Below are 72089 nucleotides of genomic sequence, written 5' to 3'. Positions count from 1 at the left end.
TGTTATTGACTGATGTGAAATATTAGCCACACCCTCTTAGGTTTTACAGTAAAGAGTTACAACATATAACAGTAGTGGATGGTGAGTATAAAACAAGGATTAATGCTCACATCACAATTGGAATAGTGACTTGCCTAGAATGAGAAATGAATTTTCCTATTTTAATGACAGTGACACTACTGTATATTATTAGGATTTGCCCTGCTGTGTGGGGGATTAATTTAGGCACATGCATCCTCCAAGGTGACCCTCAGCCCCCTGCTCTCTTCAAGGATGGAGACTTCATCATTGGAGGGGCTTTCACCATTCATTACTATGTGAGGACAGAGAAAAACACCTTTACTAGACGGCCACAACCACTTGAGTGCAGTGGCAGGTATTTCATTCTAAATTAAATGCCGTTCTTAACAACGTAGGGTAAATAGCTGATGATTGTCCTAAAATTATGTTCATAACTGTATTTTAAAGTAAAATAAGTTAATAAGAAGCAAACAGGTTTAGGTGAGAGCTCTTTTTTAATAGGAGGCTATGTGTGTACTTCAACAGCATGGACTTCAGAGAGCTGCGCTTTGCTCGTGCCTTGCAGTTCACTATCCAAGAGATAAACAACAGCTCCGATCTCTTACCGGGCATCACATTAGGGTACCATATATATGACTCTTGTGCCTCTGTGCCAATGGCAATTAAAGTAGCGTTACAGCTTGCCAACGGACAAGATCTGGTATTTAACGACACTGATTCCTGTGCCAAATCTGCTGCAATTCCTGCACTAGTCGGAGATTCTGCTTCCACGCCGGCTATAAGCATTTCAAGACTTCTCGGTCCTTTTGGAATTCCACAGGTGCTTGGACAATAAAACAATTTCCTTGTCTTCTTATTTAAAAAAAAAAAAAAAAAGTGTCACAGTGTAAAAATGATTGTAATTTTGACCATAACACTGGTGAACATTGTCACAACAGTTAGTTAGTTAAGTATGTGATTCGAGTATTCAACATGTTCTACTTAACATCCTTTCATGTTCAGAATATAGTATTATTTGTCTTCACTCTGCACTTTAGGTGAGTCACTATGCAACATGCGCGTGTCTCAGTGAAAAGCGGCAACATCCTACTTTCTTCAGGACAATCCCCAGCGATCACCATCAAGCGGCCGCACTGGCACGGATGGTCAAGCACTTCGGATGGACGTGGATCGGGACTGTGTGCAGTGATTCAGACTACGGGAACAATGGCATGGCATCATTCTTGAAAGCTGCGGAGAACGAGGGAATCTGTGTGGAGTATTCTGAGGCCTACTACAGGACCCAGCCGCACAGTAAACTGAAAAAAGTCGCTGATGTCATTCGCAGATCAACGGCTCGTGTAATAGTTGCCTTTGTGGCTGCAGGTGACATGAGATTTCTCTTAGAAGAGCTGAGTCAGCAGCCTCCTCCTCCAATGCAATGGGTTGGCAGCGAGGCGTGGGTTACAGATCCACAAATGCTGCGGTTTAATTTATCTATCGGTGCTGTGGGCATTGCAATCCCGCGTTCTGTTATCCCAGGATTTCGTTACTTTTTACTTGACTTGTCTCCAGAGCAGGCGCTGAAATTTCCCCTGCTGACAGAATTCTGGGAAAGCTCATTTAGCTGTAGTCTAAAACAACAGACAGGTTCTTCTACTGGTATGCCAGCATGTGATGGCACAGAGGACCTGCACGCATTACAGAACCCGTACACAGACACGTCCCAGTTGCGCGTCACTAACATGGTGTACAAAGCCGCATATGCTATAGCTCATGCCCTACATGGCATTGTCTGTAACGAAAACCAATGTGACAAAAACATCAAATTTGAGCCCCGACAGGTAAGTTTTCTCATCTTGGAATAATGAAATTTTTAATGCGTTTAAAATTCTACAGTATTCCTTTACTTTTTTGTAAACCTAAATATAGGCTATATTCAACCACACCCATTTTAGTACTGATTATTCAGCAAATAATTGTAAAAACACTTTTTTGATTAGATTTTTGTATCATGCAGGTTTTTGATCAACTCAAGCAAGTGAATTTTACTAAAAATAATTATTCTGTTTCATTCGATACCAATGGAGACCCCGTGGCCACCTATGAACTTGTGAATTGGCAGCTTCAGGGAGACGGTTCAGTTGATTTTGTTACAGTGGGTCAATATGATGCATCCCAGCCTAAAGGCCAAGAATTCAGTCTGAGCAGAGACATAATTTGGTTTGATGAGAGTGAGAAGGTATACAATGTGTTGTTTTATTCTCTGTGGTTGTAAATATATATGAATTTTATACAGTACCCCTGGATTTTTTTTTTTAAACTTATAACCATTTAAACACACGTTCTTTATTTATGTCATACACTTCAAGTAAATAAACTGAACAAAACAATATATTTGCTTAGCATTCAACAACACTCTTCGTTTACTTTATTTTAAAGATCCACAAATGCTGCGGTTTAATTTAACCGCATTAAATTAAGCATTTTTGGCCAAATTTGGCCAATTTAAGCATTTTTGGCCAAAGTCTTTAATTTCTGACTCTGTTACTGTCACCTGCAGGTGCCTGTGTCTGTGTGCAGTAAGAGCTGTCCTCCAGGCACTAGGAAGGCTGTGCAAAAAGGAAGGCCTGTCTGCTGTTATGACTGCATTAACTGTGCTGATGGAGAGATCAGCAATGAGACAGGTGCTTTGTCAGGATATTCTTATACAATATACAGTATAATTGTAATATTAGACCATTTTTAATGGAGAATTTTCCATACACACTGAAAGCATGTGACAGTACATGAATTATTCATATATATATATATATATATATATATATATATATATATATATATATATATATATATACACACACACACAGTGGTGGCCAAAATGATTAGAATGGTAAGATTTTTTAATGTTTTTAAAAAAGTCTCTTCTGCTCACCAAGGCTTCATTTATTTGATCCAAAATACAGCAAAAACAGTAATATTGTGAAATATTTTTACAATTTAAAATAACTGTTTTCTATTTGAATATATTTTAAAATGCAATTTATTTCTGTGTTGGTAAAGCTGAATTTTCAGCATCATTACTCCCATCTTCAGTGTCACATGATCCTTCAGAAATCATTCTAATATGATGATTTGATGCTCAAGAAACATTTATTATTATTATCAATGTTGAAAACAGTTGTGTACAATTTTTTTTTCAGGATTATTTGATGAATAGATAGTTCAAAAGAACAGCATTTATCCGAAATAGAAAGCTTTTGTAACTATCACTACCGTTCAAAAGTTTGGGGTCAGTAAGAGGTATTTTTTTTGGAAAGAAATGAATGAAATTAATAATTTTATTCAGCAAGGATGCATTAAATTAATCAAAAGTGACAGTATATATACATTTATTATGTTGCAAAAGCTTTCTATTTCAATCTGCTTTAAAATGCTGTTCTTAAAGCAGTGTTCCTCTCAGCACTAAATTGACTATCTTCACATTTTTGAGCAACTGAATACAATTTTTTTCATCTTGCCTTTCATAAAAAGGTCAAATTATCTGATATTTTAAAGGACATATTGACCTTGACACACAGCTGTGAGAGGCCTTTTTTATGATGGAATTATTATTATTATTATTATTATTATTTTGGTATGTTTCTGCATATTAACTACTTTACATTAACTACTTAAATTTAGTAAACACGTTTTTCCCCCTTTTTTTCAAATACCACTAAGCAGTGAAGCAGTTTTGTTAAAAATATTTTAATCTTTTAATAATCCTTTTTGAAATTAATATAGTTGTATGTATGAATTGCATTTTTATGTATTTTAAATGACATATAATAAATAAATTAGCATCATGTTATTGATCCCCTCATTTGGTCATTCTAAAACAGTAGTCTGACATCATATGTCTAAATTTTGTTTCTGTGATTCATAAATGGCTGTTAAGCACTGATTTCTTCATCTTCCAGATTCTTTACAATGCCTCAAATGCCTGCCCGAGAACTGGCCCAATAATGAGAAGGACAAGTGCCTTCTTAAACCAGTGGAGTTTCTCTCCTGGAATGAGATCCTTGGGATTATCCTAGCTGTTTTCTCTGTTGTTGGCTCTTCAGTGGCATTGAGCATTACTCTAGTCTTCTACAAAAACAGGGCATCTCCTATAGTAAGAGCCAACAACTCAGAGCTGAGCTTCCTATTGCTCTTTTCATTGACTCTGTGTTTCCTCTGTTCACTTACCTTCATTGGTCAGCCCACTGAGTGGTCCTGTATGTTGCGTCACACTTCATTCGGGATCATATTTGTCCTCTGTATCTCTTGTGTTCTCGGAAAAACAATAGTGGTGTTAATGGCCTTCAAGGCTACACTTCCAGGAAGTAATGTTATGAAATGGTTTGGGCCTGCACAACAGAGACTCAGTGTTTTTGGTTTCACTCTTATACAGATTCTTATATGTGTGATTTGGTTAAAAATATCCCCACCTTTCCCCTACAATAATATGCAACACTACAAAGAAAAGATCATTCTTGAATGCAGTTTAGGATCAGTTATTGGTTTCTGGGCTGTACTGGGTTATATTGGCCTCCTAGCTTTCCTTTGCTTTATTTTAGCTTTTCTGGCCCGCAAGCTCCCTGATAACTTCAATGAGGCTAAATTCATCACATTCAGTATGCTCATATTCTGTGCTGTTTGGATCACCTTTATTCCAGCTTATGTCAGTTCTCCAGGGAAATTTACTGTAGCTGTGGAGATATTTGCTATTTTAGCTTCAAGCTTTGGTCTGATTCTCTGTATTTTTGCTCCTAAGTGTTTCATTATTGTCTTTAGGCCAGAGCAGAATACCAAAAAACATTTAATGGGTAAAGTGCCATCAAAATCCCTTTGAGACTCAACTATTTTTACATGTTTGTGCTATATGTGCAAATATGTAATGTAAAAATGTATGTGCAAAAAAATATGATAAATAAATAAATATGAAATATAATATGAATATAAATAAATCTATATTATCTATTATTAATCTAAAATATACATTTTTAGCATGTTTCTGTAGTTCAGATGTAAAAATAAAAAACTTTTTTTTCCTCTCACATTTAACATTGCTTAAAGGGATACTCCACTTTAAAATGAAAATTCTGTCATCATATACTCACCCTCATGTTGTTTCAAACCTGTATGAATTTCTTTCTTCTGCTGAACAGAAAGGAAGATATTTAGAAGAATGTCAGTAACCAGACAGTTTCTGGTCTCATTGACTTCCATAGTAGGAAAAAAATATACAATCAGGATCGATTGATGTATAACACAAGCATATAAGATAAAATTTAATATTAGTATTTTGATTCTTTTTTGCACTGATAATGAAAAAAACGAGCCTATTGCGCCGGCGCGATAGCCGACCTCAGGGGGTTAAGTATGTTGAGAATAGAAGATTGGGAAGATGGAAAATCGATCAGCAAAAAATCATTGAGTAAATGCAAAACAAAAGGAAGTTTACAGACATTCAGCAGGATCCAACACAAGGCTTCTGAGAGACTGTTGAAGATGTGAGGGCTACTTCTACACCAAAATGTGAAATAAAATTCTAAAATTTAGAATTCCATTTGATTCCGAAAAGTGGCCAATCGGAGGGGTGGATTGGCATGGTTTTGAAAGTGTTTTGAAAGTGTCTGTTATGTCAGCCTTAGCTAACCAAGCGCCTTGGCCAGCTAACTTGATTAACTGAATAGCATTGTCAACCGAGGCATAATGTAGAGAGAAAGGAGTTAGGGGAATACATTTATTAACACTAGCTATGTTAGAGGAATGAGGGGAAGATTTACGCGTTGCGACGCCGATAGAATTGATCCGAAAATGAGAGAAAAGAGGAGAAGCGAAAGGGCCAATAACGTATCCTTTATTGACCTCTTTCTCTAGTAGTGCTGAAACCACGTCGGGTTCATTTCTGGCTGATTGCAAATTTTTTGCAACAAAAGAGGCAGTGAGATGTGAAAGAACGCCCACCCGAAACCCTTGGGACAAGCCAGTGATTAGATAATCAACAAATGATGGATCAGGGTGAGAAAAAAAGTTAGCTTGAAAGGTTTGTAATATTAATAGGAGTAGATGGGTGACTTTTCAGAATTTTCTCTGGTTTGGGGCTTTCCCGCGGGTTGCAGGTTTGTACCGGCGTGGACAGACGGATCCTTGCAAGAACTACAAATGTGAGCAAATTTACAATTAGAATAGGAAAAGAAAGATTCATTAAATAGAAAACATATAGGAACACCATTGAATTCTGCAACATGGCGACCTCTGCTGTTTGAAGGGAGTCTTACGTTTTCAGCACCACGGACTTCGGGTGGATCATTGCTTGCGAAAGCTTTAGGGCAGAATGAAGCCGAGTGACCGTGAGCGCTGCAAATAGCACAAGCCAAGCTTTTTTGGCCGCCGAAGTGACGAACGAGCAGTTCAGTGTCTGTAACTGACCAGTCTAGTCTTGAGTTAAAAAGTGTGATGAAGGAAGCAGATTTAGCAGAAAATTACTTGTGGTATTCGTAAAACAACGTGCCCCTGTATCTTTGGCTGAAGTCTGCCATCATAGCTAAGTAGAGATCTAACCCTTCTCTCTGGATAATTTGGCACAAAATGTCTCTGTAGATGCTGAAAGCAATTACGAATTCACCAAACGAGAGATTGCGTTGTAAGCGATGATTGGAGGTTTTAAGAACTGCCACGTTACCACAGTCAACCATTTTCCTGTCAGCAACGGGCGAAGGAAGCAGTAATGTAACCAAATGAATATCCTTACCTTGGATAATGTTGGCTCTTAGGTGAGGAGACACCGTTACGGTGGCTGGTGAAACAAAACGCCTACCAAAAGCTGGAGCTGGAGCTGCTGTTGATAGGTTGAAGTTTGAAGGAGCCGGTAGGGCAGAAACATCTTGAAATGGCGTCTGAATCGTGTGTAGAGGAGTCGGCAAGGTAGAAGATGTGGAAGGCACGTTCGAAGAGTTGCTTAATCCAAAAGAGGGAGGATGGAACTGTGGAGTAGCTGAAGAGTTTGTGGCCGGGTCATGGAAACAAATGAAAACATACTTAGAAACCAAGTAGACAAAGTAAACCGGAAATAAACAAAGTAAACGTCTCGGGTTACGACTGTAACCATTGTTCCCTGAAAACAGAGAACGAGACACTGCGTCCTGAGATGCTTTTAGGAAACACCTCAGCGTGATTGGTATCTGAAGCAACTGTCAAATCACAGCAATCGTATTGGCCTTAAAGGAACGGTGGCCATTCGCTTTATGGGGACAACTTGTCAACCCCCATAGCCACCAGGGAGGCTGTCCCGGTCTAACCTGAGACCTAGTCTAGCTAAAAACCTGTCTGTTTCCTAAAACAGAGCCTCTTACCATTACTTGCTGCATGAGAGGTAGCCAGATGAAAGAAGGCAGTAACCAGCTCACACCGGACAAAGAGACGGGCATCCTGGGGAGCAGGACTCAGTATAGCGCTTTTCAAACCCTTACAATCGAGGGGAATTACTCTGCTCGACCCTGGACCTACAAAGCGCTATCTTTTTCAAAGCACTGTGAAGGCTGGGTACTCTTCATAGGGTTCCTAATGAGAGAAGTACCTCCAGCTCTATCAGGAGATGATCTACCAAGGGGGTTCATATGAATCTCTCGACCTTCAGATCAAACTCAGGGAGTGAGGTTCTTTTAAGGGACGACCCTCTCGAACGAGGGAGTACCTAACAGCCTAATAAACACTGATCTACCAGGGGGGTCTCATGAGAGTCCTTCAACCTTCTGACCAGACTCAGGGAGCGGAGTACTCTACAGAAAGACCCTCTTAAATGAGGGGAGCACAACCTAAGCTCAACCGAGTAGAGCATCGACCAAGTTTTAAAGCAATAACAGGGAGGCTCCTGAGGAGACTACAACTTTATGTAACTCTAGGGAGCTAGGATATTGAATTAGCTGGAAGTGCTAAAAAATCTAGCTCGACCCGGAGGATCACCTTCAAGTTGGCCTGTTACTTGGTAACAAATCTAGAACTCTAGGGCTAGTACCAGGGAGGCTATTGTGAGGCCTGCAACATGATATCAGTCTGCACCATTCTAGGGAGCCAGGACATTCTTTAGCTACACTGCTAAGTGGAGGGCCCACTACTTGGTAGCAAATCAATTTCTAGCAGAGATAGCCACCAGAGGTATGCTAGGCTTGGGATACTCATTCACATTGCCAATACAAGCAATGTACTCAGCTTAGCGCTTTTTACCCTTTAAGTGAGAGGAGCATAGATCTCATGCATTCAGACAGTCGAGGTGGACCCTATGTAGGGCTTACTACTCCAGAGTAACACAGGCATGTGCTTGGGCAAAATGTTTGAGCTCTAAGGGAGTGTACTCAACACCATCCTGAATAGGAGGGAGTACTTAGTTGGCTTGACCTGAGCATCATTGGTGCAGGGCACAAGGTGCTTCAGAGCTCTGGGAGCAAAGTATTCTTAGACAAACCTTGAAGAGGGGGAGTTGATATCAGCTTGACCCGATATAAAGCTCAAGGGTGGAAGCCTGAACAAATACTGACTCTTGCTCCAAGACAGGTTGCTGTCTGAGTTAATCTCTGGAGGAGGGGAGAACTCAACAGGATGAAATTCCATGGAAGAGGCCTAAAACACTCAACCCCATGACTAGATAGTCAAAATCAAGGAGCTTTCACAGGAGAGCCTGCTCTAAAAGGCCACAAGTTAGATAATGCTACTAACCAGAGCTCTAGAGAGTGAAGGCTTCTGCATAGTGCTTGTCAATCTCTAAGCGAGAGCAAGCCTAACAATGCCCAGGTGACAATCACCGGGGAGGCCTTTTTGAAGAAATAGCCTGCAACACCTGACTATTTGTGACCCGCTCTAGCGAAATGAGTCGGAAGTCGCAACGTTCCATTTTAAGTTATGGGCCGATTATGTGGAAAAAACAATGAAATAAGAGATTTTTTTTTTGTGTGCTAATTTCAAAGAGCAGACATTCAAAAATAACCTCCCAAAGTTTTGTAGTCCAGATAATTGAGTAAAGGTATTTAAATGACTATTAAAGTTTACAAAGTTTTACTAAATTCGCTGGAAATGAACATTCTCAACTACTCTCCTCACCTCTGAGGATTTCCCGGGTATCCCCTGAAACGTCACTATCTCTGCTCTCCAAATATGGTGTTGCACGTTGTATAGAACCAATCAAAAAGCTTAGAAATGTACACAAACGCGCTGATCGGCAAGCGATTGGTCCAGCCATCCTCCTGTCAGACTCGCGGCGCTCTTTGTAAACAGCAGATCTCCTCAGAAAGATAACCGGTAAATAATATTAATAATTTGAGAAATGTCGCTGTCAAAAGAGAGCAAAGTCGCCACAGCGTTGAACTCACTGGAGGCTTCTAACCTAAGCTCTGCTGCTGGTCAGCAAGAGGCTTGTCAGTGGTTTTTTTGGATCTGGAGACGTGTCATCCTCTGATGACAGCGGCAGCGAAAGTGACAGCCCTGTGGAAGAGGATCACGATGATGATGATGAAAACGTTGAGCAGCCTGTGACTGATGTCGGGGAAGTTAATAGGGTCATGTGTAGTTGTGAAACAGTAAGTAGTGAGCGAGATGACGAGTTAGCAAAAATACGTGCATTTTGCTGTAACGGGTGTAAACTCAACGATGGAGAGCCGTGTTTTCGGTCATTTGATGAAGAGTTCGTTTACAGATACGTCTGTCTATGGCCTCTCTCACCGAATACGAGAAAGACCTGGTCCTGTTGGGGAAACTGAGTTGCCACTTTCACAATTCCAAGATGACAAGATGCTCAAAGAAGAAAGTGCAGCAAGAGCGTCAGCACCAAAGGACAGAAAATTACGTTAATGGCAAGAGAGTCTGTCGAGAGACATTCAAGTTTTTACATTGGTAAGTAACTTAAAAATGTAAGCAGCTCTTAATTCAGAACTAGCTATTATGGCGAAATGCATTGCTCTGCATTTTAGTGACAGTGGGTTGTTCTTGTTTTTATTTTAGCATAAGCCAAAACAAGCTGACAGCTCTCCTTAAGCATTACAAAGAACATGGGTTGACCCCCCGTGTAAAAACATCCGGTGGCCGTCAGAAATCAGACAAGCGCCTGCTCACGCATGATGACATCTGTCGTGTGGTGTCATTCATCGTAAACTTCGCAGAGCTTCACGGACTGGTTCTTCCAGGTCGAGTCCCTGGCTACAAGCGTTTTGACATCAAGTTGCTGCCCTCTCATTACACCAAGGCCACAGTTTTTCGTGCCTATGAACAGGCAGTTAGGTCAGGAGGTATGTATTCTTTATTAATGAGCATTTCAGTGTTGAACTGATAAACCTATTATGTTGAAAAATAACATAACAATGTGATAATGAATGTTATTCATTAGTTTTCACATGTAGTCTATGCTTGCTGAGTGATCGTTAGTGAAAGGCTTGCCAGTTAATGATAGACTGTAATTGATGGAAAAGTTTTAAAGTGTATTACAGTTTTTTTACAGTCGCTAAGACACATTGCTCAATACTTAAGTCACTTTTTCAAAACTCTTCACACAGTTCTCCTAACTAACTTTCAGCTCGCCACAGCAGTTCATTTCACATTCAAAATGCAGTAACACTACCAAATCACTTCATTCATGTCTCAAATCAACACATTCTTACACAACACTAGCAAAGGTTTACAGCCAACAAACACACTTTGTCACCCACAACACAATGACCTAAAACACTAACAAAAGGTAACTTTATACAATGTTTTCCTCTGTAAATGCTTTCTTTCTTCTACCTCTCCACTGTTTAGAATTCACTGTAATATGTTACTAGAATGAATCAGACATGATGCAGTATACTTTATATATTTGATGTCTTTTTATGTCAGATTTAGTAATTCCAAAGTACAAAAAATTGAGTTTTGAAAAAGTGACTTAAGTATTGAGAAATGTGTCTTAGCGACTGCAAAAAACTGTAATAGTGCATCAAACCCAAATTGAGGAAGTTCTTCCCAAACTTTGTTTTATCAGAACATCGGGTGGTCAACATTGTGACCTTTCGGCGCCTGTGGAAGACCCATGTGCCCTACATAGTCCGGACGAAGCCAATGACTGACTTGTGTTGGGAATGCCAAAAAAACAACTCGACCATCTACAAGTCTGCCAACCTGACCGAAGCAGAGAAATCTGAGCGATGCAGAAAACAGGAAGACCACCTCATGAAAGTGATATTAGAACGCTCACTGTACCAAGACATGGTTCAGAAAGCCAAGGATACTGTAAAAGACCATGGCATTCATGAACTCGGTCCTTGTGATCCATGCTCCCGAGAAATCACAATGCATTACTCATTTGATTTTGCTCAGCAGGTGCATTTTCCCTCCAATCCACTTCAGCCCGGTCCTATGTACTTCTTGACCCCTCGAAAATGTGGCTTGTTTGGCATCAACTGTGAGGCTATTCCAAGACAGGTTAACTACTTAATCGATGAGAGTGTATGTATCACCAAAGGGCCAAATGCTGTGGTGTCATTCCTGGATAATTTCTTCACTCAATATGGCATGGGTGAAAAGCATGTCCAGCTACATTGTGACAACTGTGTAGGCCAGAACAAGAACAATACTGTGCTACAGTACCTGCTATGGAGAGTTCTCAATGGATTCCATGAAACAATTTCATTGAACTTCCTCATTGTGGGCCATACAAAGTTTGCACCAGATTGGGCATTTGGCTTGGTGAAACAAAACTATCGCCGAAAGATGGTATCATGTCTGGACGATATTGTTGATGTTGTTCGAAGCAGCACACTGACTGGAGTTAACATCTCGCAACTGGTTGGTAGGGAAGATGGGGAAGTCATAGTGAAGCAGCGTGATTGGCAGTCATTCCTGAAGCCATTCTTCCGACATCTCCCAGGAATAACCCGACATCAGCATTATCGGTTTGTAATTGATGGTACTATAATACTAATGGCATATGTCTATTATGCTCAAGTGCTGTGTGTGTGTGCTTCTGTGTTACATGGGTATTTGCGTATAATAGTGAATGGATCTTTTACAACTAGTTTTCCCCTGTGTTTTTCAGAATGAGCAGTGACCATCCTGGCTGGGTATTTTACAAGGCCTTTGCCACCTCTGAGGAACAAGGAATATGCTTGCTCCAAGACGACGCACCACCAATCCAGAGACCCCCTGTCATCAAGCCCCCTGGCCTGGATTTGAAAAGAAAGAGTTATCTGTACCAAAATATCCGTGAGTTCTGCACAGATAATACAAAGGACATTACATGCCCAAAACCGCCAGTAAGTTGTCCCTCTCCCTGCCCAGCTAAGAAGAAAAGAGCTTGAATCTGAGTGAGTGTATTTATTTTGTATGGATGTACTGTAAGTGAGTGCAATTATTGTGTGAGTGTATTTATCTGCAACAAGAATCCATTACAATGTGTTTATTATTTATTTTAACCCAATATTTAACTGTTGGTATCTTCGTTATGAATTTGTTACACTGTTATTGTGAACTAACTCTCACTTTCTCTCTCTCACACACACACACACACACACACACACACACACACACAGACACAGACACAGACACACACACAGACACACACACACAAACACAGACACAGACACACATACAGACACACACAGACACAGACACACACACACACACACAGACACACGCACACACACACACACACACACACACACACACACACACACACACACACACACACACAGAGACACACACACATGCACGCACACACACTCTCTCTCAAGCAAAAATGTAGCACCTCTGTTCAATTTTTCTGATTTTTGTAAATTTTTGTAAAAGTGCCTTTTTAATTATTTATTCAAATAAAAACTTTAAAAAAAAAATTGAGCTTCAGCCTGGTTTAATAGCATTTATATATATATATATATATATATATATATATATATATATATATATATATATATATATATATATATATATATATATATATATTTATGTCTTTGGTCAAATTAAGCTGTAAAATAAATAGTTTATCACTTTAAATGCAATGGATTTTGAAAGATATCAACAAAAAACGGGCAAAAAACTTTTTTTTTCAATTTCAATTTCAGTTTTTTAAAAAAAAACTCAGGTTTTCAATTGGAAAAAGAGGGCAGACGACCATAATTCAAATGTGTATATCTTTACAACCATTCAAGCTATGACTTTGACTATGATATCATTTGAAAGCTTATGGTCTCCTCTTTCCATTAATATCAAAATATCAATTTGTCAATTTGGGTCACTGTGACTCATTTTGCTGGATCAGGTCACATTTGTCTGTGCCAAACATCACTAGAAACTGTAGCTCAGCATTTCGCTTTTACTCTAGTATCAAGAGGAGTTCAGCTCAACCTAGGCAGTCTGAGGAGGCCACAGGGCCTGCAACTTGCATTATTAGCCAATTGCAGAAGGCGGGCCCCAGCCGGGTGACTCACAGTGAGAGGAGGCATACTAGTTACATGCCTGCGTGCATATATATTCAAACGCACAGATAGACTAAACACGAAATACGCATGTGCACGCCGTCAGCGTTTTCACAGGTTTGCGTTTTTGAAGTTTGCGCAGAGATAACCTTATTTCAAAACATTTTCAAGGTTTGCGTTCTCGAGCCACCAGGCACTGTTGTTGTGCGATTAAGCAGGTCGGAGCGCATTAAGGGTTTTCTGTTAGAACGGTGTCGTGGTACCCTAAGTTAATAACTAATGATCTTTGCAATGGAAGTGAATCAATCAAAACTAAATTTAGCTGGACAATAACTTTATTCTAGGGCTGCTGTAAAGCCAAAAAATGTAATTTCCTATTATCGCTGTAAAGCTGCTTTGAAACAATCTATATTGTTAAAAGTGCTATATAAATGAAGGTGACTTGACTTGACCAGGATCACTAGCTGCCAGTCTTGGGCTGGAGAGGCTCTCCTCGAGGAGTAGCCTACTCTGAGCTACTGCAGACTAGGAGGCAGAGATGCTATAGCAAAAACCGCCTCTGTCTAAGAGACACATGCCTAAAGTATTAAGCCTAGGCCGGATATCGGGGTGGCCCAAAAATTGAGGGCCAAACACACACGCATTCATAACCTTCCTGGAGTTCAGTGGAGCAGTAGCTTCAACATAATGACTCTCTTAAGCGAGAGGAAGCCAACTTCACTCACCACAGGGAAATTATCAAGGTGACCTTACCACAGGCCTCCACTTGAAAACATCATCTACCTGGAACTCAGTGGAGCTGGGAGCGCCTGTGATGGATCACTTCCCTCAAATCCTGCTTCTTTTTTCTCTGGTCGCGCCTTCTCCACAACCTATTTCACGGAGGAGGAAGGATTCCACAGTGGAACCTATTCCACTGGTTGCCTGGGCGCAGAGTCAGACCTGTGCGGTATGCATGATTTAAATGCATGATTTTCCAGCCACAGCTTCCACGGAGGTGCTGAAAAGTTCGGACAGCGAGACCAGGGCATCGAGGCAAAAGCCCTTCTCTTTCTCCCTAATGTCCGCCAGGTTCACCCACAGGTGTCTCTCCGTTGCCAACATCTCCACCATTGATCTACCAACTGCGGCGGCGGTCTGCTTGGTGGCGCGGAGAGCCAGGTCCGTGGTGCAGCACAGCTCGGATACCGCATCAGAGGAAAAACCCTGACCTTGATCTAAGTCTTTCAGCAGGTCAGCCTGGTAAGCTTGAAGCACTGCCATGGTGTGCAGTGAAGCGCTAGCCTGTCCTGCTGCCCCGTATGCCCTGCTGTTCAACCACTATGTGTTCTTAAGCGGCTTTGTAGGCAGGGCTGGAGCTTTTAGAGTACACGTAAATCTCCACGTATCCATGCTCATGCACCCCCTCGACATTTGCATAGTTTGCATGCCTATGTCGGTGGATCTGGGCTGAATACAGGTTCTTCCATGCCTTCTCAAGCTCAGTGTGGAGGTCTGGAAGCAATGGAAGGCTACAGGAGCTGGAGGGTTATGGCCGGAAATAAACCGTTCGTCTAACCTGCCACGAGTAGTCTCTTCCCTAATGCACTCCCACGACAGTTTGAGCCTGTCTGAAGCACGCTCCATAACCCCCAACAGCTCATCATACTCGGGGCAGGACGGCCACGAGGGCTCAGATGACTCATCTTCTTCGCCCTCAACAGCCATTTCTGCTGAACCAGAGAATGCATTAGATGCCGCATCCTTGTCCAGTAATTTTCTCACGCGCTTCAGCCACTGACAAGAGCGCTCTGCTCTTGTCAGTGGCTGAAGCGCGTGAGAAAATTACTCCTCTCTCAAACTCTTCAGCCAGCTCCATTTGTGATCCCCACGACCTGAATCTTCTCTCCTCCTCAGCATGAGAGGGACCCTAGCTGCCGGGCACAGATGATTGTCCCTCTTCCTTCGAGAAGATAGACAAACAAAAGCGGAGCGTCCTTACAGGGAAACACTCGCAGTTCACGCAAACAGCTCCCTCAAGAACTGAGAGTGTACGTGCTCATCGCCCAGACAGTGAACACACAAGTCATGTGTGTCTCTATGGCTATAGTAATTGTTATTATTTTTGGCTGCATGTATAGCAGAATTCATCATAGTTGTATCACTGAAACATAAAAACTTGGCAAATTGCTTGCAAAATAAGTAGTAAAGGAGATTAAAAGCAATTAAAATTAAAAGTTTAAGAGATTAAAAGTTTTTCATTAACCTAATTTCTCTTGAGGCTGGCGGGGGTGGGATTGCCTTAAATAAGGTCTTGGTTTGTGTGTTTTGATCCACTTGAGACACGTTGTTTCATTATGATTTACTGATATGAAATATTAACCACACCCTCTTGTACAACATACAACAGTATGTTGGCTGGTGAGTATATAAAACAAGGCTTAACTCCCATCTCACATTTGGAGTGGTTGTTTGCCAAGCAGGAGAAATGCATATTAATATTTTATTGACAGTGACAACACTGTGTATTACCAGACTTGTTCCTGCTGTGTGGGGGGTTAATTTAGGCACATGCATCCTCCAAGGTGACCCTCAGCCCCCTGCTCTCTTCAAGGACGCAGACTTCATCATTGGAGGGGCTTTCACCATTCATTACTATCTAAGGACAGAGAAGCACACGTATACTAGACGGCCACAACCACTGGAGTGCAGTGGCAGGTTAGAATTTAATATAAAATGTAATTAATTTTTTAACAGAGCAGTCTTGAGTGGGTTGTTATTTTGCAAAATGTATGTTCATAACTGTCATTTTGCTTCAGTTAATCAGAATCAGACCATCAAAACGTTCACATCCTTATTTTTTAAAATGTTAATTAGTATAATTTAAAAAAATAATTAGTTTTTTTGTGTGTACTTCAACAGCATGGACTTCAGAGAGCTGCGCTTTGCTCGTGCCTTGCAGTTTGCTATCCAAGAGATAAACAACAACTCTGATCTCTTACCGGGCATCACATTAGGGTACCATATATATGACTCTTGTGGCTCTGTGCCAATGGCAATCAAAGTATCATTTCAGCTTGCCAACGGACTAGATCTCATATTTAACAACACTGATTCCTGTGCAAAATCAGCTGCAGTTCTTGCACTAGTTGGAGAATCTGGTTCCACACCATCTATAAGCATGTCAAGGCTTTTCGGTCCTTTTGGAATTCCACAGGTGTTTGCTCAGTAAAACTATATTTTAGTCTTCTAAGAGATTTCCAAAATAAATACAAATGTGGCGCTGTGCCAGAAACTCAAAAATCATTGTATTTTTGCCATAACACAGGTGGAAAAACTTTGAAAACATTTGTTAAAATGACCATCTGTCAACATTTCTCACAAGACATATAATGAATGTATTATTGTAATAGGATCAAAAAGGTATACTTAAAGTCCTTATATGTTCGGAAACATTTTATTTGAAATGTTTTCTTCCTCTCTTGGTGCCTATAGGTGAGTCATTATGCAACATGCGCGTGTCTCAGTGACAAGTGGCAGTATCCTACTTTCTTCAGGACCATCCCCAGCGATCACCATCAAGCGGCCGCACTGGCACGGATGGTCAAGCACTTCGGATGGACGTGGATTGGGGCTGTGCGCAGTGATTCAGACTACGGGAACAATGGCATGGCATCATTCCTGAAGGCTGCTGCGGAGGAGGGAATCTGTGTGGAGTATTCTGAGGCCTACTACAGGACCCAGCCACGCAGTAAACTGAAAAGAGTCGCTGATGTCATTCGCAGATCAACGGCTCGTGTAATAGTTGCCTTCTTGGCCGCAGGTGACATGAGATTTCTCTTAGAAGAGCTGAGTCAGCAACCTCCTCCTCCGATGCAGTGGATTGGCAGTGAGGCGTGGGTTACAGACCCAGAAATGCTGCGGTTTAATTTGTGTATCGGTGCTGTAGGCTTTGGAATCCCGCGGTCTGTTATCCCGGGATTTCGTAACTTTTTACTTGACCTGTCTCCAGAGCAGGCGCTGAAATTTCCCCTGCTGACAGAATTCTGGGAAAGCTCATTTAGCTGTAGTCTAAAACAACAGACAGGTTCTTCTACTGGTATGCCAGCATGTGATGGCACAGAGGACCTGCGCACATTACAGAACCCGTACACAGACACGTCCCAGTTGAGGATCACTAATATGGTGTACAAAGCCACATATGCTATAGCACATGCTATCCATGGCATTGTCTGTAATGGAAATTATTGTGACAAAAACATCAAATTTGAGCCCCGACAGGTATGTTTGCTTATTGTGGAATTCTTTTTTATTTATTTTTAACAATACGTTTACTAACGAGAATTAAAAATTCTCATTAAAATGCAGTATTATTTATTTACTTTTTGTGTAGAACTACTGTATTTTTACAACAACACCAACTATTTCAGCTACTGATTATCAGCAAATAATTTTAGTCACAACCACGTCATCACAATTTATCTGTATCTTGTCTATCATGCAGGTTTTTGATCAACTCAAACGAGTGAACTTTACAAAAAATAATTATTCTGTTTCATTCGATACCAAAGGAGACCCCATGGCCACTTATGAACTTGTAAATTGGCAGCTTCAGGGAGACAGTTCAGTTGATTTTGTTACAGTGGGTCAATATGATGCATCCCAGCCTAAAAGCCAGGAATTCAGTCTGAACAGAGCTATCTTTTGGTATGATGGCAGTGAAAAGGTATAAGATGTGTTTATAAAATGTGATTACTTATGAGTGTTGTGAAATACCCCTGTTTTTGTATTTTTCTGAAGACATATTTTCTTCTAACAATATAAAAGGACAGTGTCATACATTTATGTCCTACACTTCTATTAAAACAATTAATTAAAAAATTGTAAAGTGTATTATTCATAAAAATAAAAATAAAATAAAAAGTAATTTCTGACTCTGATGCTGTTTGTCACCTGCAGGTTCCTGTGTCTGTGTGCAGTGAGAGCTGTACTCCAGGTTCTAGGAAGGCTGTGCAAAAAGGAAGACCTGTCTGCTGTTATGACTGCATTAACTGTGCAAAAGGAGAAATCAGTAATGAGACAGGTAATATGTTTAGAGACATTCTTCTGGATAAATCACAGATGGTTCTGAGCCAGTGACATAAAAGACAGTTTATCATAAAGAAAAGAAAAATCTAGTTCAAAACTCATGCACAAAGTTCTTACAAATCTTGGGTAAGATGGGGTAAGAATAAGATGCATTTTATTTTTACTGTTGACCATAAACGGCACAAAATCTCAACTTTTGATGAATGGCTACTCTATTTTTAATTTTGTCACTTTATGTAAATATCAACATTTGTAAGATTCAAGTCAGTCATAAAAGTTTTGAGGTTAATTTATCTAATTTTGAAATAGTGACATTAATGACAATGTCAAAATAGTGACGTTGGATTATTGTTGAACATCAACATTTTTTGTTTTTCGGTTTGGTAATTGGGAATTTGTGGACAGATAAACGTTTTTGAATTACTGAAAAAATAAAATTATGGAGTAAGATTGCCAGTGTTTTCTACAGTATTACCTTATTGAGGATTAGTGAATGTTTGCACCTTTTGTAATAGTACCCCCAATTGTCCTTAGTGTGAAAAGTTGGATCTCAAAATTAAATATGCTAAAGATGCTGGAAAACCAAAGAGTATGCAGGACCTGCAGGATTTTTTTTTTTTTTTTTTTTTTTTTTTTAAGAACAGTGGGCAATTTAACTGTTCAGGATAAACAAGGCTCATGAACAACTATCACAAAACATAAAAACAGTCATTGATCATCCAGGTAGTAACACAGAGTGTTAATAATCAAGGCATTAAAACAGTCATTGATCATCCAGGTAGTAAACTTTTGAACTGGTTAATTTGTGTACAGTCATTTTGTTATGTGGACTATATGTAAACATCTGTTTTGTTAAAATAATTATTTAGGGCAGTACTAAATAAAAACATGATGCCATATTTATTTCTTTACTGTTTATTAACATTTTTCAAAGTGTATGTAAACTTGGTATAATATGTACGTAAACGTTATTGGCAGCATTTTAATGTAGGACAAAAATGAGCACCATATCATAGATCCTGCTTTTTCCATTGAGTTCCATTGAGTCTCCATTTTCTTACTGTGGTTCATGAATTACTGTTAAGCACTGACTTCTTCATCTTCCAGATTCTTTAGATTGTCACAAATGTCTACCTGAGTACTGGCCCAATAATGAGAAGGACAAGTGTCTTCCTAAACCAGTGGAGTTTCTCTCCTGGGATGAGATCCTTGGGATTATCCTGGCTGCTTTCTCTATTGCGGGCTCTTTAGTGGCTTTGAGCATGGCTTTAGTGTTATACAAAAACAGGGCCTCTCCGATAGTAAAAGCCAACAACTCAGAACTGAGCTTTCTGCTGCTCTTCTCACTGACTCTGTGTTTCCTCTGTTCACTTACCTTCATTGGTCGGCCCACTGAATGGTCCTGTATGTTGCGTCACACAGCATTTGGCATCACTTTTGTCCTCTGTATCTCTTGTGTTCTGGGGAAAACAGCAGTGGTGTTAATGGCTTTCAGGGCTACACGTCCAGGAAGTGATGTTATGAAATGGTTTGGGCCTCATCAACAGAGACTCAGTGTTTTTGGTTTCACTCTTGTACAGGTACTGATATGTGTGCTTTGGTTAACAATATCTCCACCATTTCCTTACAATAACATGCAACACTACAAAGAAAAGATCATTCTAGAATGCAGTTTAGGATCATCTGTTGGTTTCTGGGCTGTACTGGGTTATATTGGCCTCCTAGCTTTCCTTTGCTTTATTTTAGCTTTTCTGGCCCGAAAGCTCCCTGATAACTTCAATGAGGCTAAATTAATCACATTCAGCATGCTCATATTCTGTGCTGTTTGGATCACATTTGTTCCAGCTTATGTCAGCTCTCCAGGGAAATTTACTGTAGCTGTGGAGATATTTGCCATTTTAGCTTCAAGCTTTGGTCTGATTCTCTGTATTTTTGCTCCTAAGTGTTTCATTATTATATTTAGGCCAGAGCAGAATACTAAAAAACACCTAATGGGCAAAGTACCATCAAAAGCCCTCTGAGTCACACAGTACAGTCACTGCAGTGGTGTATACAAACACTCGCAAATTACATATTCTGTGATTCTAACACATCAATTGTTATACTTTTTTTCTTAATGGTTGTGCTTGTAACAGTTAAAAAAAAAAAAAAAAAACAAGATGGAAAAATATATAATGAAATCATAAGTATGTCAATTTATATTTTTTGTAAATTCTCTTTACAATTCTGTTTGCACATGCCAACTTTGATACTTCATTTTATAAAATAAAAGGCAAAGGTTTTTGGTAACACTTTCTATTAAGCCTGTATTTATAATGCATTCTAAGTTTTTTTTTTTAATGCATTATAATACATGCATAATGCCTTACAAGCAACCTTATAATATGTTGTATCATCTGATAAATAATCACAACACTTACAATACATTAGAATACTTACATATTTGTAGTTATAACATTTAAAAGAATAATGCATTATAACACAAAATGAAATCTGTATTTATAATGCATCATAAGGGCATTCTTAATGCATTATAATGCACGCATAATGCCCTATAAACAACCTTATACACAACATGCACAATGCAAGATTTAAAGCGTGCATGGAAGATATACAAAATGGCTATATAGCGCCACCGTGGCAACAGGACAGCTAAACTTTTGAAAGAGCACCTCAAGGTCATTGTGTCATATCCTCCAGCTGGAGTACCCATGAGCTTCTTCAGAGGGCACTCCGTTTGTCTCTGTGTTAATATTAAGGACTATATTCCCCATAATCCTTTGCCTGGACTCATTATGGCTTCATTCAGTACACCTGTGTATTGTTACCTTGTTAGCTCTGAGTCTGCTCCAGAGCCCGCTCTAGCCCATGAATCCACTCCAGAACATGCTCAGGCCCCAGAGCTCCCTGCCTGTCCTGTCTCGACAACGGAGGTTGCCCTTGAGTTCCCTTTCTGCCCTGATGCGACCACGATACCATGATAAAAGACTCTGTTCACCTTGTCATAGACAGTATTCCTGGATGTCCTGCCTGCCCTGTTATGGTCACAGAGGCTATAAATAAACCCTCTGTTTGTTTTGACATGACCCCTGAGGCCAACCCTAACCTCTCTGTGCTCTGTGTTCCAGTTTCTCCTGATCAGCAGCGGTGGTCTCCAGTTCCTCCAGATATGCCCTGGTGATGTTCAGCTTCAGCGTGGTGGTCTTCGGCCTCGCCAGCTCAATCTTCCTGGTCACCAGCTACTTCCACTCCGCCGTGGGGGTCTTCAGTCCCATCTGCTCTACTGTGGTGGTTGTCTGCTCCACCGTGGTGGCCTTCTGCTCTGCCCTGGGCACCTGCCCGGCCTGCTCCGCCCTGGCCATCTGCACCACCATCTCCGCTCTTGACACCTTCCCTGCCTACTCCGCCCTTGCCACTTGCTCTGCTGGCTCCACCCTGGCTACCCAATCCGCCTCGGTCTCCAGTACTGCTTCCTCTCCACGAACCTGGCCCTCTGTCCCTCCCCCTGTTCCACCTTCGCTCCACCTCCCTCCTGGATTTTATTTGTCTGTTGTTGGAGCGTCTGGTAGCCGCTCCTTAAGTGTCCTCCAGAGGGCACTCCTTTTGTCTGTGTTAATATTAAGAACTACATTCACCACAATCCTTTGCTGGGACACATTATGGCTCCATTCAGTACACCTGTGTATTGTTACCTTGTTTGCTCTGGCTTATTTAAAGTCCCCGTGAACCGGAAGTTGCAAACGACTTTTCTTCAGTGTTGTGACGTATTTCCAAGTGAAACGGAATATTGAACAGAGGGCAGGGTTTTACTTTAGCGCTCCTCCTCTCCATCTCTCGCTCATAGCAGACTAACGGTTTGAGGGGAGTGGTTTAGCATTTTCAACCCAAGCCGTCAAACTGACGTCATCAGAAAAGGAACGCCATTCCAGACCGGAAGTAACTTTTCAGATTTTGATTAAAGATTACGACGGCAAACAATTTTTTTCTGTGTATTAACTTGCACGGATTAATTGTTCACCACAAGACTAGTAATATGCGCTAACAAAGTAAATGGGGTCAATATTGATTTCATGTCGACTTTAAGCAGTGTCTTCTCATGCATTCTTTGTGTAGTCTTGCTAGTATGTTGCCACTGTGTGTCTGAGCTGTATTCTTGTCCTGGATCCTGTGTTCTTGACTTCTGCCTGGTTTTTTATATTTGACCCTGTTAGGATTATCTTGATTTCAGCATGTTTGTGATTGATTGTTGCCTGCTTTTGACTATTCTTTGGACTACCCTTAATAAAGACTGCACTTGGATCTTCAGCCAAGTCTCAGAGCAGTTATCGTAACAAATTGAATGGGAATACTGGCTTGCCAGGAACTACCCCTCAGACATTCTTGGTCGCCTCATACATATACGCATTACCAGTGTTGGGTGTAACGTGTTACTGTAATTAAAATACTTATCCACTGAAAAGGTAAAGTAAGGGATTACTGTTCATTTTTAGGTAATTTAATTACAGTTACTTATAATGTACTTGCATTACATACAGTAAATTAGTTCAACAGTTATACAATAAATCAATATTGAATTTAAAATCTAAATTTATCGCCTAAAGGAAAAAGTGAACGCTGCCTCTTTTTAATCGTTAGCTGTAGTGCAGTTGCGCATGACGAGTTCACGCCAGTTGGATACGTTGTCTGAAGTGGAAGATGTCGGCAGAAGCAAGTGGCTGTTTTACCAAATGGAAATATTCCAATTACTTAACTTTTTTGACACAGGTAGACAAGAACATTATGGTACAATGTAAGCTATGTTCTGGGGAGAAAAAACTGTCGGCCGCTGTCAATAGCACAAGTAATCCTACCTGACATGGCAGCATCGACAAACACTTTTGAGTGATCCATGTTCGTCAACAGATAACGCTACGGCAACCCCTGTTAATCAGCCAAAACTTGATTTTACACCGGTGGTGCAGAAAGTGTCTGAAGGTGAGCTTAAAAAAAAGTATTGCAGGCTAAAGGTTACAGTGAATTAGAAATTAGTTAATTTCGTTGAAACACATGACTACATAGGCTACATTATGTATGAAATATAATATGGTACTCGTTGCTTTGAAAGCAAGTTTCATGTTTACTAAAATGTTTAAGTATTATAGTATGTTTTAATAAAGCTAAAATGCTTTAAAAGGATAAACTATTCCATGTTTGACTCATATTTAATTATTAAAAGAGTTTCATTTCTATTGTCTATCCGGTCAAGGTTTATAGGGATTTTAAGAAGTAATTTGTTTAATTACTTGTTGAGTACTTAAATTACTTTTCAGACAGAGTAATTAGAAAAGTATTTTAAATACAATATTGATGATGTAATTATTAATTAGTAATTAATTACTTTTTTGAAGTAACTTACCCAACACTGCGCATTACATACAACTTACATGAATGTGGTTAACCAGACTGTAAAATAACATATATTTGTGCATGCACCTCAAACTATACCTGTTTATATTGTACTGTATATTTAAATGTATATTTATTTATCATTTCCAGGACTACAGCAAAAATAACCAATAAGCTGGACATAAATAAAAACAACAGTTAATAACTGCACATACACTTGTGTTATAAAACTTCTAAATATCGATTGAAAATGTTTGTTAAAAGTTTATTTTAGTATATATAAATATACAAAATATACCCCCCATATATACCCCATATTACTACATAGGTATTAGATTTGGTAAAACCTTGTAATTTTACAGTTTATATTAATAAAACATAACTTTGTTTTTTTCCACTGTTCCACATTGTACTTTTCCACACAACTTTTTACCTTAAGTGAAATGTCTTATAACCACCTCATGATATTGTATGGCTGTTTAAAAGAAGTCTTAACTTTTGTTACTTTACTTTACAGACAAAGACCACTAAATAGTATGACCACATTACAAAGCTTTTTAGATGTTTAAAAAAATACTTTGTTTTTGTCACTTTACTTACAGCAGTAAAATACCACTCATAAGATGTAGCATGATACTATGCAGATCTTAAGTAAACAATGTCAAAATATCAGACTTGGGAAAGTTAAAGATATGAAACTATGGGATATATAATCCATTATAACTTAAGTGAAAAAAATTATGTTCATTGTGTGTTATAAATCATACTCTTAATAGTTATAACCACAAATAGGTAAGCATTTGTTGTTATGATTATTCATGAGATGATACAACACATTATAAGGTTGTTAATACGGCATTATGCGTGCATTATAATGCATTAAGAATACCTTTATGATGCATTATAAATACAGGCTTCATCTGGTGTTATAATGCATTGTACTCTTAAAGTTATAACCACAAATAGGTAAGTATTATAATGTATTGTTACTATTGTTAAGATAATTTATCAGATGATGCAACATATTATAAAGTTGTTTGTAAGGTATTATGCATGTATTATAATGCATTCAGAATACCTTTATAATGCATTATAAATACAGGCTTCATAGATAGTGTTACCAAGTATTTTTTTATTTATTATTATTTAAAATGGCTTTATTTATTTCAAAGCCGGTATCAAGTAATTATAAATTGAGAAAATTAACTAAAATTAGTTATTTATTCAATTCAAGTGACAGACTATTGGCTCTCATATATTTACAAAGAATACAACAATCATAGCCAAACAATATGATAAACTGGAATGAAATGCTGTCCAAATGGACAGGGTCAGTGTCATGTTGATAACATTTCATTTGGACATTTTTCCAGTCATTCCCTTCTTAGTGTTTAAATCAGGCCTCAACAGAATTACATAGCATTTAGGTATAAAAATACAAAATAGAAGTCCAAAAGTGGAAGCTAGAATGGCAAATATCTCAACAGCCACTGTGTATTTCCCCGGTGAGCTGTTGTATGCTGGTATAAAAGAGATCCACACAGCAAAAAATATGAGCATACTAAAAGTGATGAGCTTAGCTTCATTAAATGAATCTGGAAGTTTCCTTCCAAGGAAGGCGAGAGCAAAGCACATACAAGAGAGCAGGCCAATATAGCCCAACACCAGATAAAATCCTAGTGGCCACACATCTTTACATTCTAGTACAATCTTACCACCCTGATAGGATGTGTTTTTGTAGGGGTAAGGAGGTGCTAGTGCCAGCCAGCAAGCACACAGGATAACTTGGCCTGTCGTGCAGCAAAAGATGAAAACCCTTTGCTGTGGAGGGCCAAATAGCTTTAGAGAAATGGACCCAGGCATAGTGGAACGAAAGGCCAAAAGCACCACAATGGTCTTGACCAGTATGCATGAGATACATAGAACAAAGCTGATTCCAAACGCAGCTTGGCGGGCACGGCATGTCCATGGTGAGGGCCGGCCCACAAACACTAGTGAGCAAAGGAAGCAAAGTTTGAGAGACAACAGCAATAGAAAACTCATCTCAGAGTTGTTGGCCTTAACTATGGGTGTGCTTCGAAAAAGGAAGAAAATCACTGTGATAACAGTTGCCACAGTGACTCCAAAGAGAGACAAAGAAATGAGAATGATGCCCATGATTTCACGGTATGACAGAAACTCCTCTATGCCAGCAACACAAGAAACCCTTTCTTTGTTTGGCCAGTAGTACTGGGGACACTTGGTACACTCAGTAGCACCTAGTAGACATAAACAAACACTGTGGGTCAACCAGATTTTCCATATAGCACACATTATTACAAAATTCTCTGGAATACTTTATTCTGTTTGGTCATTCAGCAGTCAGATGTTTCCTATACGCTCATGTGTATAACTGCCCTAGTAAAAAATAACCTATACCAAAATCTATTTAAAATACATTTATTTCACACTAAGTATACTTAAAATACATGAACATAATTTTTTAATATATCACTTAAGACTTTCTGATATAAAATTCTATTTAAACTTTATTTGGAGTATTTCTTTATTGCACAATGCACATTTCTCAATATTATGCCACAAATGTGTTTTAATATCACTATTAATAAGGATCGTATGATCTCTGTATAATATCAGTCTTTAAATGCAAGATGTGTAATGTGTACCTAAAGTATACTTGCAATAGTTCCACTTTAGCACAATCAAATACACTTAATATATCTTTAGTTGGACTGCAGCACTACTTACGCACAAATAAGGTGCATTAAGTACAAACTTAGTTGTACCAGTTAAGCAGACTTTGAGTATATCAGTTTAGTATACTAAAAGCACAATTGCAGGGTATTTTTATTAAGCACATAAATATCTAAATATATTTGTAGTATACTTATCACAAAAAAAACTATATTTATATCAAATACATTTGAGTATTTTTTATTTTTATTTTTTATTTTTTCACTAGGGTGAAACTGCTGTTACTTTCATATCACACTGCAGACTCGCTTTCTTGTGACATACAAATGCAATGGGCACCATTGTGTCTTTCTGTTATTGATATTGATGTAGTGAAAATCACTGACTTTATTATTGGTTTTATTTGTTGCAGTGTCTCGATGTCTTGCCCTAATTTCTTGCCCTATAGAGGGTTGTTGGGCTTTGGGCTAATGAACAGTTCAAATTGTAAAATCATTTATACTCCTATATAAAATCATATATATCATTATTTTAAGTCCATATATTTATTTATTTAATGAGTAGCCATGTAATAATTTGGATAGATAGATAGATAGATAGATAGATAGATAGATAGATAGATAGATAGATAGATAGATAGATAGATAGATAGATAGATAGATAGATGTACCTGATATATTGCTGATTTCCCCTTCAGCACAGGGCAAACAGTCAAAGCAGCAAACAGGCTGTCCTGGTTGAGTGGTCTGGCGTGTTCCAGGGGGACAAGGAGGGGTGCATAAAGAAACAGGAACCTGCATACAAACAATTATAAAATCAGGAATCTCCCAAAACGTACAGCTCTACAACTGTTTGCCATAGGGGCACAGGCTCACCTCATTGTGTCCCCCTGCCCACCGAATTAACCCTTCATCTATCTTAAGCTGCTGTTCATGTGGGGCAGAGCCATCATAAGTGCCCACCATCTGAAACCGAATGGTACCCCTGCCATTTCTCTGCCAGTTTATGATATCATAGAGGGGCACAGGCTCTCCATTGTTGTCAAAATACACCTTCTCTTTGAACTGGTTTGTAAAATTAACTTTTTTCAGGTAGTGAAGAAGCTATTTAATTAGTTAAGGCAAACAATATAAAATGTACATAAATATAATTACAGTATGGAATACACATTTGAATATAATTGTTTAGCAAAATAATTATTTGTACACATTTTAAAATTGCTAACATACTAGAAGGTTCTGACAAACACATGAATATTACCTGCCATGGAGAGAACTTTGATTCAGTTTTGCAGACGTGGTCTGAACTTTGTTCCTCAGAGCCACATTGTAACAGCTGATGTAGAGCATGAGCAATAGCATACACTGCTTTATAGACATTGTATGAAATCCTCACCCTTGATACATCAGTATAGCTATTCTCAGTCTCCATCAGATCCTCTGAGCCAGTACAGAGTGGCAACTCAGAATCACCACTGTCCTCATAACCTAGGGTGCATCCAAACAGTTCCTCCCAAAACATGTTATTGAAAACAGATTCGGGACTAGGTGAAGGCCTTACCCCAAGGAGAAACTCAGCCAAGCCTGGAATAGTAGTGCCCCTGAAGGAAAAGCCCACTGTTCCAGCCAGGACAGGGTGAAGTTCAGGGATAGTGAGAAGTTTGGCTGTCACCCAGGCTTCACTGGCCACCCACTGCCACCTCGTCAAATTCCTGCGAGCCACTTCAGCCAGGAGCTCCAGCAGCTGTCCTTCAGTGGCAAATGCTATAATCACTCGTGCAGTGGAACCCTCCAGGCTATTAAGAATAGCATGTATTTGTGCCTGGGAAGGTGCTTTTGGTATAGTGTGGTGAAAGGCTATGCAGCCACCAACTCTTTCAAGCTGCTCAGTAAAGGCCTGGATACCATAGTGACTGTAGTCATCATCTGTGCCCACTGTGCCCACCCAGCGCCAGCCAAAGTGGGAAACCAACTGGACCAGTCCCTGCACCTGAAATACATCACTGGGAACAGTACGAAGGAAAGAAGGGTATTCCTTCTTATCTGTGAGGCAGGTACAGGTCGCAAAGTAGCTTATCTTGAAGTGTGGTCAGCAGAAAGATCAAGAAAGAAAAACAGAAAAAGGGAGATTATGGGAGATGTAAAAGGTGAAAGCAAGATCTTGAATTAGTGTTTTTGGCAGACTTTGTTTTTATAACATTGAAAAAAACAATCATAAAATTGCAAAATCTAAAATTTGGAGAGGGAATAAACGTAAGAATAAACAGTAGAACAGTGTACATACATATATTTTGTTGCACTGATCAGGTTATAGATGCAGATTTTTTCTATTTATCTCTAGAGGTTTTCCCTTTATTTGGTGCTGAAAACAACTGTCAAATGCAAATGAAGCGAGAAGCATATTTTTCACAATAACTAAAATTCACAGTAATCAATAGTATCCGGTAGAATCAGTAGAATAAATAATATGCACTAAAAGCCCCAGGAAAGCACATGAGTATTTCTGATATATTTTTTTATGAGCATTAAACGTTTAAATAAATGCAAGTTGGACATGTTTATTAAGACATGAAAATTAGAGGGGTAAAACCCCTCAACCCCCACCAAAAAAAAAGAGTTTGTACATATTCACAGAGCTTATATATATGCTCAACACATTTTTTTTGCTCACAGGTACACACTGTTAAAGGCCAGGGAGGTTGATAAATAAATATCTATAATTATCACCTCTTATTCAGACTCTTACCAGTGGAATACCAAATGGACCCAAAGTTTGTGCCACGGCCCGTGTAGGCGAAGATGATGCCAGACCAATGACAGCTGGCACCGGGGCAGTGGAAAGGCATTTGGCACTGCCAGCAGCATCAGCATGTGTCTGACTGAAGGTACCGTTCACCAGGAAAAGCACACTCCGCAGGCTTGTGTGCACATGATCACAGCTATCCAAGATCCGATAACCTAGTGTCACTCCTGGTAATAAACTGGAATTATTGTTGATTTCTTTAATGGCAAACACCATTGTTTGGATCCAGCGGAATGCACGAAAATCAAACCTGTTGAGAAGATGGACAGAGAGCAAAAATAACAAAGAGAGAGAGAGCTGGTTGTAGCAGTTGTGAAAAGGTAAACAGTCTGGAAAAAAAGAACAGTTCATAAAAGTGATGAACATCATTTTAGCATAATTATACAGCATATGTAATGAGTAAGAAAGCATGGATCTCATTAATGTTACTTTAAGGTTTATATTCATTCTTTTAAACCAACTGGTATTTTATCTTTTCATTGCTGTTCTCCATTCTGTGCATGCCGTTTTAAACACACCCACTGCACTCTTGATGTTGTGGCTGTTCAGAGTAATTATGGTCCGTTTGCGAAGCTAAATAGTGCATGGGAAAGAGCCCTCCAATTACAATATCACCATCTTGTTCCAGCACTGGTGAATTAAAATCACCCAATGCCCAGCACCTATTGTCCACTGAGGTGCAGAGAATTACTGAGAAGTACAGCAGAAGCAAAATACCCAATGGTGCCAGTTCACTCACTGGCATCTTACTGGCCATTGCTGCATCTTTCAAATCCGACCATGGAAACAGCTAGTGCGGACACCAGAGTGTATGGAAGTCTAGAATTCCCAGCTATATAAAATATATCACAATGATGCCAAACATTGAAACCTGAAACATCAGGTGAGACTGGCCAATGATATACAGATTGTGGGTGGTCTCCCAGGTCATGTGATTTAACATTGTTTCAGATCAAAGTGCCTTGAAATGCATTAGGGATCATTCTAAAACTTTTGAAGATCTCGAATGGCAACTTATAGCTTAGAATTGTGTAACATTTAATAAACAAGAATTTCTACAGAAAAAGACTAAATGCGTTACATATTTTCTGCAGATTCACTATAAACAACCAATATTTTCTTAAAATTTTGTGAATATTTAATGTAAACATAGAACATACCAATACTGTTATTCTGTTCTATATTGAAAGCTTCAATGAAATGAAAATACTACTCATTTCATTTTACTTTTTATTTTATGTGGATTATATTGAACATTATCATAAGGGTTAATAATATATACATCAGCCTCCACAGTCTGCAGGAACCAAGTCAGGAGGAAATTATATATATATATATATATATATATATATATATATATATATATATATATATATATATATATGTATGTATATGTATATATACACTCACCTAAAGGATTATTAGGAACACCTGTTCAATTTCTCATTAATGCAATTATCTAATCAACCAATCACATGGTAGTTGCTTCAATGCATTTAGGGGTGTGGTCCTGGTCAAGACAATCTCCTGAACTCCAAACTGAATGTCAGAATGGGAAAGAAAGGTGATTTAAGCAATTTTGAGCGTGGCATGGTTGTTGGTGCCAGACGGGCCGGTCTGAGTATTTCACAATCTGCTCAGTTACTGGGATTTTCACGCACAACCATTTCTAGGGTTTACAAAGAATGGTGTGAAAAGGGAAAAACATCCAGTATGCGGCAGTCCTGTGGACGAAAATGCCTTGTTGATGCTAGAGGTCAGAGGAGAATGGGCCAACTGATTCAAGCTGATAGAAGAGCAACTTTGACTGAAATAACCACTTGTTACAACCGAGGTATGCAGCAAAGCATTTGTGAAGCCACAACACGCACAACCTTGAGGCGGATGGGCTACAACAGCAGCTTCATGCCCTGGATGTGCATCCCACAAATCTCCTTCAACTGCAAGATGCTATCCTATCAATATGGGCCAACATTTCTAAAGAATGCTTTCAGCACCTTGTTGAATCAATGCCACGCAGAATTAAGGCAGTTCTGAAGGCGAAAGGGGGTCAAACACAGTATTAGTATGTGTTCCTAATAATCCTTTAGGTGAGTGTATATATATATATATGTATATATATATATATATATATATATATATATATATATATATATATATATATATATATATATATACAGTGAGGAAAATAAGTATTTGAACACCCTGCTATTTTGCAAGTTCTCCCACTTAGAAATCATGGAGGGGTCTGAAATTGTCATCGTAGGTGCATGTCCACTGTGAGAGACATAATCTAGAAAAAAAAAAAATCCAGAAATCACAATGTATGATTTTTTAACTATTTATTTGTATGATACAGCTGCAAATAAGTATTTGAACACCTGAGAAAATCAATGTTAATATTTGGTACAGTAGCCTTTGTTTGCAATTACAGAGGTCAAACGTTTCCTGTAGTTTTTCACCAGGTTTGCACACACTGCAGGAGGGATTTTGGCCCACTCCTCCACACAGATCTTCTCTAGATCAGTCAGGTTTCTGGGCTGTCGCTGAGAAACACAGAGTTTGAGCTCCCTCCAAAGATTCTCTATTGGGTTTAGGTCTGGAGACTGGCTAGGCCACGCCAGAACCTTGATATGCTTCTTACAGAGCCACTCCTTGGTTATCCTGGCTGTGTGCTTTGGGTCATTGTCATGTTAGAAGACCCAGCCTCGACCCATCTTCAATGCTCTAACTGAGGGAAGGAGGTTGTTCCCCAAAATCTCGCAATACATGGCCCCGGTCATCCTCTCCTTAATACAGTGCAGTCGCCCTGTCCCATATGCAGAAAAACACCCCCAAAGCATGATGCTACCACCCCCATGCTTCACAGTAGGGATGGTGTTCTTGGGATGGTACTCATCATTCTTCTTCCTCCAAACACGTTTAGTGGAATTATGACCAAAAAGTTCTATTTTGGTCTCATCTGACCACATGACTTTCTCCCATGACTCCTCTGGATCATCCAAATGGTCATTGGCAAACTTAAGACGGGCCTTGACATGTGCTGGTTTAAGCAGGGGAACCTTCCGTGCCATGCATGATTTCAAACCATGACGTCTTAGTGTATTACCAACAGTAACCTTGGAAACGGTGGTCCCAGCTCTTTTCAGGTCATTGACCAGCTCCTCCCGTGTAGTTCTGGGCTGATTTCTCACCTTTCTTAGGATCATTGAGACCCCACGAGGTGAGATCTTGCATGGAGCCCCAGTCCGAGGGAGATTGACAGTCATGTTTAGCTTCTTCCATTTTCTAATGATTGCTCCAACAGTGGACCTTTTTTCACCAAGCTGCTTGGCAATTTCCCCGTAGCCCTTTCCAGCCTTGTGGAGGTGTACAATTTTGTCTCTAGTGTCTTTGGACAGCTCTTTGGTCTTGGCCATGTTAGTAGTTGGATTCTTACTGATTGTATGGGGTGGACAGGTGTCTTTATGCAGCTAACAACCTCAAACAGGTGCATCTAATTTAGGATAATAAATGGAGTGGAGGTGGACATTTTAAAGGCAGACTAACAGGTCTTTGAGGGTCAGAATTCTAGCTGATAGACAGGTGTTCAAATACTTATTTGCAGCTGTATCATACAAATAAATAGTTAAAAAATCATATATTGTGATTTCTGGATTTTTTTTATTTAGATTATGTCTCTCACAGTGGACATGCACCTACGATGACAATTTCAGACCCCGCATGATTTCCAAGTGGGAGAACTTGCAAAATAGCAGGGTGTTCAAATACTTATTTTCCTCACTGTATATATATATATATATATATAGACTATTCCAACACTGCATGAAGGACATTGCATGTGCATTTGAGAGAGATATCTGTGTATTTGTATCTGTGTGCAAGGTATACAGAGGCCTAAATTTAAAGTTTGATTTGTTAGATAAAGTGAGTAATGACAGTTATATAGCTTGTCATTAGCTGACTGCCATCTACTGGATATAACAAATAATACCAAGAGTGATCTGGCACTTTTCACAGGTAAGGAACAACTTTGTGTTATTCTTTCTTTCTTTCTTTCTTGCTTTCTTTATAATAACGTTCTGTTATGTCATTTATAAATTATTAGATGATGAGCTAATCATTTACAAAATTACTATATGTTCATAAATTATTAATTAGTGGTATGCTAACAATTTACACGTGTTGTAAGTTAGCTTAAAATTTTGTAGATATTAAGTCATTAGTTGACACATTATTAATCACTTACAAATGTCAAAATTGTAGCATATTTATCTCAATAAACAATGGTAATCATAAACAAATGATAAACAAACCATTAGTAAATGATCAGTATAATGTATTGATGTATCTTTAAGTTGTAAGCTGGCCAAAAGCACAAACATGCAGGTATGCTGAAGCAGTATTTTGAAGAAGAGTAATTTAATTGGATACACATTTATAAATGACTTACAGTCAGGGGTGTAATGGTTCAGTTTAATTGTAAGGAAAGTTTGATTTGGTTATATGTTGACCTTTAAGCGCCCTCTTGTGGCGAGGACTGTGTATGGTAACTTTCGTATGACTTGTGTTGCGTTGAGTTCATTGTGAAGTGTCATGGCTGAAGTGCGGCTCGTACGGTCGTGGCCCGCATAAGGCTGTAAGTCGCTATTATTTTTTATATAAATATGATGTTTAGTAGGTTTAAGATGTTTATCAGTAAATTCATTAATCTAGAGATGCAAATGTTGCTAAAAACGAAACGTAAAGTGACGTGCAAAGCGTGAGCATTAGTCAGTCACGTATGCTAGCGATCTTTTGTTATGATTATTAGGCTTATTTGGATTCCGTGATTACAAGCCATTACCTAAAACAAGGAATATAATTAACAAATGCACATGACAATGTAACGTTTAATGTGTTGATTTAATGTTTCATTTGAATGCTTTATTTAGTCAGTAAATACTGTTCAGTCAACTGCACTTTGAATATGTACAATTCTAATTGCTGTATTTTCTATGTCTGTTTACAGTTTTACAATGTTAAAGTTAAAACGAGAAAATATTCATGAAAGCTAATGGAGGATTAAAAGCCATGAACCAACATCTCGCCTGTGTCATGACTGACGACAGGAAGCAATTTGCAAGTAACTCGTTTATTGAAGATAACTGGAACAACAATGTAGAAAAAGTAACAGCAGGTGGGTGGCGCAGGGACTTCGATGGTCAACAGTGGTGCAGATGAAGTGACGTGACTCGGGTGCGTTGGTGGTGATGAGTAATCCAGACATAGAACGACATCCACGGGAAACACCGAACGGGAACAAGGACGCGAAAACTGGAGACGAATCACAGGACCGGGAACACACACAGCACGGGAGACTTCAAACAACGATCTGACAAGGGAGATGAGAATTGCGTGAGTATTTAAGGATGATGAGATTAACTGCAGCTGGCGCCGTGAGTGATAACAGCTGATCGCTGATGAACAATGATGGCCAGTCACACCCATTCACACACCCACACACGTGTAACAACATAAACACGAGACAAGCAGGAAACAATGCATTCATGAACCGTGACAGCCTGTTCCTGTCTGTCTAGCTGGATAGAGAAGTGACATATATATATAGTGAGGACAGAACAGTAAAACGCCTTTTTATCAGCAGACAACGCTTTTCAGAAGTGGTAAACTTCAGTCATCAAGTCATCATGTTGCAGCCATTGGACCCGCAACCCCAACAACAGCCAGGGAGCCACATGCTGAAAGTACAAGAAGAGGTGGTCTATGCAGAAGAGGAAGCTGAAGTAATGAAACAACAAGCTGAAATGCAGGCTCAGCTACATATCTTAAAGATAAAGAAAGAAGCAGCAGCAGAAGCAGAAATACTAGAAGCAGCCACACAGTTTGAAGAACAACAGCCTTACAGCAAAGAACATCTGTGTGACAACCCTGTGGACTCCAAGGAAAAGGTTAAAAATTTAATTGACAGTCAAGCATTCTTGCAAAACAACCAAGTGCCGTCACAGCCTCAAATCTCAATCTCGAACCCCTTCTACCAACATAACACAGGCGCAGAACCATCACCAACCCTCTACAATACTCCTGTAACCAAGCAAGAAACCCCGCAGCACAGACAACAACGGCTGTCCATATACACATCAACACCACATCATAACATATCACATCCAGTTCTCAACCACCAACATCAGTCATTCAGCTCAACGCTCCCAAATCCTCAACAGACATCTACGGTAAATGATATGGCTAAATATCTAATGAGACGTGAACTGGTGTCAGCCACTTTGCAAACCTTTGATGATGATCCACAAAATTATCGTAGCTGGAAATCGTCATTTCTGAATGTCACTAAAGACTTGTCCCTGTCCCCTAAAGAAGAATTAGATCTACTTGTAAAATGGCTTGGACCAAAGTCAAACCAACAAGCTAAAATAATTAGTGCGGCTCAAATCAATGATGCCTCTGAAGCCCTAAAAATGATCTGGCAGCGCTTGGAAGAAATCTACGGAGCACCTGAGGTAATTGAACATGCACTCTTTCAAAAGGTTGAAAACTTTCCTAAGATTACAGCTAGAGACTCAAGTAAGCTAAGGTCAAGTCAAGTCAAGTCAAGTTTATTTATATAGCGCTTTTCACAATACAGATTGTATCAAAGCAGCTTCACAGTATTAAATTAAAATAATACATCAATGTTTGTTTCTAGTGGAAAACGTCCACGTTTGGTAATGCTGATCAATAGTATTGTTGATTGATTAATTAAATTAAATATCCCCAAATATCCCCAACTGAGCAAGCCAAAGGCAACAGTGGCAAGGAACCGAAAAACTTCATCAGATGACCTAATGGAGAAAAAAAAAAACCTTGGGAGAACCCAGGCTCAGTCGGGGGCCAGTTCTCCTCTGGCGTTTATGAAATAGAGGTCGGATTTAACTGTAAGATTAAAAGTATTATATGAATGCCTGGCTGAAGAGATGCGTCTTTAATCTAGTTTTAAACTGGGAGAGCGAGTCTGAGCAACGAACAGTATCAGGAAGACTATTCCAGAGTTTTGTAGCTAAATGTGAAAATGCTCTCCCTCCTTTGGTGGACCTAGATATCCTAGGTATGACCAAAAGCCTCGAATTTAGTGATCTTAAAGAGCGCGATGGATTATAGGGCGATAGAAGATCCGTTAAATAGACTGGAGCTAAGCCGTTTAGGGCTTTATAAGTCAGTAGCAATACCTTGTAATTAATACGGAACTTTATAGGTAACCAATGTAGTGATGATAAAATTGGTGTTATATGATCATATTTTCTTGATCTAGTAAGAACTCTAGCGGCGGCATTTTGGACTAACTGTAGCTTGTTTATTAACCCTCTGGGGACCACAAACGCGCCCGCGCGTTTTGCTCGTTTTTTTTTTTTAGCAATGAAAATAAACACTAAATGCTCTGTTAATTTTGATCTTTCATTTTCGTGTAATACATCAATCAATCCAGTTCAGTTTCTATTTTTTTTCTGTATACTCACAATAAAAATAAAGTGTTTTGCTTTTTGACAAATAAAGAAAAATTAACATGATGCGATTTCTGCCTTCTCTCTGTCAGTAAACTCCCATTTGAAACGCGTTCGAAAATGATCTATAACTCCGCGAAAATTCAGTCAAACAGGCAAACAGACCCACGGGCATAAAGCTTGAGATCGCATCTTTTAAATGAAGTCATTTATATAAAAAACAAATATTCTCAGCTTCTGTAATCTGTATAAAAAGAGAGCGACTCCTGTCGAGCTCATTACGACCTAATTCACAGTAATGTGACCACTCCCCGGAGAGCGCGTGCTATTCAAACGCAAATTCTGAGAACTATTTCAGAGCTGTGAAACGCCCACATCAGCTGTAAACAAAGCGCGTCGCGACTCCTCGCGAGTGAGACATTATAGCCTACCTTATGGAGAAAAGATTCCTCAGAACAGTGCTGATGAGGAGCAATATCTCCTGAAATGAGGAGCAGATTCCGCTGAGGAGTGAGGTAGGCTGTTTTCTTTTCTCACGTGTGGAATAACGTTATGGAATAACGTTAGTGTAGGCCTATGTAAACCTGTGTGCCTATGTAAATATGAATCGCGCGTCTGTGTGTGAAAGAATAAACTGCTTTGCTATAGCCTACTGAGATGAGTAAAAATCGACTGGAATATGTTGAAATAAAATGTATTTGTATAAGCAACGTATTAAACTGCAAAAAAAATACTATTTTTGTCAAAAATAAATTCATAGACTAAGATGTTAGATGTTCCAATGTTGGCTATATTCAAACTAATGAATACATATGATAAAATGTAGGCCTATAATCTTTTTTTTTTTTTTTTTACAAAGAAAGAGTACACTTGAAATATTGTTGAAATTGTAATTATTGTTGTAATTGTAAAATTTTTAATAAAATAGCAAAACATATTTACAAGAGAGATGTAAGCGAAATCTTAAATGGTCAATATAAGTCTTCTTCTAAATACATCTTTTGTCCTTGCATTGTGGCTCAGTCAGTTTCACACCTGAGTGAATGGCTCATTATGCAGAGTGGGTGGGACATTCATAATCTAAGGTGTAAACTACTCCTCCCCCTCGCATATTGGCTTTCCAAGCAAAACCTGTTTTACACCATTTAAATCAATGTATTTTTTTTTGTGAACGATAAAGCAAGACTATTTTTACATCATTTTGAAGCTAGAACTCAAAGGGACAACATCCATTAGTCAAAAGTCTTGTGGACACATATTTAATATGTGTTTTGTGGTCTTAATTCAGCAACTTTCATTTTAATTTTTTCCAATAACCACGCATAAACATTATTCTCTTAAAAATACAAACATCTACATACACGTTGCTCGCATATTATGGTAGCCCTGTTTGTGCTATATAGAGTGAATTTACACCTTTGCCATTAACATGTTTATAAATAACTGAAAAAAGCACAAATGTCAAGGCATGTCAGAACATCTCAAGGACCCCAAAAACAGCTTGGTCCCCAGAGGGTTAAAGGAGGCACGGAGGTGTATACCTTAAAGACATGTTCAGGAATCATGCAAGTGACAGGGAGAAAGGCTAAAGACTTTATTGTCGAGTCTATAGATGGTCACATAAAGGTGCAACTGCCTGCGATGCTAGAATGTGACATGATCCCAGATGATCGCTTAGAGATCCCCTCGCCTGAAGTCGCCCAATACCACCCACACTTAAAAGAGCTCTCGCACAAGATACATCCCATAGACTCAAATGCACAAATCCTGTTGCTCTTGGGTAGAAACATCCTGAGTTTGCACAAAGTGAGAGAGCAGCGCAATGGTCCTCATAATGCACCATTCGCCCAGCGCCTTGACCTCAGCTGGGTTATTGTGGGAGATGTCTGTTTGAATGGTGCACACAAATCAAGATCTGTTGCAGCGTACAAAACTAACACATCCATCGTACCTCAGTCCATGTACCAATGTTCTGCAAATAAAAGACAAATCTGTAAGTCAACTAAAAGACACTCAAATCTGCACAGATACTTACCAGACAATACAAACAGACAATCTCGGGGACACTATCTTCATCAGGAGGGAGGATGATGAAAAGTTAGCACCTTCACAACAGGATGCGCAATTTCTCACAATAATGCAGAACAAAATGTATCAGGATGAGACAAACAGCTGGGTCGCACCCCTTCCTTTAGTTACACCCAGACAACGTCTACCAAATAACCGAGACCAGGCTTTAAAAAGACTCATCACACTAAAACGAAGTCTCGACAAAAAACCTGAAATGAGAGAGCACTTTGCACAGTTCATGCAAAAAGTCATAGACAACAAGCAAGCAGAAGTCTCACCCCCCTTATAGCTGAATGAAGAGTGTTGGTATCTCCCCATGTTTGGGGTGTATCAACCGCAGAAGCCAAAGCAAATCCGTGTGTTTTTTGACTCAAGCGCCAAACATGAGGGCGTAGCACTCAACAACGTCCTTTTAAGTGGCCCAGATCTCAACAACACTTTGCTAGGGGTTCTAATCAGATTTCGCAGAGAGCCCATCGCAATAACAGTAGATGTGGAACAAATGTTCTACTGTTTCACAGTAAGGGAAGACCATCGCAATTTCCTGCGATTTCTCTGGTTTAAAGACAATGACGTCACAAAAGAGATCATCGAGTATCGCATGAAAGCCCATGTTTTTGGAAATCGTCCGTCTCCCTCTGTTGCAATCTACGAGCTCCGCAAGGCAGCTGAAGCCAGTTTGAAGGAATATGGCAAGGACGCAGAGCATTTTGTCACCAGAAACTTTTACGTAGATGACGGTCTAACCTCACTCCCAACTGAATTTGAAGCGATTGCTCTCCTGCACAAAACACAGAAAATGTTAGCTGAGTCAAATCTGCGTTTGCACAAAATTGCCTCAAACAGCAGCAAGGTCATGGAGGCGTTCCCAGCAAATTACTTAGCAAAAGACATCAAAAGCCTTGACTTAGACGCTAAACCATTACCTGTGCAAAGAAGTTTAGGCATCAGCTGGAGTCTTGAATCGGATACGTTCACATTTCAAGTCTCTAAAGAACAAAAACCATTCACTAAAAGAGGCGTGCTATCCACTGTTAATAGTTTGCACGACCCTTTAGGTTTTGTTGCACCTATTACTGTACAGGGAAAAGCACTCATAAGAGAACTAACCTCCGAACCATGCGACTGGGACGACCCCCTATCGCCAGCCAAAGAAAGACTATGGTCTGTATGGAAATACTCTCTTCTCGAGTTAGAGCACCTACACATTCCCAGACTGTACATACCATTGTCTCTTTCCTCAACACAACACAGAGAGCTTTGTGTCTTCAGTGATGCCTCATCCACAGCAATAGCAGCTGTCGCCTACTTGCGAGTTGTCAATGAGCAGGGACAGCACCTCACCGGATTTGTCATGGGCAAAGCCAAATTAGCACCAAAAACAGCTCACACAATTCCACGACTGGAGCTATGCGCCGATGTCCTTGCTACAGAAATGGCAGAGCTTATATGCCAAGAAATCAACCTGGAGCGTCATGCTGTAAAGTATGTTGTGGTGTCAATTGGGGAAATGACTTCTCAGAGATCTTTGATGCCAGAAATATTAGACTTTATTTCACAACTGAAGTCTGAACGCCCTTCTGCAGAAAGACGCTGTCGAAAAGTGTCCAGCTTCTCACATATGCTTTCCCAAAGATGGAAATACATTCTATAGATATTTTGAGAAATAGTTTGTACAATGTGACATTACTGAAATAGAATTCTCTGCTGCATCACATTCTTGTTCTCAGGCTTCCAAAGTCAAACTAAAGACACACACACAGAAAGGAAATAATAGTGTACAAATCTATCTAAATCTATCTATCAAATCTACCAATCTAAATTACTTATTTTCTAAATAATAAAATCTTCAACATTCCCCTCTCTGGGGCTTACTTAAGCCCCACTTTCATTTTCCTTTTTTCAGAGTGTAGTTTCAAAATCCAGTCCCCTCAGTTATACTACCTTAGTGACTAAATTAAGTCACTCATTCTTATTTTCAATGACTAAAATTATGCCACCACACTCCTGGAGGAGCAATCGAGCCAAACATCTTTCTCCATACATTTTTCTTTCTTTCAGTTGTTTTTTTCTTTTTCCTTCAATGGAGAAAGTAAAAGACTCGAATCCTCCCTAATCAAAAACCAAACATTGTTATAAGCGTGAGCGTGTATTTTGTTCAGCCGTGCCTGTGGTTGTCACGGTTATGTAGAATACATCAAACATCAAACCATGCATTATACTATTAAAAGTTTTTCTTGAGGTGTAGACTTTCTCTTCGACCCAGACACTTTGTGTATCGTAGAGGGTCACCCATGGGAGGGGTTTGGCTAGCACATACACCCAGGGTCTGGCTCATCAATCATCTTCTTCGTCCTCATTTGAGGTACTTGAATCATTGTCCAATGCTTGTAAAATCCAATTTGTTTTTTTCGGGGCAATCTTGGTAATATATACTTTCTTGACACTTTAGCACCTCCATTTGCTTAACTGTGGTTCTGACAACTAGCGATCGTAATATTGGAAGTACACAACAGAATAATAATCCTCCTATTAATATTGCAACACCTAAGAACATTCCTAATTTTGCAAACCATGTTCCTATTGCTCCAAATTTGAAATCAAACCAGTCCCACATTTGGCTATCTCTTCCTGCATTTGCTTTAACTTCTGCCCTTAATCCTTTAATCTTAAGCATAGCTTCAGTAAATTTTCCTTCTGGAGCGGTATTATTTGGTATAAAAGTACAGCACTGATCTCCAAACATAACACATACTCCTCCTTTGTCTGCCAATAACCAGTTAAGGGCTTGCCTATTTTGCCATGTCATTTTACTTGTTTCATGTAATTGTTCTCCTAATGCAGATAATGCATCATCAGTGTAATTAATAAATCTCTGCTGATTATAGTAAATATAATTGATCCATTCGACATTTGTGTTTTGCGTGATCCATATGAGTATTGATTCAAACCCTGATTTAACTTCATCTCTAGCTTTAAATTCATTAGGGATACCTCTAGGTTGACCTATTGTCAGGTTTGCACACACGAAGCAGACAAGATGGTAGGTTTGATATTTTAATAGCAGAATGGATTGGACAGCGTGAAAGGTGAGTAAACAGGAAGTAGATAATCAGATGAAGCTTAACTGAATGATAACCAAGTCTATCTCTCTTTTGCAGATGAAGATGATGAAGTTTCTCTGAAGACGGAATGAAGACAGGCTGAAGAAGATCGGGATCGACGGTGAGTATGCAGGTAGGTAATGTAGAAGGTCTGAGTGTCATGAATCAACGAGACCAGACGATGACTGAAGGGTGAGTGCTGAATATAAAGGGTGAGACTGATGAGGGAGTGCAGGTGATGCTGATGATTGATGATGAGAGAGTGAGTGCAGGTGTGCGCCACGGAGGATTCTGGGGAGTGTAGTGCACACACACAGGTGAAGGCAGATGAACGTGACAGAACTCCCCCCTCCTGCTAGGCGCGTCCCGCGCTGAAGAAGGTCCAGAGAGGAGATGATGGAGAGAGGAGCCAAGGAGGAGCAGGATGAGGATATGGCCACGGTGATGACGGCAGATCCGGGGGCCACGGTGATGACGGCAGATCCGGGGCTTCAAGGATCCCCCATCGAGCTGGAAGGACCCGGAGCCGAGGCGACACCACAGGTCCGGAGGGCCAAGGCGGATCTGAAGGCACATGGGACCGAGGCGGAGAAGGGGCTCTGGAAGGCCGCGGTGGAGCCAGTGCGAATGAGGACGACAGTGGAGCAGGGGGAAAGACGGAGCCCGGTGGAGCTGAAGGGACGAAGGGCAGAAGCGCAGCCGGCAGCTCGGAGTCCCGTGGTGGAGCCAGGGTGACGGCTGACCAATGCGGAGATGGAAGGACGAGAGAGCCTGGCGGAGCTAGAGGGCTGACAGGACACGGCGGAGAGGAGGACACTATGGGCTGAGGAGGAGCTGAAGGGTCGGAGGAGCAAGGTGGAGTCTGAGGTTCAAGGGACAGAGGCGAAGACAGAGGATCCAGGGGCCAGGGTGATGTTGAGGCCTGGACACCCTGAGGCGGATAAACAGAGACACGGGCGAGTAGCTGTGGATGAGCCGAAGGGTTAACAGGGCTCAGCAGAGACAGGGCAGGAGAACAGGATGACTCAAACAGAGGAGGTGGGAGAGGGAGGCTGGGTGGGAACAGCCTCTTGGAGAATACTGGGCTGGGCGGGACCAGCGGTGAAGGCTCTGGCCTGGACGGGACCAGCGGTGAAGGCTCTGGGCTGGACGGGACCAGCAGTGAAGAGGGCTCTGAGCTGGATGGGACCAGCGGTGAAGAGGGCTCTGAGCTGGATGGGACCAGCGATGAAGAGGGCTTTGAGCTGGGCGGAACCAGCGGCGAAGAGGGCTCTGAGCTGGGCGGAACCAGCGGCGAAGAGGGCTCTGAGCTGGACGGGACCAGTGGCGAAGAGGGCTTTGAGCTGGGCGGAACCAGCGGCGAAGAGGGCTCTGAGCTGGGCGGAACCAGCGGCGAAGAGGGCTTTGAGCTGGGCAGGACCAGCTGTGAAGAGGGCTTTGAGCTGGACGGAACCAGCGGCGAAGGTAGCTTCAAGCTCGGCGGGATAAAAGAAAACAATAGTTCTGCGGGCATGACGCTGTCAGTCTCTAGCTCTGCGGGCATGATGCTCACTGTCACAGGCGCGGCGGGCATGACGCTCTCAGTCTCAGGCTCGGCGGGCAGGACGCTCTCAGTCTCAGGCTCGGCGGGCATGACGCATACTGCCTTGGGCTCGGCAGATCTGGCGTGAAGTGCGGGCTCGGCTGGACTGGCGTTAAGTGCAGGCTCGGCTGGACTGGCGTGAAGTGCAGGCTCGGCTGGACTGGCGTGAAGTGCAGGCTCGGCTGGACTGGCGTGAAGTGCAAGCTCGGCTGGACTGGCGTGAAGTGCAGGCTCGGCTGGACTATGGATGAGGATGGATGGCATGGCGAAGATGGCTGGAGACGGTGGCGTTCCGGACCCAAACTGGAATGCCGGCTCGGCAGGAACCAACCGGATGATGAACGGGGCTGAGTTGAATAGGGACAACAGGTTAACTCTGGAATCCAAAAGATTCTGCATCTTTGGTCTGGTCTTCTGTCAGGTTTGCACACACGAAGCAGACAAGATGGTAGGTTTGATATTTTAATAGCAGAATGGATTGGACACAGCGTGAAAGGTGAGTAAACAGGAAGTAGATAATCAGATGAAGCTTAACTGAATGATAACCAAGTCTATCTCTCTTTTGCAGATGAATATGATGAAGTTTCTCTGAAGACGGAATGAAGACAGGCTGAAGAAGATCGGGATCGACGGTGAGTATGCAGGTAGGTAATGTAGAAGGTCTGAGTGTCATGAATCAACGAGACCAGACGATGACTGAAGGGTGAGTGCTGAATATAAAGGGTGAGACTGATGAGGGAGTGCAGGTGATGCTGATGATTGATGATGAGAGAGTGAGTGCAGGTGTGTGCCACGGAGGATTCTGGGGAGTGTAGTGCACACACACAGGTGAAGGCAGATGAACGTGACACCTATTGAATCTAAACTTACATTAGGATCTGGTTGATAAGCTCTCTTACTTCTGTTCTTGTCTTCCTTCACACTTTGTTCTGGTTCCCACTGTGCAATAGTAATTTCTTGAATCTTACCCTAGCACATATTCCTTTCCATTTTAGTGGCAAGGATGCTAGAAGCCGTCCTTTTCCACAAGCCCAAAAGAAATCTGCCACTACCATTGTTTGATCTTCATACAGCTCTATTGATGGTAATGCTATAGTTTGGTTTTTACATTCTTGCTCTGGATTTATCTTTTTTCCTTTTCTTGTTCCTAGTGCTTGAAGTTCTGGAGCTCTTACAGGTATATTTGAATGCCAAGCATTTGTTTTATCTAAGTTCCATATCGTATCACACTTTCCGTCGAATTCTCCTAAATTATGAGTTCCTGTAGACTTATTAAAGCACTCATATTCTTTGCTGTAGTCTATACTGTACCATTTTGGGATTTCTACTTTTCCTTTTTCTATTTTAATATTTGCATTTACATCCCAATATTGACACCAGGTTCCCCAATGTGGTCTATTAAAGGGGTCATATAATGGTACATGCACTTTTACAAGTTGATTGTACTGAAATGTGTGCTGGCAGTGCCTGTACACAACCATCATAAAATGATAAAAATCCATCCAGTGTTTTTTTTTTTAAATCTCCTTATATGTTTTCCCGTCTCAAATCAAGCCGTTCGATTTTGTGACGTCACAAGATCGGACGCCCCTCCCACGATTGTTGATTGACAGCAGCGCTTCAACACAGACCCGCCCTCGCTCGTGAGCGAGCTGTCTGTCATTATAGTCCGGACGGTCATTGTTGGTACGCTGGAGCAGAATGGCGTCTAAGCGATTGTGGTGTTCTGTTCTTGGGTGCAATAAGGAACACAGCAGTCATTTTGATGTTCCTAAATCCGAACCGCTGAAGACGCAGTGGCTGAGTTTTATTTTCGAAGGGAATATTTCCCACGATCAACATCAATGCTTTCATGTTTGCGCAAATCATTTCACATACCAGACTGCTTTACAAACGAGGGTCAGTATAAAGCTGGTTTTGCTAAGAAGCTGCTCCTGAAAAAAGGATCGGTACCAACTATTCGTGTTCCTGCTGCACCTCCAGAAGAAGAAGTGAGTGTAACGTTTTATTAACCTTTATATTAATCTTTATATTAATCTTTGCAAATCGCTAGCACGCTTCACGATGAATGCGGCTAAGGTTTACACTCAGGGTACATTACGGCATGTTTTCTATGTACGACGTTCTCAATATAATTCATAATCCCACGTTTATAATGAACAACGCGTTATGGTTATTGTGTTATTGTGTTACAAACGGTGTACGCACAGAACAGAGGGGCGGGGTGAGCAAAGCTCATTATCATTTAAAGACACATGCACTTAAACGGCGTGCTGAAAACAGAGCTGTTTTTGACCAGGTAAAATGAGTGTTTTCTTACAATACTAATGAGAATTTTTAATTAAAGTATATTACAAACTTTTAATTTAGACCCTAAAGAATCATATTAGCTTGTACAAAAATGGCATTACATGACCCCTTTAAATTGTTCATGCAATACAGAATTTCCTGAAAAAGCTAAGCACTCAGTTGAGCAGTAAGGTCTAAAATAGTCATTTGTATGACAAAAGTGACTATTAAACACAGCACATTTTACGTAGTCATGTGGATTTGGAACTACTATTACCTTATTCAAGGGGGATTTGGAGCACATTAAGCAATTGCTCATACCTATTTCTCTTGCTGTAAACATTGCCCATTTATACCAATCATTATTTTGCGCTGTTTCCCATAAAATATCTTCTTCATTATCCCTCTCAATTTTTTCATCTTCAATATTTCTACGTTGTTTTGATAGCTTTTGCTCTTCAATCACTTCTTGTTCTGTTGAGGTTATTGTTGAGTTGTCAATAATTGTTGCATTGTCACTGATTGTTGAGTTGTCACTGGGTCTATATGAGGGCTGAGAAGTCAATTGTAGGGAAGTCTGGGTGGTGTTGTCTATAGTTTGAACTTGAAAGGAGGTTTGGGTGCTGATGCTTATAGCTTGAGCTTGCAGTATCAGATACAGTAAGCATGTGAGGATCATTATCAGACGCATTATCAGACTCATTTCCTTCAGTCTGATGATTTTCTTTGCCTTGCTCACCGACTTGCTGTTCTGAGCTTTCAATATTCTGCACCCTTTCGTCCTGTTCCTCCGTTTCACGTGTATTTTCTTATCTTTCCTGTCTTTGCCTTGGAACTCTTGTGCAGTGGTTCAGATGATACCAGGTGGTCTTTCCTTCCACCTGGACTGCTGTCAGAGTAGCTGTCACTACTTTGTAGGGACCCTCTCTCCTGGGCTCGTTCCACTTTCTCCTGAACACCCTCAGATACACTAGATCACCTGGAACCACTGGACAAGGTGTCTCTGTCTCCTCACTGGGCTGCTTTCTCATTTATTCAGAAACCTAAGACTACACACACACATTATGTTGTAGATACAGATATTTGATATATATGATGTGATCAAACTGTCAATACTAATACTTTTGACTAAGTATAAACTTTTGATTTTGACTAAATGTAATTGTAAATGTTCAAATAGGGATTTTATAAAGTCTCAATATAAATTATAGAACAATATGACAAAATGACTATTTTAAACAGCAGGGGGCAGTAAAATACCACTTATTGGCTTAATATGCCATTATATTCATATCATTTTCACCTTTTTAACTGTTATAGAGGCAAATTTTGTCCGATCTGTCTGAAAATTTTCATGCATGTTCAGAGTGATATTTCACATGTTCTGACTTGTTTTTAAGAAGGTTTGAACATTCATTAAAGAGATATAGGCTTTCGGGGACACTTGGTAAAGGCCACATTTTGAAGTGAACCTATTATAGCTATCCAAATGAAGTAGTTCAACTTTTTCTGACAATTATTGTTCTAGTGAGTCCAGAGAATTGTATTGCACTAGTTTTTAACATTATGATATAAAAAAAAATTATATGATCAGAGATGGAAAAGTCCATTTACAGCCAATACAGGCAGTTTACCATAGGAAATATATGGTTTTAAAGCCTTTTAACAGTTATAGCGCCAACTATTGTCCGATCTCCATAAAATTTGGCATGCTTCTTAATGATGTTATGTCACATATGCTCACCAATTTTTGTGATGTTGTGTTTTTTCATTTAGGATTTATAGGCTTTTTAGTGTATTTTGCCACGCCCCTTTTCTTTATGACCCAATTATAGCCATACGAAAAATTCAAAAGTTAAACTTTTTTTTGATAATTATTGATCTAGAGAGTCCAGAGAATTGTCCTAGACTGGTCTGGTTCCGATCGGGCGAAAAACCTAGGACTAGTTCGCAAAAGTAGGTTTTTAACATGTTCGCGAATATTTAATGAACGGTTTGATTGACAGCAATGGTTCTTGAGGCAAAGTTTTTCAGCATGAGCAGATCTATCAAATGATATGCATTTTGTTACGATAAGTGTAACACCACGTGATTACAGAGCCATAAAACTCGTTAGTGCCAACTAGTGGCTGATTTCTTTCAAAATTCTTACAGACCTCTAGGGCCATGAGTCGAACATGCCCACTGAGTTTCGTTCCGATCGGCCTCCGTTAACCTTGTCTAATAGGTGCTCAAACTTCATTGGCCGATGGCGGCCATGTTTTTTGAGATACACCAATGTCCTCATAGACATACATGACACCTTGGACCAAGACACTGCATACCAATTTTCAAGTCAATCGGACTAATGGTCAGGTGGTTATAGCCAGTTTTATGTTTTTTTCATGTTATAGCGTCACCATGTGGCCAATCGCCACGATTTTTTTACTGTGACCTCAGATTGACCTCTTAAATAATTGTACCGAGTTTGGTGAAGATACCTCATTTACTTCTGGAGTTATGGCCGTTTTAGTAAAATAGGCTCCTCCCACAACATACAATTTGGCGCCCCTTAGCGACCGTGAATCGAAATTTCAACTTTTTTTCGATAATTATTGATATTCAAACTCCAGAGAACATTTCTGCACTGGTTTGGTTCCGATCGGGCAAAAAACCTAGGACTAGTTCGCAAAAGTAGGTTTTTGACAAAATTCAAAATGGCGGAAAAATTTGCATACCGGAAATGAAATCGGAGATATACGTTTTGTTTGCCATGAGGTCTTGATTACATTGATATAAGACACTTGAGTCTACGACATACAGTCTAGGAGTTATGAGCAGTTTCGCGCTTTTGGTCGCTGTAGCGCCACCTATGGGCCGATTTGGCTAAGTCCGTGTATCTGAGTAGCGAGCAATACTACTACCATTTGACCAAGTATCACGTCTCTAGGCCTTACGGTTTTGGCTGCACGATGCGTTTTAGGGAAGAATAATAATAATAATTAAAGCTGCAAGCAGCATTTATCGGGGTTCAAGCAGTTAAAGCCTTTTAGGCATTTAAGCACAAAAGCATCAAAAGTTATTAAGATTTATTTAGCAAGCATGTAACCACGGACATAATAGATGGAGAAGACCATTTACAGCCAATACAGGCAGTTTACCATGGGATATATATGGTTTTAAAGCTTTTTAACAGTTATAGCGCTACCTATGGTCCGATCTCCATAAAAATGTTTACTGTGACCTCAAATTGAAACCATACACATGTGTACTGAGTTTGGTGAAAATATCTCATTTACTTCTTGAGTTATAGCCATTTTAGTAAAATAGGCTCCTCCCACAACAATTTACCACATTCTAGTATTATTTACTATGATTCTAGCCTGATTTGCCATATTCTAGCATGATTTACCATGATATACTACATTCTAGTAGGATTTACCATTGTTTACTGTGATTGTATACTCTGACAAAATATGATTTATGAGTGATAAACTCTGACAAAATATGATTGTGCTACAATAGTAATTGTTATATACGTTATTTTTTAGTGTCTTATTGTTATATAAGTGATTTTTAGTGTATAATGAATGCCAAAGCATATGTGAGTAGACTTCATTAATACGTAGAATGGCCAGCAGAGGGCAGTAGAAGACCACTTATTGGCTCACTTTGACTTTAAACTTCATGATTTTCACCATTTTTCTGTACTAAATCAAACCAGTTTTTCCATTTTAACTCCATAATGCATGTTTACACACACACACACACACACACACACACACACACACACACACACACACACACACACACACACACACACACACAAAGACAAATGTTGTTGTTTTTTCAATGCTATTGGGATATGTCATTATGAAAATATATTTCAATGGTCTATAAACATTTCACAAAGTCTTTGTAAGCTATTAATCAGATGATTCAGAATTTATTCAGAAACCTAAGACTACACACACACATTATGTTGTAGATACAGACATTTGAAATATATAATGTGATCAAACTGTCAATACTAATACTTTAACAGATGGATTTTGACTAAATGTAATTGTAAATGTTAAAATAGTGATTTTATAAAGTCTAAATATGAATTATAGAACAATATGACAACATGACTATTTTAAACAGCAGGGGGCAGTAAAAAACCACTTATTGGCTTAATATGCCATTATATTCATATCATTTTCACCTTTTTAACTGTTATAGAGGCAAATTTTGTCAGATCTGTCTGAAAATTTTCATGCATGTTCAGAGTGATATTTCACATGTTCTGACTTGTTTTTAAGAAGGTTTGAACATTCTTTAAAGAGATATAGGCTTTCAGGGACAATTGGTAAAGGCCACATTTTGAAGTGAACCTATTATAGCAATCCAAATGCAAAAGTTCAACTTTTTTTTGATAATTATTGATCTAGAGAGTCCAGAGAATTGTCCTAGACTGGTTTGGTTCCGATCGGGCGAAAAACCTAGGACTAGTTCGCAAAAGCAGGTTTTTAACATATTCACAAATATTTAATGAACGGTTTGATTGACAGCAATGGTTCTTGAGGCAAAGTTGTTCAGCATGAGCAGATCTATCAAATGATATGCATATTGTGATGATATGTGTAACACCACGTGATTACAGAGCCATAAAACTCGTTAGCGCCAACTAGTGGCCGATTTCTTTTAAAATTCTTACAGACCTCCAGGGCCATGAGTCGAACATGCCCATCGAGTTTCGTTCCGATCGGCCTCTGTTAACCTTGTCTAATAGGTGCTCAAATTTATTGGCCAATGGCGGCCATGTTTTTTGAGATACACCAATGTCCTCATAGACATACATGGCACCTTGGACCAAGACACTGCATACCAATTTTCAAGTCAATCGGACTAACGGTCAGGTGGTTATAGCCTGTTTTATGTTTTTGTCATGTTATAGCGCCACCATGTGGCCGATCGCCGCGATTTTTTTACTGTGACCTCAGACTGACCTCCTACACATGTATACCAAGTTTGGTGAAGTTTACTGAATTACTTCTGGAGTTATAGCCATTTTAGTAAAATAGGCTCCTCCCACAACGTTAATTTTGCACCCCCTAGCGACTGTGAATCGAAATTTCAACTTTTTTTCGATAATTATTGATCTTCAGACTCCAGAGAACAATTCTGCACTGGTTTGGTTCCGATCGGGCGAAAAACCAGGGACTAGTTCGCAAAAGTAGATTTTCGACAAAATTCAAAATGGCGGAAAATCTATCATGACGGAAATAAAATCGGAGATATCCGTTTTGTTCGTCAGGCGTCCAGCTTTCCAATGATATAAGACACTTGAGGCTGCGACATACGGTCTAGGAGTTATGAGCAGTTTCGCGCTTTTGGTCGCTATAGCGCCACCTATGGGCCAATCGGGGTCATAATCTCTGAACCTCTCCTCGATTTTTGTACTACCATCTGGCAAAGTTTCAAAGCTCTAGCCCTTACGGTTTGGGCTGCACGATGCGTTTTACGGCAGAATAATAATAATAATAATAATAATTAAAGCTGCAAGCAGCATTTATCGGGGTTCAAGCTATTAAGGCCTTTAAGGGTTTTTAAGCACAAAAGCATCAAAAGTTATTATGTTTTATTTAGCAAGCATTTAACCACTGACATAATAGATGGAAAACACCATTTACAGCCAATACAGGCAATGTACCATAAGAAATATATGGTTTTAAAGCTTTTTAACAGTTATAGCGCCACCTTTGGTCCGATCTCCATAAAATTTGGCATGCTTGTTAATGATGTTATGTCACATATGCTCACCAATTTTTGTGAAGTTCTGAGTTTTCATTTAGGATTTATAGGCTTTTTAGTGTATCTTGCCACGCCCATTTTATAAATGACCCTATTACAGCCATCCAAATGCAAAAGTTCAACTTTTTTTTGATAATTATTGATCTAGAGAGTCCAGAGAATTGTCCTAGACTCGTTTGGTTCCGATCGGGCAAAAAACCAGGGACTAGTTCGCAAAAGTAGGTTTTTAACATATTCGTGAATAATTAATAAACTGTTTGATTGACAGCAATGGTTCTAGAGGCAAAGTTGTTCAGCATGAGCAGGTCTATCAAATGATATGCATTTTGTGATGATAAGTGTAACACCACGTGATTACAGAGCCATAAAACTCGTTAGCGCCAACTAGTGGCCGATTTCTTTCAAAATTCTTACAGACCTCTAGGGCCATGAGCCGAACATGCCCATTGAGTTTCGTTCCGATCGGCCTCCGTTAACCTTGTCTAATAGGTGCTCAAACTTCATTGGCCGATGGCGGCCATGTTTTTTGAGATACGCCAATGTCCTCATACACATATATGGCACCTTGGACCAAGACACTGCATACCAATTTTCAAGTCAATCGGACTAACGGTCAGGTGGTTATAGCCTGTTTTATGTTTTTTTCATTTTATAGCGCCACCATGAGGCCAACCGTCGCGATTTTTTTACTGTGACCCCAGATTGAACTCATACACATGTGTACCAAGTTTGGTGAAGATACCTCATTTACATCGGGAGTTATAGCCATTTTAGTAAAATAGGCCCCTCCCACAACGTACGTTTTGGCGCCCCTTAGCGACCGTGAATCGAAATTTCCACTTTTTTTCGATAATTATTGATATTCAGACTCCAGAGAACATTTCTGCACTGGTTTGGTTCCAATCGGGCAAAAAACCAGGGACTAGTTCGCAAAAGTAGGTTTTTGACAAAATTCAAAATGGCGGAAAATCTATCATGGCGGAAATGAAATCGGAGATATACGTTTTGTTCGTCAGGCATCCAGCTTTCCAATGATATAAGACACTTGAGTCTACGACATACGGTCTAGGAGTTATGAACAGTTTCGCCCTTTTGGTTGCTATAGCGCCACCTATGGGCCAATCGGGGTCATAATCTCTGAACCTTTCCTCGATTTTTGTACTACCATCTGTCAAAGTTTCAAAGTTCCAGCTCTTACGGTTTGGGCTGCACGATGCGTTTTACGGCGGAATAATAATAATAATAATAATAATAAAAATCAGCACAATTACAATAGGGTTTCAGCACTTCGTGCTTGAACCCCTAATAATAATAATAATAATAATAATAATAATAAAAATCAGTACAATTACAATAGGGTTTCAGCACTTCGTGCTTGAACCCCTAATTAAAGCTGCAAGCAGCATTTATCGGGGTTCAAGCTATTAAGGCCTTTAAGGGTTTTTAAGCACAAAAGCATCAAAAGTTATCAGGTTTTATTTAGCAAGCATGTAACCACTGACATAATAGATGGAAAAGACCATTTACAGCCAATACAGGCAATGTACCATAGGAAATATATGGTTTTAAAGCTTTTTAACAGTTATAGCGCCACCTATAGTCCGATCTCCATAAAATTTGGCATGCTTGTTAATGATGTTATGTCACATATGCTCACCAATTTTTGTGAGGTTCTGAGTTTTCATTTAGGATTTATAGGCTTTTTAGTGTATTTTGCTACGCCCATTTTATAAATGACCCTATTACAGCCATCCAAATGCAAAAGTTCAACTTTTTTTTGATAGTTTTTGATCTAGAGAGTCCAGAGAATTGTCCTAGACTGGTCTGGTTCCAATCGTGCGAAAAACCTAGGACTAGTTCGCAAAAGTAGGTTTTTAACATGTTTGCGAATATTTAATGAACGGTTTGATTGACAGCAATGGTCCTTGAGGCAAAGTTGTTCAGGATGAGGAGATCTATCAAATGATATGCATATTGTGTGGATATTTGTAACACCACGTGATTACAGAGCTGTAAAACTCGTTAGCGCCAACTAGTGGCCGATTTCTTTCAAAATTGTTACAGACCTCTATGGCCTTGAGTCGAACATGCCCATCGAGTTTCGTTCCGATCGGCCTCCGTTAACCTTGTCTAATAGGTGCTCAAAATTCATTGGCCGATGGCGGCCATGTTTTTCGAGATACGCCAATGTCCTCATACACATACATGGCACCTTGGACCAAGACACTGCATGCCAATTTTCAAGTCAATCGGACTAATGGTCAGGTGGTTATAGCCTGTTTTATGTTTTTTTCATGTTATAGCGCCACCATGTGGCCAATTGCCGCGGTTTTTTTACTGTGACCTCAGATTGACCTCTTACACATGTGTACCAAGTTTGGTGAAGATACCTCATTTACTTCTGGAGTTATAGCCATTTTAGTAAAATAGGCCCCTCCCACAACGTACGTTTTGGCGCCCCTTACCGTCCGTGAGTCGAAATTTCAACTTTTTTTCGATAGTTTTTGATAATCAGACTCTAGAGAACATTTCTGCACTGGTTTGGTTCCGATCGGGCGAAAAACCTAGGACTAGTTCGCAAAAGTATGTTTTTGACAAAATTCAAAATGGCGGAAAATCTATCATGGCGGAAATGAAATCGGAGATATACGTTTTGTTCGTCAGGCGTCCAGCTTTCCAATGATATAAGACACTTGAGTCTACGTCATACGGTCTAGTAGTTATGAGCAGTTTCGCGCTTTTGGTTGCTATAGCGCCACCTATGGGCCAATCGGGGTCATACTTTGATAGGTTCTCCCCAAATTGAGGACTACCATTTGGTCAAGTTTCAAGGTTCCAGCTCTTACGGTTTGGTCTGCACGATGCGTTTTAGGGGAAAATAATAATAATAATAATAATAATAATTAAAGCTGCAAGCAGCATTTATCGGGGTTCAAGCAGTTAAGGCCTTTAAGGCATTTAAGCACAAAAGCATCAAAAGTTATTAAGATTTATTTAGCAAGCATGTAACCACTGACATAATAGATGGAAAAGACCATTTACAGCCAATACAGGCAATTTGCCATGGGATATATATGGTTTTAAAGCTTTTTAACAGTTATAGCGCCACCTATGGTCCGATCTCCATAAAATTGTTTACTGTGACCTCAAATTGAACCCATACACATGTGTACTGAGTTTGGTGAAGATATCTCATTTACTTCTTGAGTTATAGCCATTTGAGTAAAATAGGCTCCTCCCACAACGATTTGCCACATTCTAGAATTATTTAATATGATTCTAGCATGATTTACTATCATATACCATGTTCCAGAATGATTTATTAGGATTCTAGCATGATTTACCTTGATACACCTCATTTCAGTATTATTTACTATGATTTACAATGTTTCTAGCATGATTAACCACATTACTAGCAATTATGTGAAGTGTCAGTGCAAATGAGGTGATGAACACTGACAAAATATTATTGTGTTATAATAGTTAGTTATATACGTGATTTTTAGTGTGTGTCCAAGTATGAATGCAAAAGCACATGTAAAATATTTCATTATTAAGTAGAATGGCCAGCAGAGGGCACTAGAAGACCACTTATTGGCTCACTTTCACTTTAAACCAGTTTTCTGCACTAAAGCAAACCAGTTTTTCCATGTTAACTCAATGCATGCTTACACACACACACACACACACACACAGACACACACATACACACACAGCATAGTTAACCATGATTTACCATGATATACCACGTTCTAGTATTATTTACCAGGAGATAAACGACAATCTAGTATTATTTACTTTGATTTACCATGTTTCTAGCCTGATTTATCACATTACTAGCAATTATTTGAAGTGTCAGTGCAAATAAAGTGATTAACACTGACAAAATATGATTGTGTTATAATAGTTATTGCTATATAAGTGATTTTTTTAGTGTGTATTCAAGTATGAATGCAAGCACATGTTGAAATATTTCATTAATAAGTAGAATGGCCAGCAGAGGGCAGTAGAAGACCACTTATTGGCTCACTTTCACTTTAAACCAGTTTTCTGCACTAAAGCAAACCAGTTTATCCATGTTAACTCAATGCATGCTTACACACACACACACACACACACACACACACACACACACACACACACACAGCATAGTTAACCATGATTTACCATGATTTACCACATTACTAGCAATTATTTGAAGTGTCAGTGCAAATAAAGTGATTAACACTGACAAAATATGATTGTGTTATAATAGTTATTGCTATATAAGTGATTTTTAGTGTGTATTCAAGTATAAATGCAAGCACATGTGGAAAAATTTAATAAGTAGAATGGCCAGCAGAGGGCAGTAGAAGACCACTTATTGGCTCACTTTCACTTTAAACCTCATGATTTTGACCATTTTTCTGCACTAAAGCAAACCAGTTTTTCCATGTTAACTCAATAATGCATACTTGCTACATATGCTACACACAATAATGCTACACACACACACACACACACACACACACACACACACACACACACACACACACACACACAAATGTTTCAGTGATATTGGTGTCACATTCACCTTCATCACATTCACCTTCTGTCTTCATCACATTCACCATCTGTCGTCATCACCTGCACCTGCTCCTCATCACCCTCCTCATCATCACCTGCTCCTCATCATCATAACCGTCACCTGTTGTCCTTGTCTTGATCTGTGTATTTAAGTTCCCCTCTCATCCATTATCATTGTCGGTTATTGTTTGTGCACTAGCACTCTGTTATGTTTGTTTTCATGTTGGAAAATAAAACCTTTGTTATATTTGTACCACACACACACACACACACACACACACACACACACACACACACACACACACACACCATCATTTATCATGATTTACCATGGCTGATACCAATACAAATATGAGAAAATGACTATTTTAAACAGCAGGGGGCAGTAAAATACCACTTATTGGCTTAACATGCCATTAATTCATATCATTTTCACCTTTTTAACTGTTATAGAGGCAAATTTTGTCCGATCTGTCTGAAAATTTTCATGCTTGTTCAGGGTGATATTTCACACGTTCTGACTTGTTTTTAAGAAGGTCTGAGCATTGATTAAAGAGATATAGGCTTTCGGGGACACTTGGTAAAGGCCAGATTTTGAAGTGAACCTATTATAGCTATCCAAATGAAGTAGTTCAACTTTTTCTGACAATTATTGATCTAGTGAGTCCAGAGAATTGTATTGCACTAGTTTTGAACATTATGATATGAAAATTATATGATCAGAGATGGAAAAGACCATTTACAGCCAATACAGGCAGTTTACCATAGGAAATATATGATTTTAAAGCTTTTTAACAGTTATAGCGCCACCTATCGTCCGATCTCCATAGAATTTTTCATGCTTGTTAATGATGTTATGTCACATATGCTGACCACTTTTTGTGAAGTTCTGAGTTTTTATTTAGGATTTATAGGCTTTTTAATGTATTTTGACACGCCCATTTTATAAATGACCCTATTAGAGCCATCCAAATGCAAAAGTTCAACTTTTTTTTGATAGTTTTTGATCTAGAGAGTCCAGAGAATTGTCCTAGACTGGTCTGGTTCCGATCGGGCGAAAAACCTAGGACTAGTTCGCAAAAGTAGGTTTTTAACATGTTTGCGAATATTTAATGAACGGTTTGATTGACAGCAATGGTTCTTGAGGCAAAGTTGTTCAGGATGAGGAGATCTATCAAATGATATGCATATTGTGTGGATATTTGTAACACCACGTGATTACAGAGCCATAAAACTCGTTAGCGCCAACTAGTGGCCGATTTCTTTCAAAATTCTTACAGACCTCTAGGGCCTTGAGTCGAACATGCCCATCGAGTTTCGTTCCGATCGGCCTCCGTTAACCTTGTCTAATAGGTGCTCAAATTTCATTGGCCGATGGCGGCCATGTTTTTTGAGATACGCCAATGTCCTCATACACATACATGGCACCTTGGACCAAGACACTGCATACCAATTTTCAAGTCAATCGGACTAACGGTCAGGTGGTTATAGCCTGTTTTATGTTTTTTTCATGTTATAGCGCCACCATGTGGCCAATCGCCGCGGTTTTTTTACTGTGACCTCAGATTGACCTCTTACACATGTGTACCAAGTTTGGTGAAGATACCTCATTTACTTCTGGAGTTATAGCCATTTTAGTAAAATAGGCCCTGCCCACGACGTACGTTTTGGCGCCCCTTAGCGTCCGTGAATCGAAATTTCAACTTTTTTTCGATAGTTTTTGATATTCAGACTCAAGAGAACATTTCTGCACTGGATTGGTTCCGATCGGGCGAAAAACCTAGGACTAGTTCGCAAAAGTAGGTTTTTGACAAAATTCAAAATGGCGGAAAATCTATCATGGCGGAAATGAAATCGGAGATATACGTTTTGTTCGTCAGGCGTCCAGCTTTCCAATGATATAAGACACTTGAGTCTACGACATACGGTCTAGTAGTTATGAGCAGTTTTGCGCTTTTGGTTGCTATAGCGCCACCTATGGGCCAATCGGGGTCATACTTTTATAGGTTCTCCCCAAATTGAGGACTACCATTTGGCCAAGTTTCAAGGTTCCAGCTCTTACGGTTTGGTCTGCACGATGCGTTTAAGGGGAAAATAATAATAATAATAATAATAATAATAAAAATCAGTACAATTACAATAGGGTTTCAGCACTTCGTGCTTGAACCCCTAATAATAATTAAAGCTGCAAGCAGCATTTATCGGGGTTCAAGCATTTAAGGCCTTTAAACACATAAGCATTTAAGACATTAAGATTTATTTAGAAAGCTTTGAACCACTGAAATAATAGATGGAAAAGTCCATTTACAGCCAATACAGGAAATTTACCATAGGAAATATATGGTTTTCAAAGCTTTTTAACAGTTATAGCGCCACCTATGGTCCGATCTCCATAAAAATTTCCATGCTTCTTTAGCATGTTATTTCACATATGCCCATCAATTTTTGTGAAGTTCTGAGTTTTCATTTAGGCTTTATAGACGTTTGAGTGTATCTTGCCACGCCCATTTTATAAATGACCCTACTACAGCCATCCAAATGCAAAAGTTCAACTTTTTTTTGATAGTTTTTGATCTAGAGCGTCCAGAGAATTGTCCTAGACTGGTCTGGTTCCGATCGGGCGAAAAACCTAGGACTAGTTCGCAAAAGTAGGTTTTTAACATATTCGTGAATAATTAATAAACTGTTTGATTGACAGCAATGGTTCTTGAGGCAAAGTTGTTCAGGATGAGGAGATCTATCAAATTATATGCATATTGTGTGGATATTTGTAACACCACGTGATTACAGAGCCGTAAAACTCGTTAGCGCCAACTAGTGGCCGATTTCTTTCAAAATTCTTACAGACCTCTAGGGCCTTGAGTCGAACATGCCCATCGAGCTTCGTTCCGTTCGGCCTCCGTTAACCTTGTCTAATATGTGCTCAAATTTCATTGGCCAATGGCGGCCATGTTTTTTGAGATACGCCAATGTCCTCATACACATACATGGCACCTTGGACCAAGACACTGCATACCAATTTTCAAGTCAATCGGACTAATGGTCAGGTGGTTATAGCCTGTTTTATGTTTTTTTCATGTTATAGCGCCACCATGTGGACAATCGCCGCGGTTTTTTTATTGTGACCTCAGATTGACCTCTTACACATGTGTACCAAGTTTGGTGAAGATACCTCATTTACTTCTGGAGTTATAGCCATTTTAGTAAAATAGGCCCCTCCCACAACATACGTTTTGGCGGCCCTTAGCGTCCGTTAATCAAAATTTCAACTTTTTTTCGATAGTTTTTGATATTCAGACTCAAGAGAACATTTCTGCACTGGTTTGGTTCCGATCGGGCGAAAAACCTAGGACTAGTTCGCAAAAGTAGGTTTTTGACAAAATTCAAAATGGCGGAAAATCTATCATGGCGGAAATGAAATCGGAGATATACGTTTTGTTCGACAGGCGTCCAGCTTTCCAATGATATAAGACACTTGAGTCTATGTCATACGGTCTAGTAGTTATGAGCAGTTTTGCGCTTTTGGTTGCTATAGCGCCACCTATGGGCCAATCAGGGTCATACTTTTATAGGTTCTCCCCAAATTGAGGACTACCATTTGGCCAAGTTTCAAGGTTCCAGCTCTTACGGTTTGGTCTGCACGATGCGTTTTAGGGGAAAATAATAATAATAATAATAATAATAATAATAAAAATCAGTACAATTACAATAGGGTTTCAGCACTTCGTGCTTGAACCCCTAAAAATCAGTACAATTACAATAGGGTTTCAGCACTTCGTGCTTGAACCCCTAATTAAAGCTGCAAGCAGCATTTATCGGGGTTCAAGCAGTTAAGGCCTTTAAGGCATTTAAGCACAAAAGCATCAAAAGTTATTAAGATTTATTTAGCAAGCATGTAACCACGGACATAATAGATGGAAAAGACCATTTACAGCCAATACAGGCAGTTTACCATGGGATATATATGGTTTTAAAGCTTTTTAACAGTTATAGCGCCACCTATGGTCCGATCTCCATAAAAATGTTTACTGTGACCTCAAATTGAACCCATACACATGTGTACTGAGTTTGGTGAAGATATCTCATTTACTTCTTGAGTTATAGCCATTTTAGTAAAATAGGCTCCTCCCACAACAATTTACCACATTCTAGTATTATTTACTATGATTCTAGCATGATTTGCCATATTCTAGCATGATTTACCATGATATACTACATTCTAGTATGATTTACCATTGTTTACTGTGATTCTAGCATGGTTTACCATAGTTTATCATGATTTATCATAGTTTACCATGATTTATCATAGTTTACCATGGTTTACCCTGTTCTAGCATAGTTTACCATGATTTACCATGTTCTAGCATGATTTACCATGATATACCACATTCTAGTATTATTTATTATGATTTACCATGTTTTTAGCGTGATTTACCATGATTTACCACATTGCTAGCAATTATGTGAAGTATCAGTACAAATGAAGTGATAAACTCTGACAAAATATGATTGTGCTACAATAGTAATTGTTATATAAGTTATTTTTTAGTGTCTTATTGTTATATAAGTGATTTTTAGTGTCTAATGAATGCAAAAGCATATGTGAGTAGACTTCATTAATAAGTAGAATGACCAGCAGAGGGCAGTAGAAGACCACTTATTGGCTCACTTTCACTTTAAACTTCATGATTTTCACCATTTGTCTGCACTAAAGCAAACCAGTTTTTCCATTTTAACTCCATAATGCATGTTTACACACACACACACACACACACACACACACACACACACAAAGACAAATGTTGTTGTTTTTTCAATGCTATTGGAATGTGTCATTATGAAAATATATTTGAATGGTCTATAAACATTTCACAAAGTCTTTGTAAGCTATTAATCAGATTATTCAGAATTTATTCAGAAACCTAAGACTACACACACACATTATGTTGTAGATACAGATATTTGATATATATGATGTGATCAAACTGTCAATACTAATACTTTAACAGATGGATTTTGACTAAATGTAATTGTAAATGTTCAAATAGGGATTTTATAAAGTCTCAATATAAATTATAGAACAATATGACAAAATGACTATTTTAAACAGCAGGGGGCAGTAAAATACCACTTATTGGCTTAATATGCCATTATATTCATATCATTTTCACCTTTTTAACTGTTATAGAGGCAAATTTTGTCCGATCTGTCTGAAAATTTTCATGCATGTTCAGAGTGATATTTCACATGTTCTGACTTGTTTTTAAGAAGGTTTGAACATTCATTAAAGAGATATAGGCTTTCGGGGACACTTGGTAAAGGCCACATTTTGAAGTGAACCTATTATAGCTATCCAAATGAAGTAGTTCAACTTTTTCTGACAATTATTGTTCTAGTGAGTCCAGAGAATTGTATTGCACTAGTTTTTAACATTATGATATAAAAAAAAAGTATATGATCAGAGATGGAAAAGTCCATTTACAGCCAATACAGGCAGTTTACCATAGGAAATATATGGTTTTAAAGCCTTTTAACAGTTATAGCGCCAACTATTGTCCGATCTCCATAAAATTTGGCATGCTTCTTAATGATGTTATGTCACATATGCTCACCAATTGTTGTGATGTTGTGTTTTTTCATTTAGGATTTATAGGCTTTTTAGTGTATTTTGCCACGCCCCTTTTCTTTATGACCCAATTATAGCCATACGAAAAATTCAAAAGTTAAACTTTTTTTTGATAATTATTGATCTAGAGAGTCCAGAGAATTGTCCTAGACTGGTCTGGTTCCGATCGGGCGAAAAACCTAGGACTAGTTCGCAAAAGTAGGTTTTTAACATGTTCGCGAATATTTAATGAACGGTTTGATTGACAGCAATGGTTCTTGAGGCAAAGTTTTTCAGCATGAGCAGATCTATCAAATGATATGCATTTTGTTACGATAAGTGTAACACCACGTGATTACAGAGCCATAAAACTCGTTAGTGCCAACTAGTGGCTGATTTCTTTCAAAATTCTTACAGACCTCTAGGGCCATGAGTCGAACATGCCCACTGAGTTTCGTTCCGATCGGCCTCCGTTAACCTTGTCTAATAGGTGCTCAAACTTCATTGGCCGATGGCGGCCATGTTTTTTGAGATACACCAATGTCCTCATAGACATACATGACACCTTGGACCAAGACACTGCATACCAATTTTCAAGTCAATCGGACTAATGGTCAGGTGGTTATAGCCAGTTTTATGTTTTTTTCATGTTATAGCGCCACCATGTGGCCAATCGCCACGATTTTTTTACTGTGACCTCAGATTGACCTCTTAAATAATTGTACCGAGTTTGGTGAAGATACCTCATTTACTTCTGGAGTTATGGCCGTTTTAGTAAAATAGGCTCCTCCCACAACATACAATTTGGCGCCCCTTAGCGACCGTGAATCGAAATTTTAACTTTTTTTTGATAATTATTGATATTCAAACTCCAGAGAACATTTCTGCACTGGTTAGGTTCCGATCGGGCAAAAAACCTAGGACTAGTTCGCAAAAGTAGGTTTTTGACAAAATTCAAAATGGCGGAAAAATTTGCATACCGGAAATGAAATCGGAGATATACGTTTTGTTTGCCATGAGGTCTTGATTACATTGATATAAGACACTTGAGTCTACGACATACAGTCTAGGAGTTATGAGCAGTTTCGCGCTTTTGGTCGCTGTAGCGCCACCTATGGGCCGATTTGGCTAAGTCCGTGTATCTGAGTAGCGAGCAATACTACTACCATTTGACCAAGTATCACGTCTCTAGGCCTTACGGTTTTGGCTGCACGATGCGTTTTAGGGAAGAATAATAATAATAATTAAAGCTGCAAGCAGCATTTATCGGGGTTCAAGCAGTTAAGGCCTTTAAGGCATTTAAGCATTTAAGACATTAAGATTTATTTAGAAAGCTTTTAACCACTGAAATAATAGATTGAAAAGTCCATTTACAGCCAATACAGGCAATTTACCATAGGAAATATGTGGTTTTAAAGCCTTTTAACAGTTATAGTGCCACCTTTGGTCCGATGTCCATAAAATTTGGCATGCTTGTTAATGATGTTATGTGACATATGCTCACCAATTTTTGTGAAGTTTTGAGTTTTCATTTAGGATTTATAGGCTTTTTAGTGTATTTTGCCACGCCCATTTTATAAATGACCCTATTACAGCCATCCAAATGCAAAAGTTCATACTTTGATAGGTTCTCCCCCAAATTGAGGTCTACCATTTGGCCAAGTTTCAAGGTTCCAGCTCTTACGGTTTGGGCTGCACGATGCGTTTTAGGGCGGAATAATAATAATAATAATAATAATAATAATAATAATAATTAAAGCTGCAAGCAGCATTTATCGGGGTTCAAGCAGTTAAGGCCTTTAAGGCATTTAAGCACAAAAGCATCAAAAGTCATTAAGATTTATTTAGCAAGCATGTAACCACTGACATAATAGATGGAAAAGACCATTTACAGCCAATACAGGCAAATTGCCATGGGATATATATGGTTTTAAAGCTTTTTAACAGTTATAGCGCCACCTATGGTCCGATCTCCATAAAATTGTTTATTGTGACCTCAAATTGAACCCATACACATGTGTACTGATTTTGGTGAAGATATCTCATTTACTTCTTGAGTTATAGCCATTTGAGTAAAATAGGCTCCTCCCACAACGATTTGCCACATTCAAGAATTATTTAATATGATTCTAGCATGATTTACTATCATATACCATGTTCCAGAATGATTTATTAGGATTCTAGCATGATTTACCTTGATACACCTCATTTCAGTATTATTTACTATGATTTACAATGTTTCTAGCATGATTAACCACATTACTAGCAATTATGTGAAGTGTCAGTGCAAATGAGGTGATGAACACTGACAAAATATTATTGTGTTATAATAGTTAGTTATATACGTGATTTTTAGTGTGTGTCCAAGTATGAATGCAAAAGCACATGTAAAATATTTCATTATTAAGTAGAATGGCCAGCAGAGGGCACTAGAAGACCACTTATTGGCTCACTTTCACTTTAAACCAGTTTTCTGCACTAAAGCAAACCAGTTTTTCCATGTTAACTCAATGCATGCTTACACACACACACACACACACACACACACACACACACACACACACACACACAGCATAGTTAACCATGATTTACCATGATATACCACGTTCTAGTATTATTTACCAGGAGATAAACGACAATCTAGTATTATTTACTTTGATTTACCATGTTTCTAGCCTGATTTATCACATTACTAGCAATTATTTGAAGTGTCAGTGCAAATAAAGTGATTAACACTGACAAAATATGATTGTGTTATAATAGTTATTGCTATATATTTTTAGTGTGTATTCAAGTATAAATGCAAGCACATGTGGAAATATTTAATTAATAAGTAGAATGGCCAGCAGAGGGCACTAGAAGACCACTTATTGGCTCACTTTCACTTTAAACCTCATGATTTTGACCAGTTTTCTGCACTAAAGCAAACCAGTGTTTCCATGTTAACTCAATAATGCATACTTGCTACATATGCTACACACAATAATGCCACACACACACACACACACACACACACAAATGTTTCAGTGATATTGGTGTCACATTCACCTTCATCACATTCACCTTCTGTCTTCATCACATTCACCATCTGTCGTCATCACCTGCACCTGCTCCTCATCACCCTCCTCATCATCACCTGCTCCTCATCATCATAACCGTCACCTGTTGTCCTTGTCTTGATCTGTGTATTTAAGTTCCCCTCTCATCCATTATCATTGTCGGTTATTGTTTGTGCACTAGCACTCTGTTATGTTTGTTTTCATGTTGGAAAATAAAACCTTTGTTATATTTGTACCACACACACACACACACACACACACACACACACACACACACACACCATCATTTATCATGATTTACCATGGCTGATACCAATACCAATATGAGAAAATGACTATTTTAAACAGCAGGGGGCAGTAAAATACCACTTATTGGCTTAACATGCCATTAATTCATATCATTTTCACCTTTTTAACTGTTATAGAGGCAAATTTTGTCCGATCTGTCTGAAAATTTTCATGCTTGTTCAGGGTGATATTTCACACGTTCTGACTTGTTTTTAAGAAGGTCTGAGCATTGATTAAAGAGATATAGGCTTTCGGGGACACTTGGTAAAGGCCAGATTTTGAAGTGAACCTATTATAGCTATCCAAATGAAGTAGTTCAACTTTTTCTGACAATTATTGATCTAGTGAGTCCAGAGAATTGTATTGCACTAGTTTTGAACATTATGATATGAAAATTATATGATCAGAGATGGAAAAGACCATTTACAGCCAATACAGGCAGTTTACCATAGGAAATATATGATTTTAAAGCTTTTTAACAGTTATAGCGCCACCTATCGTCCGATCTCCATAGAATTTTTCATGCTTGTTAATGATGTTATGTCACATATGCTGACCAATTTTTGTGAAGTTCTGAGTTTTTATTTAGGATTTATAGGCTTTTTAATGTATTTTGACACGCCCATTTTATGAATGACCCTATTACAGCCATCCAAATGCAAAAGTTCAACTTTTTTTTGATAATTATTGATCTAGAGAGTCCAGAGAATTGTCCTAGACTGGTCTGGTTCCGATCGGGCGAAAAACCTAGGACTAGTTCGCAAAAGTAGGTTTTTAACATATTAATGAATAATTAATGAACAGTTTGATTGACAGCAATGGTTCTTGAGGCAAAGTTGTTCAGGATGAGGAGATCTATCAAATGATATGCATATTGTGTGGATATTTGTAACACCACGTGATTACAGAGCCGTAAAACTCGTTAGCGCCAACTAGTGGCCGATTTCTTTCAAAATTCTTACAGACCTCTAGGGCTATGAGTTGAACATGCCCATCGAGTTTCGTTCCGATCGGCCTCCGTTAACCTTGTCTAATAGGTGCTCAAACTTCATTGGCCGATGGCGGCCATGTTTTTTGAGATACACCAATGTCCTCATAGACATACATGACACCTTGGGCCAAGACACTGCATACCAATTTTCAAGTCAATCGGACTAACGGTCAGGTGGTTAAAGCCTGTTTTATGTTTTTTTCATGTTATAGCGCCACCATGTGGCCAATCGCCGCGATTTTTTTACTGTGACCTCAGATTGACCTCTTACACATGTGTACCGAGTTTGGTGAAGATACCTCATTTACTTCTGGAGTTATAGCCATTTTAGTAAAATAGGCCCCTCCCACAACGTACGTTTTGGCGCCCCTTAGCGTCCGTGAATCGAAATTTCAACTTTTTTTCGATAATTATTGATATTCAGACTCCAGAGAACATTTCTGTACTGGTTTGGTTCCGATCGGGCGAAAAACCTAGGACTAGTTCGCAAAAGTAGGTTTTTGGCAAAATTCAAAATGGCGGAAAATCTATCATGGCGGAAATGAAATCGGAGATATACGTTTTGTTCGTCAGGCATCCAGCTTTCCAATGATATAAGACACTTGAGTCTACGACATACGGTCTAGGAGTTCTGAGCAGTTTTGCGCTTTTGGTCGCTGTAGCGCCACCTATGGGCCGATTTGGCTAAGTCCGTGTATCTGAGTAGCGAGCAATACTACTACCATTTGACCAAGTATCACGTCTCTAGGCCTTACGGTTTTGGCTGCACGATGCGTTTTAGGGAAGAATAATAATAATAATTAAAGCTGCAAGCAGCATTTATCGGGGTTCAAGCAGTTAAGGCCTTTAAGCACACAAGCATCAAAAGACATTACGTTTTATTTAGCAAGCATTTAACAACTGCCATCATAGATGAAAAAGTCAATTTACAGCCAATACAGGCAGTTTACCATAGGAAATATATGGTTTTAAAGCGTTTTTACAGTTATAGCACCTTCTTGCCTGAGTCTTCTTACAGTCTTGCCTGATCTCCACCACTTTTATTAGTAGTACTCAAAGTGTGCCCATATATATGTGTCAAATTTGTTGTAAATATGTAATTTTGATAAGGAGTTTAGACAATTATATTCAGTGGTGTAACGAGCCAACACCGGGCCCTTAAGTAGGATTATCAAGGCGGGCCCCTTGATGACGCAATTGATGACATTGATGACGCAATGTCCGCGAGTAGGCTACCATGAATAGGGCAGGATATGATCATACACAGCATATAAGAGATGAGATGACTAACAAAATCAGGAGGAGCCTACGCTCACCAAAAAAAAACACAAAAAAAAAACACTGGTGACAGCGCACCATAACACATTGTTAGGCCTAGGTCCAAATACATAAAAAAGATGCTCTCTTACATTATAGCGGGATTTTCCGGGCTTTCCTATGTGCAACTGCAAAGTTGTCGATTAGATCAGGATTGTGCGCACGAGCATTCTCAATTGACCCTTCGCAGGGAGTTTGATTTACAGGTGATCTGACTAATCATAATCCGCCATTTTGTCCCACATAGCAGTCAGGAGAGTTAGTAGATTAACTTTGGAGGATTTAAATTTGAAAAACAAAGTGTACTGACGTCTTAGCACTTTAAAACAACATTCCTTTTATGTTCATTCATGTTTATTTTAATGCTATAAATGAACTAGAAGGAAGAGATGATCGGTTCACGAGCAGCTTTAACTGAGCCTTGAGTCTACAGCGATCTGTCAGACACATTAAAGAGTCACAAAACGGTATTTATTGTTTAAATGTCTCTAAAAATGACTACATTTGAAAGGTGAGACTTTTGCCGCTTTTCCATTACCAGTACCAGCTCAACTCAACTCGACTCGACTCGACTCGGCTCGCTTTTCGCTCCGTTTTCCATTGCAGATAGTACCTCCACAATAGTACCTGGTCGTCATAGCGACGCCGCAGGAAACTGCCGTGACTTAATCTTCTACGCGAGATACATCCGCTGCCACACACAATGGACAATGGAGGAAATCGAGTGTATGCTGTTTTTGGATGTTTTTGTTTTTGCTGTTTTTTATTCAGGATACTCCGTCTGGCGCGTGCAATGATGACGCAGTGAATAGTGACAATTCTCTCTGACCAATCAGCAGTCTGCCGTGTTTTCACGTCACATTTTAGTATCGCCTCAGCTTGCCCCAGCTCACTTAGAACCTCGCCGGAGGTGGTACGAAAAAAAGTACCTGGAAGCAGGTACAGGTACAACTTTTACACAGTGGAAAACCAAACAAAGCCGAGTCAAGTCGAGCCGAGCCGAGCCGAGCCGAGCCGAGCTGGCTGTAGTGGAAAAGCGCCATTTGTTTCATATCAAAAGTACTTGTCTGTCAGCGCGCAGTCTCCTCTCTGATCCGCAATGTATTTTTCACTGCGTGAGAACTTGGTGTGGTGTGAGAGTGGCGTCGCTTGACAGACATAGCAACAGTAACTAAAGTGGGCGGGTCTTTGCGAATGGTCATTGACAGTATGGACGGGGATTCGCCAGTCCCAATTCAAAACAAATTTCATGACAATCCATCATTGTTTGTTTCAAACATGTGAGAGCATCAAAATGATCCATGGGTGAAATTGATTGGATTTAATTCATTTTTTTGTCAGTTCCTATCATAATTTTAACATTTTGGCGTTATTGTTTAGCTATTTACCTATGTTTTCAAATTTCCTGTGTTTTTTTGTTGTTGTCTCGATCGGACTAACGGCTTTGAAGATAAACACAATTTTGTAAAGCTCTAAATGACACTTGCAAAAACCATAAGGCGAAACCTGGCATGTTTGGTATTGTTGGACTCTGCAAGGATTCGGGAGTCTTAGGAGGTCACTCCTGTGAAAAAACACTGGCTTGAAACTTCTAAGGCTCCTTCAAGGCATTGTGCCAATGACGTATACTGAGTTTTTTGAGATACACCAATGTTCTCATAGACTATCATGGCACCCTGGACAAAGACACTGCGTGCCAATTTTCAGTAGACTAACAGTTGGGTGCGCTTATAGCTATTTTCATGATTTTTTTCACTGTTATAGCGCCACCAAGTGGCCAATTGTCACGATTTTTTTCATGTCAACTCAGATTGAGCTTATGAACATGTGTGCCAAGTTTAGCGAAAATATCTCTTTCCGCTCACAAGTTATAACCATTTTATAGTGCCACCAAGTGGCCAATTGTCATGTCTTTTTTTCACGTGACCTCAGAATGAGCTCATGAACATGTGTCCCAAGTTTTGCGAAAATATCTCATTCCGTTCACAAGTTATAACCATTTTATAGTGCCACCAAGTGGCCAATTGTTGCGATTTCTCTCAAGTGATCTCAGGTTGAGCTCTGGAAGATGTATCCCAAGTTTAGCAAAAAAATCTCTTTCTGTTCACAATTTATAACCGTTTTAGTAAAAGTGGCCATGGTGCCATCAAATATTTTGGTTCCCCTTATCGACCGTTAATTGAAATTTTGAATTTTTTGGATGATTATTGATTGACAGACTCCAGAGAATACTCAGGCAGTGGTTTGGTTCCGATCGGGCGAAAAACCTAGGAGAAGTTTGCAAAAATAGGTTTTTCAAAAAAATGCAATTTACTCGAAATTGGCGCCTGAAGGGTGAGCAAATCGGAGATATCCATTTTGTCCGCCTCGAGCCAAGGATTCCAACGATATAAGACACTTGATCCTGGGACAAACGGTCTAAGAGTTATGAGCGATTTTGAACTTTTGGTTGCTGTAGCGCCACCTATGGGCCAATCGGGGTCATACTCTGATAGGTTGTCCCCACATTGAGGCCTACCATCTGGCCAGGTTTCAAGTCTCTAGGCCTTACGGTTTGTCCTGCACGATGCGTTTTACGAATCCTTACAATTACAATAGGGTTTCAGCATTTCATGCTTGAACCCCTAATAAGAATGAAGGCTTTTTGCCAGTTATAGCGCCACCTATGGTCCGATCTCCATGAAACTCTGCATGCTTCCTCACCGTGTTCTGACACATATGCTCATCAATTTTGGTCAAGTTCTGAGTTTTCCTTTGGGATTTATAGGCTTTTGAGTGTATTTTGCCACGCCCCTTTTCTAAATGACCCTGTTACAGCCACCCAAATGCCAAAGTTCAACTTTTTTTTGATAATTATTGATCTAGAGAGTCCAGAGAATTGTCCTAGACTGGTTTGGTTCCGATCGGGCGAAAAACCAGGGACTAGTTCGCAAAAGTAGGTTTTGGACAAAATTCGACATAGCAGAAATGTTTCCCTGCCTACATCCAAATCGGAGATATCCATTTTGTCCGCCTCGAGCCAAGGATTCCAACGATATAAGACACTTGATCCTGGGACAAACGGTCTAAGAGTTATGAGCGATTTTGAACTTTTGGTTGCTGTAGCGCCACCTATGGGCCAATCGGGGTCATACTCTGATAGGTTGTCCCCACATTGAGGCCTACCATCTGGCCAGGTTTCAAGTCTCTAGGCCTTACGGTTTGTCCTGCACGATGCGTTTTACGAATCCTTACAATTACAATAGGGTTTCAGCATTTCATGCTTGAACCCCTAATAAGAATGAAGGCTTTTTGCCAGTTATAGCGCCACCTATGGTCCGATCTCCATGAAACTCTGCATGCTTCCTCACCGTGTTCTGACACATATGCTCATCAATTTTGGTCAAGTTCTGAGTTTTCCTTTGGGATTTATAGGCTTTTGAGTGTATTTTGCCACGCCCCTTTTCTAAATGACCCTGTTACAGCCACCCAAATGCCAAAGTTCAACTTTTTTTTGATAATTATTGATCTAGAGAGTCCAGAGAATTGTCCTAGACTGGTTTGGTTCCGATCGGGCGAAAAACCAGGGACTAGTTCGCAAAAGTAGGTTTTGGACAAAATTCGACATAGCAGAAATGTTTCCCTGCCTACATCCAAATCGGAGATATCCATTTTGTCCGCCTCGAGCCAAGGATTCCAACGATATAAGACACTTGATCCTGGGACAAACGGTCTAAGAGTTATGAGCGATTTTGAACTTTTGGTTGCTGTAGCGCCACCTATGGGCCAATCGGGGTCATACTCTGATAGGTTGTCCCCACATTGAGGCCTACCATCTGGCCAGGTTTCAAGTCTCTAGGCCTTACGGTTTGTCCTGCACGATGCGTTTTACGAATCCTTACAATTACAATAGGGTTTCAGCATTTCATGCTTGAACCCCTAATAAGAATGAAGGCTTTTTGCCAGTTATAGCGCCACCTATGGTCCGATCTCCATGAAACTCTGCATGCTTCCTCACCGTGTTCTGACACATATGCTCATCAATTTTGGTCAAGTTCTGAGTTTTCCTTTGGGATTTATAGGCTTTTGAGTGTATTTTGCCACGCCCCTTTTCTAAATGACCCTGTTACAGCCACCCAAATGCCAAAGTTCAACTTTTTTTTGATAATTATTGATCTAGAGAGTCCAGAGAATTGTCCTAGACTGGTTTGGTTCCGATCGGGCGAAAAACCAGGGACTAGTTCGCAAAAGTAGGTTTTGGACAAAATTCGACATAGCAGAAATGTTTCCCTGCCTACATCCAAATCGGAGATAGCCATTTTGTCCGCCTCGAGCCAAGGATTCCAACGATATAAGACACTTGATCCTGGGACAAACGGTCTAAGAGTTATGAGCGATTTTGAACTTTTGGTTGCTGTAGCGCCACCTATGGGCCAATCGGGGTCATACTCTGATAGGTTGTCCCCACATTGAGGCCTACCATCTGGCCAGGTTTCAAGTCTCTAGGCCTTACGGTTTGTCCTGCACGATGCGTTTTACGAATCCTTACAATTACAATAG

General features: G+C 39.6%; 3 protein-coding genes across 3 annotated transcripts; 2 read left to right on the top strand and 1 right to left on the bottom strand.

The window, feature by feature from the left end:
• Window positions 1-547: 547 nt before the first annotated feature.
• Window positions 548-4876, top strand: LOC311077122 (extracellular calcium-sensing receptor-like; the record flags this gene model as incomplete). The annotated part of the gene is made up of 5 exons (XM_084138931.1): window positions 548-841; window positions 1059-1844; window positions 2021-2242; window positions 2564-2687; window positions 3963-4876. The coding sequence occupies 5 exons, from the start codon at window positions 548-550 to the stop codon at window positions 4874-4876; spliced, it is 2340 nt and encodes a 779-aa protein (XP_083995057.1).
• Window positions 4877-16362: 11486 nt separating this feature from the next.
• Window positions 16363-20548, top strand: LOC311077123 (extracellular calcium-sensing receptor-like; the record flags this gene model as incomplete). The annotated part of the gene is made up of 5 exons (XM_084138932.1): window positions 16363-16656; window positions 16935-17720; window positions 17944-18165; window positions 18399-18522; window positions 19635-20548. The coding sequence occupies 5 exons, from the start codon at window positions 16363-16365 to the stop codon at window positions 20546-20548; spliced, it is 2340 nt and encodes a 779-aa protein (XP_083995058.1).
• A 4717-nt stretch (window positions 20549-25265) lies between these two features.
• Window positions 25266-30153, bottom strand: LOC311077121 (extracellular calcium-sensing receptor-like; the record flags this gene model as incomplete). Its single annotated transcript, XM_084138930.1, has 6 exons — window positions 25266-26170; window positions 27277-27400; window positions 27482-27709; window positions 27867-28682; window positions 29352-29658; window positions 29927-30153. 6 exons carry the CDS (start codon window positions 30151-30153, stop codon window positions 25266-25268), a joined length of 2607 nt encoding a protein of 868 aa, XP_083995056.1.
• Window positions 30154-72089: the final 41936 nt, after the last annotated feature.

The sequence above is a fragment of the Abramis brama genome (genome assembly GCF_963993115.1).
Source record: "Abramis brama genome assembly, contig: SCAFFOLD_81, whole genome shotgun sequence".
NCBI classification, from domain to species: Eukaryota; Metazoa; Chordata; class Actinopteri; order Cypriniformes; family Leuciscidae; genus Abramis; species Abramis brama.
Note: the sequence above shows the minus strand (reverse complement) of the source record. Positions and strands in the feature narration are given on the sequence as shown.